At 44.4% G+C, this 60,948-nt stretch overlaps 1 protein-coding gene across 1 annotated transcript; it reads right to left on the bottom strand.

Annotated features, from left to right (window-relative positions):
* Window positions 1-628: 628 nt before the first annotated feature.
* cysltr1 (cysteinyl leukotriene receptor 1) lies at window positions 629-33,492 on the bottom strand. The gene is made up of 2 exons (XM_067996856.1): window positions 33,202-33,492; window positions 629-6,775 (listed from the first exon to the last, which is right to left on the bottom strand). Exon 2 carries the CDS (start codon window positions 6,733-6,735, stop codon window positions 5,644-5,646), a length of 1,092 nt encoding a protein of 363 aa, XP_067852957.1. The 5' UTR covers window positions 6,736-6,775; window positions 33,202-33,492; the 3' UTR covers window positions 629-5,643.
* Between the last annotated feature and the right edge of the window lie 27,456 nt (window positions 33,493-60,948).

The raw sequence follows: 60,948 nt of genomic DNA, 5'->3' as shown, positions 1-60,948 counted from the left end.
GGGACTTGAACCCCGACTCAGAGGCGAAAGTGCTACCACTGAGCCAGTTTCTACCAACGAACTGTACTGGAGAGAAGTGGAATGTGGGTTTGTACGAAAGGTGTCCCACCTGTCACATTTCCAATCTCACTGGCATTGTCAGGGAGAGCCAAGTGGAGGCCAGGTCCTTCCTCAGGGAAACTGGGGGCGGATGGAGAGAGTTGAGTTCCCTTAGCAGAGAGGTCAATAACCAGGGGGCATAGATTTAAAGTGATTGGTAGAAGGACTAGAGGGGAGCTGAGGAAAAGCTTTTTCACCCAGAGGGTGGTGGGGATCTGGAATTCAATGCCTGAAAGTGTGGTAGAGACGGAAACCCTCAACTCATTAAAAAAAATACCTGGATGAGCACCTGAAGTGCCGAGACCTACAAGGCTACGGACCAAGTGTTGGAAAATGGGATTAGGCTGGGTGGCTCATTTTCGGCCAGCGCGGACACGATGGGCTGAATGGCCTCCTTCTGTGCTGTAAATTTTCTATGATTCTATGATTCGAAGAAAAGGCCCGGTCACACAGAGCAGTACAGGCAGGCAGCCAATCACCCAGACAGCTTCTCAGTCAGATGTTGCAGAGTGCAAGAAAGACCCAAACATGGGGAAAAAAACACATTTATTATTTTCTTGCTGAAAAAGCTAAGTATAAAATAAGGATTAATGTCAAAACTTGCTTCCTGTTTCATAACAACAAATTGTGCACATGCAATGACATTTTAAGAAATATAAAAACAGAGTCGTCTAATATCATCAGTCAGCATAACAAAATTATGGTTGGTGTTCCTTTAATACAATTCTGCCAATGAAATAATCTTGATAAAAAATTAGCTAATATTTATAGAAACCCATATTTCACATTCTAATGTGCTGAATTTACAGTAAATACAAAGTCGCATTAGGGAAATAAACCAAGTTATTTGGATGTTTACAAAGGAACCTCATTTCATTTTTCCTTTTAAACCTTCTTTTTCCTAATTATTTCTCCCTTAACTAGTCAACCCGAACTGATGTTTTTCTGCTGTTGATGTGATGGGTAGAACTGAGAACACTAGCAGCCTCATCACTGGCTAACTGTTTTGCCTATAAACGTGTCACGCATTTACTTTTAGTTCAACTTTGGCTGCTACATCATTTTATGTTAGTGCATTTTCATCGTCAACAGTCATTCCTTGAAATCCATTACAACTTCATTGCATATTTATTAAAAAGAGCTTTATATTAAGACAAAAGTGACCAAATGTTTTCTTTTCATGGGCTGCTTAGGTGACTATCATAGATCCTTAGGGGCCTTATATAAATTTGAATCTTATAAATTAATTAATCTTATAAATTAATTGAACAAATATTTTGTATCTGTCTTCACAGTAGAAGACGCATAAAACATATCAGAAATAGTGGGGAACCAAAGGTCTAATAAGAGTGAGGAACTTAAAGTAATTAATATTAGTAGACAAAAAGTACTTGAGAAACTAATGGGACTAAAAGCTGATAAATCCCCTGGACCTGATGGCCTACATCCATGTGCTCTAAAAGAGGTGGCTGCAGAGATAGTGGATGTATTGGTTTTGATCTTCCAAAATTCCCTAGATTCTAGAACGGTCCCAGCAGATTGGAAGGTAGCAAATATGAACCCGCTATTCAAGAAAGGAGGGAGAGAAAACAGGGAACTACAGGCCATTTAGCCTGACATCAGTCATCGGGAAAATGCTTGAATCCATTATTAAGTGGTAACAGGGCACTTAGAAAATCATAATATGATTAGGCAGAGTCAACATGGTTTTATGAAAAGGAAATCATATTTGACAAACCTATTAGAGTTTTTTGAGGATGTAACCATTAGGGTAGATAAAGGGGAACCAGTGGATGTCGTATATTTGGATTTTCAAAAGACATTCAATAAGGTGCCACATAAAAGGTTGTTACACAAGGTAAGGGCTCATGGAGTTGGGGGGTAACATATTTGCATGGATAGAGGATTGGTTAATGGACAGAAAACAGAGAGTAGGGATAAACGGGTCATTTTCAGGCTGGCAGGCTGTAACTAGTGGGGTGCAGCAAGGATTGGTGCTGTGACCTCAGCTATTTACAATTTATATTAATGACTCAGATGAAGGGACTGAGTGTAATGTATCCAAGTTTGCTGACGATACAAAGCTAGGTGGGAAAGTAAGCTGTGAGGAGGACACAAAGAGTCTGCAAAGGGGTATAGAGAGGTTAAGTGAGTGGGCGAGAAGGTGGCAGATGGAGTATAGTGTGGGGAAATGTGAGGTTATTCACTTTGGTAGGAAGAATAGAAAAACAGAATATTTATTAAATGGTGAGAAACTATTAAAAGTTGGTGTTCAGAGAGACTTGGGTGTCCTTGTACAAGAAACACAAGAAGTTAGCATGCAGGTACAGCAGACAATTAGAAAAGCAAATGGAATGTTGGCCTTTATTGCAAGGTGGTTGGAGTACAAGAGTAAGGAAGTCTTACTACAATTGTACAGGGCTTTGGTGAAACCTCACCTGGAGTACTGTGTACAGTTTTGGTCTCCTTATCTAAGGAAGGTTATACTCGCCTTAGAGGCGGTGCAGCAAAGGTTCACTCGATTAATTCCTGGGATGAAAGGGTTGTCCTATGAAGAGAGGTTGAGTAGAATGGGCCTATACTCTCTGGAGTTTAGAAGAATGAGAGATGACTTAATTGAAACATATAAGATTCTGAGGGGGCTTGACAGGATAGATGCTGAGAGGTTGTTCCCATGGCTGGAGAGTCTAGAACTAGGGGGCATAGTTGCAGGATAAAGGGTCGGCCATTTAAGACTGAGGTGAGGAGGAATTTCTTCACGCAGAGGGTTGTGAATCTTTGGAATTCTCTACCCCAGAGGGCTGTGGATGCTGAGTCGTTGAATATATTCAAGACTGAGATCGATAGATTTTTGGACTCTGGTGGAATCAAGGGATATGGGGATTGGGCAGGAAAGTGGAGTTGAGTTCGAAGATCAGCCATGATCTGATTGAATGGTGAAGCAGGTTCGAGGGGCCATGTGGCCTACTCCTGCTCCTATTTCTTATGTTCTCATGGGCAATTCATTTGCATAAATCTCAAGATGTGATCTTTTGGTGTTTCAATTCAGCTTTTATTCACCAATGAGGCAACAGTGCTGGAAATAATTATTTCCAAACATCCAGATCCACATAATTCAAATGGGATAAACCAGCGATGGAGGAAATATAAGTGCATATAGGATTACATTGCCTGGACTGCATGGGCTGGATTTCAAGGGCGTATGGGGCCACAGTTTGGACGCCCTGGCAATTAGGTAAGGCAAGCTTATAAACCAACATGCACTGCCTAAATATCAAATTTCTCTCATTTACAAAGAAAGGGAATGACTTGACTGGCTTTGTGTTTGTAATAACTGTCCATATGAAGTGATAAATATAACCTTGTTGACAGGTAGACAGTGTATGCTATGTTAACATGGAAATTATGTTTGAAGTTACAATGATCATAGGTATAAGTCCTACCAGCACCAACAGAGAGGGGGTAAGCAATAGCAATCACTCGCATTTAGTATAAGTTCCCTATAGAGCTTCAGAAAGAAGCTGGGCATATTCCTGAGAGGGGAGAACAGTTTGAGTAATAGATGGTAGGTTTGAGGGGCAGTCAAGATGAGTTATACTAATAAGCTACCTCGGTCTCCTGGATCTTTGCTTGATTCTCTTCAGGCATTGGAGAGGAAATTCCCAGAGTTTTTGCTATATTGGACACAGGTTGTTTCACCAGGAGACCGGATGATGGAGGGCTGGGTTGATGGTGTATGTGAGCTGCACCATGCTTGGATGTGGCAGGCTTGATGGACCAGGTGATCTTTTCCAGTCCATTCATATTTATATAGCTCCTTCAATTTCAAAAAAATATTCCAAGGCACTTTACAGAGGGGGAAAAAATCAGTACCAGTGAAGGATCAGTAATCTTTAGCCTCACTGCAATACGTCATACAAAGAGTTTTCAAAATATTCTGACTATCCCTGCTCCCCACCCCCACCCCATCCCCATCTTTTCCTTCTCCCAAGAACTTTTTTGTTGGAAAATTTAACTTCACTATGTCCTGAACAGCATAAAATCTCAGCAAAATACAATACATAAAAAGTCACTTGAATACACCCAGTACATTGTTTTCCTGCTTTCTTTTGGCAATGTCTTCATGAGAATGTATTGATAAGCTATTTTTTTTTTTGTTCAGGGATGGAGAAAGGCAGCTTTTGACATATATCATGATGAAATCATATACACGTCACTGAATTTCACATTTCAACAAAATGTAGGCCATTGTTTTTAAATCATAAGAAAGCATTGAAGGAAAAAGGCTTTTTGACAAATCAAACCAACTTCTTCCACAAATAACCTGTGATCCGCCCCCCTTTCTTAATCTCCACTTTTCTTTATCTTGTCACTTTTTTCTCCATGAATGCTTTTCTCCTTCCCTGCTCCCCTGAAGGGTACAGTTCCATGGACGTCAGATGCTCTCCAGCACCTCACCCAGTGATGGGCATTATTTAAGCGCGAGTGTCCACAGACCTTTTGACTCTGAGGGGCCGTCACAGCCGCAACCAAATGCCACACACAAGCACTTCTAGCGGAAGTCGATGGGTAGGCAGCTGAGGTGAATTCTAGCACTCAAGCATCATCTTGGCTGAGATCAGTTAACTCAACACAGAAAAATGCTTCAACTTGGGACCTTCTTGCTCTGTATGGCCCATCTACTTACTGAATAAACTTGCCGATGCCTCAGGGGACCTTAATCTTCACTTTTCAATTTGGCTGGCTGTCCTCCATAGATGGCAAACAATCCTTTATTAGTCCTACAATCCTGAATCTTGCTGCCAACCGGGAGCTCCTCAGCTCTTTTTTGAAGGACTTAATAAATGATTCTGTAGGCTGTTGAGGAGGAAACAATTTCTCTCGTCTTTGTTTGAGGCTTGTTAATCATAAAACCTGTGCCCTCTAGTCCTGGCTCAATACCTTAGTCAAGCATCCCTTTTGAGTCATAGATCTCGCAGGGTTTTGAAGAAATGGATTGCGTCCCCTTTCAAACTTTCTCCAATGAAAAAAAGTTTAAGTGCTGTGAGTCTGTGCTACTAAAGCTAATGTGGATTCCTAAGACCAGGAATCATCACCACCAGTCAGTTTGGAACCATGACCACCGCATCAATGTCTATCGGAAGGTACAGAGCCCAAAACTGAACACAATACACCTGATCAGTAATCTATACAAGAAATACCCACTTCAACTTATAGTCAATGCTTTTCAGATACATTCTACACACACGTGTTTGTAAATGAACAGAAAAGGTTTCTTTCGTGGAGACAGTCCCTCTTTAAAAAATTCTGAATATCCTTCTTTTGAGGACTGTGGTAACAGTTACAACAAAGTAAAAAAAAAGTTACAAAAACACCACAATCAGGAAGTGTCCTTTAAGTTTTGTTTCTTCACATTGAATTTGGGCATTTAGAGAATTTTGGTTCGCATTGGCTTTGTGTGGTGGAAACACTATTGTGGCAAAAGATATTTCACACTTGAAAGGCTCAGTCCTATTGCGTGTACCTTGCATTACAGCACTGGATTTAGATTTCATTGCTGGTGCTTCTGCTTGTCCGAGCAGGACTGAAAGGATCGTCATCAGATTTTTCCGGTTCAACGCGCATTAACGAGCGTTTCTTTTTATTCGACAGCTGATTGCTTGAAAGAGACGTTTTTCTAGTGAAGGAACTTGCGAGTCTTCGTCTAAAGTTCTCCCCAGAGAAGAAGTACAAGAGCGGGTCAAAGCAGGTATTGGCAGCTGCCAGACAGAGTGTGACCACTACTGACTTTTGCATGTAAATAATTTCGTCGCAGCTCTTCCCCTTCTGGTTCAGGGAATTCAGATGTATTGTGCGCTGGATATGATAGGGCATGAAGCTGATCAGGAAGGCGCCCAGCACGATTATGATCAGATGCACTGCTCTTCGACGCGATGCTTTCTTCTTGTGAATGGCTGCTGTGCTTTTCATTAGGGTCCTTACAATAAATGTGTAACAAATAAGAATGATGAGAAATGGCAGAATGAAGCCTAAAACCAGCGAAACATAATTCATTATCAAAAGGCTTTTCAGACCACGTTTACGCCCAATAGATGGAGGTTCAAAGCACTTTGTTTTATTGTCACGGGTGTGAGAGCCCGAAAGCAGAAATGGAGAGCTGGTAACAGTGACAAAAATCCATATCACAACACAGACTATCTTGGCTTTCTTAACGTTCACTATTTTCATGTTCTGAATGGGGAACACAATGGCCAGGAAACGGGTGAAACTCATGGCAGTCATGAAGTAAATGCTGCAGTACAGATTGACATAGAGAGTGTACGAACTGATTCTGCACAAGAAGTCCCCAAAAATCCATCTGCCTTTGTAAGCGTAGTAAACCACTCGCAAAGGCAAGGTGCATACACACAGCATGTCTGACACTGCCAGGTTGAACATGTAGACATTGAAGGCCGTTCTCTGCTTGTAAGTTTTCACAAGTACGAACAGAGCAAAGGCATTTCCCGACAAGCCCACAACAAAGACCAGGGAGTACACTGTAGAATAGACTTGATTTCGGAAATCGTCAATCAGTGGACAGGCAGATGCATTGCTCCTCGAATAGTTTGTTGAGAGCCACATCACTTCTTCAGCCATTTTAGAAAATGCTTTTCTTGAAAGGAAACGTCTTCAGAATCTACATAGGAAAACAAAAGTGCAAAACAATGAATGCTGTGGAACCTGTCTCACCACAACTGCACACCTACCCAGTGTGACATTGAAAACTTTGGACCATCTGTCTGTAAAAGGCAATTTTGAGTTGTCCATCGGATAAATGTTATGGTAAATTTTCTTAAACTGCATTTAAGTAGCTCATTGTATTATGGGAGTGCAAGCATTTTTTTTAACTTAAAGGAATAATAAGATTGCTTGGAATGAGTACATTAATATAACAACTTGCATTTGTACTGCACCTTTAATGTAGGAAAACGTCACAAGGTACTCTACAAAAGAGGGGTGAACTAGAACACTGAGCAGGAATTGGTGAAGAGTTAAAGGAAGTGACTGAAGGTCAGAGAGGTAGGCTTTTAAGAAGGCTTTTGAAAGGTGGGAGAGATGATGCGAAGTGGGTTGGTTTAGGTGGGAATTGAGAGAAGTTGAATTGCTCAATTAGGGGCTTTTGCTTTTAGAGACAGCCTGAGGTTAATTAGAGGCTAATTGCTGCTTGGGACATTCTGAGGTCTGATAGACGCTGAGTGTAAATTTTCAGTTCCTCCCATTGGGGGGAGAGGGCAGATTATCAGGATCATGACTTTTTCATACTTTAAAAAAATTATGGAGTTGTGATTTGTTGCTGATTATGAATATGCTTGAGACAATTAGGCACAGGTGTGACACTTGCAGTGCGATGGATTGGTTAGAGGTAGGACTTGTATACACACAGGTACATAGATACATACACACCATACGTGTGTCAACTTAATCTTGCAGTGAGTCTCATCGTTTGGCACTTTACAATTTTACTAAAACATTAATATGAATTACACTGTGACCTTCATTTATGCCCCATTCAACTATTGACTCAGGACAGAACCTGAGTGAGGGGAGTGCTACAAAGTGTAAAATTACTCTCAAGTCAACCTGCCTTGAGCCAGCCAGCAGGGTATGCACACAGCTTGTAAGGAAACAATTTATAAGAGGACCCCTTGAGTTACTTTGTAAGGGTTGTATGAAACTGAATCTAACATTTTTATCAAGCTATCACCAGTAGTTTCTCAATTTATTTTTACAGTTTCTGCTATTTTAGGTGACTACACGTTGTTGGTTTTATGCATGAATGCGTTTCAGTTCAAACATCTGATAACTATCAGTCACTACACTGTTGGCCACAGTTTTCATGTGACCCTCGTAGTTCACCTCATATGACTAACAGATCCTCTTAACTTTCCAACTTGTGAAATCCTGGATAATGATTTTTGGCAGGCTTTTCAACATTTGGACCTCTCGCCGCCAAGCCTGATCCTATTCGTACACAAGACCTACATACCAACACTCCCAGCTGGGGCCAGTGCATAGTCAGGATGAGGATTAGGAATCCAACCTGACTTGTTTTCTGGCTAGCCAGGGGACACCAAAGCCACTTTGTAGCAGTCCCACCAGCTGAGATCATCTAACTCAGCGCTCAACAGGGATCGGACTTGGTACCTTCCCAGTCCGTATGGCTCAGTTCCACACCATTCATCCAATGAACTACCAAAGCAGGTAATGATCTATATTAAAAAACCCCAAACTCAATGTTACGTGAGTAGAAGGGATCGGTAGCTGTGAGTGCTGTCGCTTGAGAGGAGAGTGAAGGAATTACAAACTTCGACACCAGATATGAAACGCACGATAAATTCAAGATGGGTTGTAATAAATCCCCAAGTGTTATCATCTTTTTTTATTAATATATTCTAAGTGTTTTTAGGGGAAACTGCTCTCCCGGGACTTATCCTGCATTTATATTGCAGTTACCAATCTCAGACCAGTAGCTGCAATGTGGTTTCTAGCCAGGCAGTACCCTTTTTTCTGCACAGAAGAGAGTGCTGTGCTAATGTTACAGTATAAACTCACCCTTAGATCAGTCCTTTCCAATTATGTATGATCAGAATCACTGTTACTGACCAGGCTATCAGTTGTTTTGGATTATACACATAAATCTACTTAGCATAAAATGTAGCTGTCACGTACACCTGGATGCCAATATGCTTTGTCTTGTGGTTAGCTGTAAAATGGTTGGTGGTTCACGGTGTTGAGTAAAATTCATGGGAGCAGCAACTAAGTGGTAAAGTTAATCACTGCAAATTGAGATTTCAAAAAGTCACTGAGCTGGTCCACAAAACCAAATATTTATTTTGAGGGAACGAATTCTCTTGTTGGTGTCAACCTTAGATCAGTGATAACACTCAGAGTCAGAGTCAGAAGGTTGTGGGTTCAATTCCCACTCTAGAGACTTGAGCACATAATCCAGGCTGACACTTCAGTGCAGTACTAAAGGCACGCTGCACTGTCAGAGCTGTTCATGTGACCCAGCTGTGCGCAAATCGGCTGTCATGTTTCCTACATTACAACTGTGACTACACTTCATTGGCTGTAAAGCGCATTGGGATGCCTTGAGGTTGTGAAAGGCTATGCAATTGCAAGTTCTTTCTTTCTCATATATTCGCCCCTGTTTCCCAAACACTGTCTCCTTGATAATGCCCCAGCCATGCATCTGTTGTATCTGAGAGAGTGAGGCAGGCAGCTTACTCAAAGTCTATTGTCAATGCTACTCTTGGTCAGTGACCATGAGGCATGTGAGAGCAATGTGGGGGAGATTCTTTGTCAGTTTACCCACCATCCCTGCAGGAAGGTGGCTGACTTTGGCTCGCTGTCTCCTTGCAGCAATGTATCTGACCATCAGGAACTCAACAAAGTAGGGGACTGAACCTGCATCTCATCACTACCTGGTGCCAAACATTGACGTAGAACAAAACTGTAGGGTTTAATTCAATGGCCTTGTGCTCCTACTGGGAAGCCTTGCTGTAGAGGAATGTGAGTCAGAGAATGGGCGCAACAGTGCTTTAGCCCCATCTCTGACCTGCACTTCCACTGAGCAAGGCTTCCCATAGGAGTACAGGATCCCTGAACCCTTTAAAGGTTAGACAGGAAACATGAGATATGTTAAGAGTTTAAGCTAATATCTCAACTAATGTATAAAGGAACATTGTACCTTAATGTAACATTGTGTGAGCAATCTCTAATATTTGAATTTTCTTGACAATGCAAATCACTAAATTAATTAAAAAAATTAAAACAAAAAATAAAGTTACTGTATCTTTGCCACTTCTGTCATCTCAAAGGAGTCGTAATTAAGCAGACTGTGGCTTCATGTTTCTGTCCATCTATCACCATTTCCTGAGCATCATCTGGACGTGTGATAGACCTTTGATACAGATTTGGGTTAGAGGTTAAAGGTACAAGGGGTGAAATGACTGTGAGCAATAATATTGTTCTAATGTGTTTGTATCAAATTTCTCTCTCTGTTGTTTTAACATTCATATTAAGCAGGTTAACATTTCCATTAAAATAGCGCAAAGAGCAATTTGATACGATTACATTAAGCATTTGTCAAATAACATCACCCACAGTAATTTCTTCCCTTAATTTAAACACGTACTGTGTATAACCTGGAGACACTGGGGATACAGAGAGATCTGGCTGGGTTAGATGTATGCAGATGTAACTGTTTATTGAAAATAATGTTTAACTGCAAAACACAGCTTGAAAAGTATCCTCCAGAAGGCAAGTGAAAGTTTAAAATGATAAAGAAAAGTTACGGTTTGCGGCCTTGCAGTCGTGTTCCTGCATACGATGAAATTGCCATTTGCAGAAGGTTGGAACTGCTCCTCTCAAAGGTTAGGGACAATGGTGTAGATTTTTTAAAAATGCAAGGAAAGAGTCGGGAATGTTGCTAGAAGGTGCAGCTATCCAAACCTGCCTGTGCTCTGAAATGCAAGGATATGGACTCAGAGGCGCATCGAGTAGAGAGGAGGATTCAGAAGTGGAAAATAAAATTGACTGCCTGGCAAATATCAGATGAAGTCCCAGTACCTGCAAACACCAAATCAAATGGATTCCTGCCCTGTCAATTTACCAAATATAAGAAATAATTAGCTGTCAAACAAGTCTGGTTCAAAGTGGTCGAAGGGCTGCAGTTACACTACTATAGTTTCTGCTGTGCACCAACATAAAATTAGCAGCATAACTCAGGAATCAGACTGCTAACCTGACTCACGTTAAAGAGAAACCACCACTAAGTGGGCTCTTGACACAAGTTTCCCAGGTGGCAGTATAACTTAAGTTTATTGCAGTTTGGGTGTAGAGCAAGTTGTCAAATGATGTCAGGAGTAACACTGCAAGTTGGGTAGGGCTGCTTAGAGGTTATGGCAGTGGACTAGCATCCGAGAGGTCTTTTGAGTTCAGATCCCGCCCCTGCCCATGGCAAGTTGTGAAACTGAATTCTGAAAAATCTGATAATTTGTGGGCTGGCACCAGAAAATGGCCAAGGGGGGGGCTGAATTGTTGTAAAAGCCCAACATGGTCCACTAAGGTACTTCAGTAAAAGGGAACCTGACACCCCTACCTGGTCATGTGACTCCAGTTTCACACTATGTTGACGTTTGACGTTTAATGCTCTCAGGACCCCTAGCGATGGGCAATAAACCCTATCTTGTTCCCATGTCCCGAGAACAAAAATTTTTAAAAAAGTATACTTTGTTTTGCTGCATAACAAAATCCAATGTTTTTTCTGCAAATCCAAACAGATTTTCAAATGACTTTGCATTATGTGTGCACAACAATTATGCATGTAAGCGTGTGTCGTCATGCCAATATCTGTGCTTTGTGGGTAACCTGGGGCCCTATTGCTCAAAAAAAAATGCAACAGAGTGGCAGCATAACTCTGGGCAATCTGTCCACTGTGCAGATCAGTACATGCAATGTAATTGATACCTTAGTGTCTAGTGGATAAACATTAATTTATTTGTATAAAGTTGGAGGGGAATTTTACAAACCATTTCTTTTTTCTTATTCGTTCATGGGATGTGGGTGTCGCTGGCAAGGCCAGCATTTATTACCCATCCCTAATTGTCCTTGAGAAAGTAGTGGTGAGCCGCCTTCTTGAGCCGCTGCAGTCCGTGTGGTGAAGGTTCTCCCACAGTGCTGTTAGGTAGGGAGTTCCAGGACTTTGACCCAGCGACGATGAAGGAACGGCGATATATTTCCAAGTCGGGATGGTGTGTGACTTGGAGGGGAACGTGCAGGTGGTGTTGTTCCCATGTGCCTGCTGCTCTTGTCCTTCTAGGTGGTAGAGGTCGCGGGTTTTGGGAGGTGCTGTCGAAGAAGGCTTGGGGAGTTGCAGCAGTGCATCCTGTAGATGGTACACACTGCAGTCACGGTGCGCCGGTGGTGAAGGGAGTGAATGTTTAGGGTGGTGGATGGGGTGCCAATCAAGCGGGCTGCTTTGTCCAGGATGGTGTCGAGCTTCTTGAGTGTTGTTGGAGCTGTACTCATCCAGGCAAGTGGAGAGTATTCCAGCATACTCCTGACTTGTGCCTTGTAGATGGTGGAAAGGTTTTGGGGAGTCAGGAGGTGAGTCGCTCCCTGCAGAATACCCAGCCTCTGACCTGCTCTTGTAGCCACAGTATTTATGTGGCTGGTCCAGTTAAGTTTCTGGTCAATGGTGACCCCCCAGGATGTTGATGGTGGCGGATTCGGCGATGGTAATGCCGTTGAATGGGATGGTGATTAGACTCTCTCTTGTTGGAGATGGTCATTGCCTGGCACTTGTCTGGCGCAAATATTACTTGCCACTTATCAGCCCAAGCCTGGATGTTGTCCAGGGTTTGCTGTATGTGGGCACGGACTACTTCATTATCTGCGGGGTTGCGAATGGAAATGAGCACTGTGCAATCATCAGCGAACATCCCCATTTCTGACCTTATGATGGAGGGAAGGTCATTGATGAAGCAGCTGAAGATGGTTGGGCCTAGGACACTGCCCTGAGGAACTCCTGCAGCAATGTCCTGGGGCTGAGATGATGGTAGTCCAACAACCACTACCATCTTCCTTTGTGCAAGGTATGACTCCAGCCACTGGAGAGTTTTCCCCCTGATTCCCATTGACTTCAATTTTACGAGGGCTCCTTGGTGCCACACTCGGTCAAATGCTGCCTTGATGTCAAGGGCAGTCACTCTCACCTCACCTCTGGAATTCAGCTCTTTTGTCCATGTTTGGACCAAGGCTGTAATGAGGTCTGGAGCCGAGTGGTCCTGGCGGAACCCAAACTGAGCATCGGTGAGCAGGTTACTGGTGAGTAAGTGCTGCTTGATAGCACTGTCGACGACACCTTCCATTACTTTGCTGATGATTGAGAGCAATTGGCTGGATTGGAATTGTCCTGCTTTTTGTGGACAGGACATACCTTGGCAATTTTCCACATTGTCGGGTAGCTGCCAGTGTTGCAGCTGTACAGGAACAGCTTGGCTAGAGGCACGGCTAGTTCTGGAGCACAAGTCTTCAGCATTACAGACGGGATATTGTCAGGGCCCATATCCTTTACTGTATCCAGTGCACTCAGCCATTTCTTGATATCACGTGGAGTGAATTAAATTGGCTAAAGACTGGCTTCTGTGATGGTGGGGATATCGGGAGGAGGCCGAGATGGAGCAACCACTCGGCACTTCTGGCTGAAGATGGTTGCAAACGCTTTAGCCTTGTCTTTTGCACTCACGTGCTGTACTCTTCCATCATTGAGGATGGGGATGTTCACGGAGCCTCCTCCTCCTGTTAGTTGTTTAATTGTCCACCACCATTCACGACTGGATGTGGCAGGACTGCAGAGCTTTGATCTGATCCGTTGGTTGTGCAATTGCTTAGCTCTGTCTATAGCATGTTGCTTCCTCTGTTTAGCATGCATGTAGTCCTGTGTTGTAGCTTCACCAGGATGGCACCTTATTTTTAGGTACACCTGGTGCTGCTCCTGGCATGCTCTTCTGCACTCCTCATTGAACCAGGGTTGATTCCCTGGCTTGTTGGTAATGGTAGAGTGAGGAATATGCCGGGCCATGAGGTTACAGATTGTGCTGGAATACAATTCTGCTGCTGATGATGGCCCACAGCACCTCATGGATGCCCAGTTTTGAGCTGCTAGATCTTTTCTGAATCTATCCCATTTAGCACGGTGGTAGTGCCACACAACACGTTGGATGGTGTCCTCAGTGCGAAGACAGGACTTCATCTCCACAAGGACTGTGTGGTGGTCACTCCTACCAATACTGTCATGGACAGATGCATCTGCGACAGGAAGATTGGTGAGGACGAGGTCAATTTTGTTTCTCCCTCGTGTTGGTCTGCTCACCATCTGCCGCAGGCCCAGTCTGGCAGCTATGTCCTTCAGGACTGGGCCAGCTCGGTCAGTAACGGTGCTACCGAGCCATTCTTGGTGATGGACATTGAAGTCTCCCACCCAGAGTATATTCTGTGCCCTTGCTACCCTCAGTGCTTCCTCCAAGTGGTGCTCAACATGGAGGAGGACTCATTCATCAGCTGACGGAGGGCGGTAAGTGGTAATCAGCAGGAGGTTTCCTTGCCCATGTGTGAACTGATGCCATGAGATTTCATGGGGTCCGGAGTCAATGTTGAGGACTCCCAGGGCTACTCCATCCTGACTATATACCACTGCACCACCAACTCTAGTGGCTCTGTCCTACCGGTGGGACAGGACATACCCAGGGATGGTGATGTAAGATTCTGGGACGTTGGCTGAAAGGTATGATTCTGTGAGTATGGCTATGTCAGGCTATTGCTTGACTAGTCTGTCGTACAGCTCTCCCAATTTTGGCACAAGTCCCCAGATGTTAGTGAGGAGGACTTTGCAGGGTCGACTGGGCTTGGTTTGCCTTTGTCGTGTCCGGTGCCTAGTGGTCCGATGCCGGGTGGTCCGTCTGGTTTTATTCTTATTGTGGCTTTCTGTAGCGAGATTGTATAACTGAGTGGCTTGGTAGGCCATTTCAGAGGGCAATTAAGAATCAACCACATTGCTGTGGGTCTGGAGTCACATATACGCCAGACCGGGTAAGGACGACAGGTTTCCTTCCCTAAAGGACATTAGTGAACCAGATGGGTTTTTACGACAATCCGGTAGTTTCATGGCTACTATTACTGATACTAGTTTTTTAATTCCAGATTTTATTTAATTAATTGAATTTAAATTCCCCAGCTGCCGTGGCAGGATTTGAACTCATGACTCCAGATTATTAGTCCAGGCCATTTGTAACATAGTAAAATGGCATTTACAGGAACTAATGAAAATCAAAATAAGAACAGACAGTTTGAAAATAATTATGAAAAGATAATAGATCAAAAAATAGCAGAAAATCAAGTAGCTTAAAGTAAATTCTAACCAAGGTACTTTTTTCTATGCTATGCTTAATGTAACTGGTAACTCTATAGCTGCGACCCTTGCTCCTCACCATGAACTCAAAATGATTCTGATATGTTGATTCCCTGTGATTTTAATTGGATATATTTATCAATTCCTTCCGTCAGTCAGTGAGTTGGAGTTGGGACCACAGCATACTCACAGAGGTCAAGCGTGTGAGAAGCGGGATTAAAAAAGATATAAAATCCCAAAGCCCACACTAGTTCAAGGAGTGGGAGCCCGAGGTACTTTTATTTTTAGTTGCATTGAATTCCCCCTCCCCCAAGTACAGGTTTGAACCAGTTACATCTCTCTCTGCTGGGTTGACACTTGTTCTTTGTCCTCCCTGAAGTAAAATATTCAAGTTATTTTAACTCATTAATGCCATTTTTAACCTGGAATAAACTACTTCACTGAGCAGCTTTGGAATACTGCAGGAGTTTCCCATTAATAATCTTTTATTAATGCCTTTAATAGCATGGTCAATGTTTCCTGAACTTTTTCCTGTTTATTAATACATTTTTGGAGGGGTAGGACCAAATACACCCGAAAAAAAAATCATCTCCAGCCTTGATTAGAAATCCTTAGGAGTTTGATGGTGGGAATCTTGTCAGTGGAAAGTGACTCTACTTAGGTCATCTATTTCCTTACCTGAAAGCGATAAAATAGATAATTACAAATGAGACATTAAGTCAGGTCCTTCAGCTGGTAAAACAGTAAGCTGAATTTCTTTAACCATATGTTGTGGTTTTACAATAAGTGGCCCTTTAATGAACGAAGCAATGTGCTGAAGTCTATGATATTGCTGGACTGGAGAAGCCTTGACCGGTTCAGCACTACATTTTGCATTATAAATCTGTCATGTCTGTAGTAAGAACCTGACAAGCTGAAATGTTTCTTGGCAGAGGCCGTATGAGCTTAGAAACTGTTGGTAATCTCAGTGCATGAGCAATAAATGCGCTTGTGTGACATCTCTCTGTCCGCTGTCTTAGCGGGGCCCTTCCCCCAGTTAAAATCAGCAAATGACTGCCTTCATTAACATTGCGAACAATGGAATGTCACGTGAACGTGTTCGGTTCTAAGCTAATATCAGCAAAAGTAATTTCTAGCTCTAGTCTTTAAGAACATAAAGCGTTGAACTAGAACAAAGTTGTTTGGTGCATCAAACCTGCTCCTTCCACAGACCATATACAATTGACTCAATTAAGGACTGGGCACCAGTATGTAGTGTCCTCAGCAAAAGTTCTGTGAAAGTACTGGTCCTCTACAGTAATCAAACAGACTCCACGTATATCTCTCCGTCTCCACTATTCTGAGTCAGGCAGCCTGTTTACATCAATATTATCTTTGTCTCTCAGCATTTTAAAGACCATTTTAAAGATCATGTCCCCCCTCAATCCTCTTTTCTCCAAAGCATGTGCACCTGAGGACTGGGGGATAACAAATGTCATCCACATATTCAAATAGGTGTGAGACGTGAACCTGGAAACTACACAGATCAGTGTGCTTAACTGCTGCATTGGGGAAAGTTCTTGGGCTGATCAACTAAAGGACAAGTAGGCCAGAAGCAACATACAACGTGAAGCTTGGAACAACAGGATCTGCCTCAATAAGCAACTGCAATTGTCCAAGGAAGTAGTTAAACTAGTGGATATGAGCTATCCAATGAATAAATGATAGTTTGATTTTCAAAAGGCATAGGAGACTTTTAAAGATGCTTAAGGCTCATTGAAATAATGGCAAATTAGCTCTTACATAGAATTACATAGAAAGCACAGCACAGAAACAGGCCATTCGGCCCAACAGGTGTTTATGCTCCATACAAGCGTCCTCCCACACCTCTTCATCTAACCCTATCAGCGTAATCGTCTATTCCTTTCTCCCTCATGTGTTTATCTAGCTTCCTCTTAAATGCATCTGTGCCAGTCGCCTCAACTACTCCTTGTGGTAGCAAGTTCCACATTCTAACCACTCTCTGGGTAAAGAGGTTTCTCCTGAATTCCCTAATGCATTTATTAGTGTCCAATATCTATGGCCCCTATTTTTTTGGTTTCTCCCTCAAGTGGAAACATCTTCTCTATGTCTACCCTACCAAACCTTTCATAATCTTAAAGACCTCTTATCAAGTCACCCCTCAGTCTTCTCTTTTCTAGATAAAAGACCCCTGGCCTGTTCAGCCTTTCCTGATAGCTATAAACTTTCAGTTCTGGCATCATCCTTGTAAATCTTTTTTGCACCCTCTTCAGTGCCTCTATATCCTTTTTATAATGTTTGCCGTCCGAAAGCTGCGCAGCGGGCGGACTGCGCACCCGTATGACAGGCTGTCAGCTGGAGCGTCTCTATTTAAAGGGCCATTGCTCCAAAGGATTTCGCTGGAGCAATGACCAAAAAGACTCAATGGAGCAGCACAGGGGCAAGGCTGCTCCAAGATTCAGCAATGCCTCACTTCACGTCCTATTGGCCAGGGTGAGGAGGAGGAGGGAACTGTTTTACCCAGTGGATGCGAGGAAGTGCACTACTACTGCCACCAAGAAGGCCTGGCTCGAGGTGGGAGAGGAGGTCACCAGCAGGAGCAACATCTGCCACACCTGGATCCAGTGCAGGAAGCGTTTCAATGACCTAACTAGGTCAGCAAAAGTGAGGACACTTACTGATTCTCCTACATTCCGTGTTGCACATTACCCCCACCCCACCCCTCCCGCCCCTCACATCATTCTGCACTGCCAAGACTACTCCATCACATCACTCCTCACACCCACTTAAGGCTCATCCTCAACTTACCTTCACTTCCTCAGCACTTCCTCACCTCCCCATTAGTCACCCCACCACTACAACTCAACCCAATCCTCATACAATGTCATGTCTCTGTCTGACACTCACTCACTGATGCACCTCTTTCACGGTCAGCCTCACCCAAAGCAATGCATTCATCGGTTGGCCACTTCACCATCACTCAATCACACGTCTGCACTTTATCCCCTTCTAGGAGAAGAGAGCGCAAAATGTACGGGAGAGGGTGAGGACTGGAGGGGGGTCACAACAAATAGTGGTCCTCGCAGAGGCGGAGGAGGAGGCCCTGGAGATCAGCCACACCCTCGAGTGCCTGTCCATCGGGGATGCCAAGACAGGCACGGCACAAATGTCTAGTGACACAACTTTAACATTCATCATAAAAAACATGAATTGATGTTAACAATGATTGGCATGTTGAACACCTCAGTATGCTTATCGCAATATGACACATCTGTGATGATGCTTAATATTGCCTTCTGTTCTCTTACAGGCCATTCAACGACTGCAGTGATGGAGAGGGCGATTCCTCAGACGTGCTCCAGGCCTCTGAGGGAGCACCATCACATCTGAGCGAGCCATCCACCAGCGCAGGTACTCACACCTCGGTGGGTCCTAGTCCTCAGTTAGTTGGGTTGACACCTGGTGAATCACCACACACAAGTGAGCACGAGCAGATACTGGTGGCAGGGGCAGCTGCGGAGAGTCCGTGTCGGTGGGCGCACTCCTCTCCAGGCTCTGCTCAGCTGGACGCAGATGCTGAACTCCGGGGGCTATCCTTTAAAAGGAGAATGACTGAGGGGCAGCAGCACATTTGCGAGCTACTGGAACAGGTCCCACGCACACTCTCCACAATAGCGCATAGGGTGGAGGAGTCCAACTCCTGCATGAGTGGAATGGTGACACAGGTACGTGAGGGGATCTCTGAGATAGTGTCACAGGAATGTGAGGAACTGTCTTGAGATAGTGTCGCAGGTGAGTGCGGGAATCTCTGAGATAGTGTCGCAGGTAATTGCGGGAATGTCTGCGATGGAGAGAAGGCTAGCCTCCGTTGAGCTTCAAGTACGGCTCACAAATGAGTCCATTCAGGCCCTGACGACGGCCATCCGGACTCAGGGTGAATAATATTCTGCCGCCTTAAACAGGCTGACAAATCCTTTAGAAGTGGCCTTCCAAGGTATCACACATGTCCTCCAAACTGTTGTCCAGCAGAGTGGTAGGAGTGATGTGGACCTGGCCCAGAAGAGGGATGATGGTGAAAGGGGTCATGGAAATGGGGACGCCACTCAAGGCGCTCCCATGTCTCACCCATTGCCCCCCTCTCAACCAGTACCTGCAATGCTGTCTCCTCTCCAGGTGGCCAAGTCTGCCCCTGCACAAGTGCAAGTGGAGCAGTCTTTGGAGGGGCCCTCACGAGCACCGAAACCCAGAGGGTGTAGGCCCAAAGCATCTAAGCAGTCCGGCCATGGACATGAGCAACCTGCCACTACCCTCTGCTGCAGCCACAGGGGATGCTCCACGTAGAAGTAGTCGGAAGAGAAAGGCGAAGGATTTGTGATCATGAAGGGAATGCACAAGAGTGTCTGACAGAATGTCATGTTTTTCATTTATATTTGTTTTTTGTTATATTCACATTAAATGTTGTCATTCTCACCATTACTGCCACGTCTTGCCCATTCTTGACTGGCTTTTGTGATAGGGCCCTTTCATGAGCTTCATCATGAACAGTGTCACTTGATGCCACCCAGTGGGTCACTTTACAGTGGATATATGTGTAGTTGCAGGACTGTTTTGTGCAGGGGTGGAGAGGTATGGGGGGGGGCTGGTGTTGGTGCTGGTCTTTCCAGATGGTGTGAGGCCTGGACTCTTCTCACTTTCTGATCTTATGTGAACCGTTCACATATCAGTGACTCCCTGGCCTCAAGAGCAGCCAGGTTAGTCACTGCTCTGCCCATGGGTTCGTCGTCCTCCTCCTCCTCCTCAACGTGGATGTTGGATGAGGGGATGGAGCCTCCTCAACTGGTACCCCTCTCTGTTGTGCCATGTTGTGCAGGACACAACACACTCTTGCTGGTGCGTATTGAAGCGCTCTCCCAGAACGATCGAGGCACCGAAATCGCATCTTTAGCAGCCCTATAGCATGCTCAATTGTAGACCTGGTGGCAATGTGGCTGTCGTATCAACACTGTTGTTTGCTGATGGGGTTCCTCAGAGGTGTCGTGAGCCATGTGTGCAGGGGGTATCTCTCGTCCTCGAGGAACCAGCCCTTAAGGGTGTTCAGTGCATGGAAGAGGGGCGGGATGTTGCATTCCCTTAGAATGAAGGAATCGTGGCAGCTGGCAGGGAATCTGGTGCACATGTGAAGGAATCTTTTGCGGTGGTCACAAATGAGCTCGGATTGCTATATGGGTGCAATTGATTGCACCCTGTACATGTGGGAAGCCAGCCACAGAGTGGAATCCCACTGCCCTCTCCATCAGGCTGAGGTTGTCCATGGGGAAGTTGTCGCATTGCGAAGCCCTGCGAAACAAGCCGTCAGTGACCTGCCTTATGCACTTGTGTGCAGATGATCGAGAGACCCCGGCGATATCACCGGTGGCACCCTGGAATGATCCGGAGGTGAAGAAGTTGAGGGCAGTGGTGACTTTAACAACGACGGGTAATGAGATGCCGCCAGGCCCAGCCGGGAGCAGCTCGGCATGAAGGAGGCTGCAGATGCCTGTGACCACCTGGCGACTGACTCTGAGCCTCGGTATACACTGCTCCTCAGAGAGGTCCAGGAAGCTGAGCCTCGGTCTGAGACCCTCTGACGGGGGTAGTGCCTCCTGCGACGTCGCTCCCTCTGTTGTTTCCCTCTGTGCTCTTGTGCAGGTGCCTGTGGCGCAGCACTGTGTTGTAGAGCTCCAAGTGGTGGAAGTGTGCACCGTGCCTGGCGAGGATGGTGATGTTCCTCGTCCTCGGATGTATTGGTGAATGCGGCCATCGCGCCCCCCATCCTGATGGTGTCAGTTTGTGGGGGTCTGAAATGTTGGTAAAGATGCGCAAACGGAAGAATTCTGAGTGGAAACCAAGAATTTTCAATCTAAAGACAAGGATCTCGCAGCCAAAAGTTTGCCTGAGGGAACTGAGTGCCCTGCTGCAATAACTCACCATTTATCCCCATCTGTCAAACAGGGATTTAAAGGTCCAAATGGCTGCTGGCTGAAACACGACTCCTTCACCGTGGCGTGTTTCAGAGGCCACGGGAAACACGTTGAGGCAGCGCTGAAATCCTTTCCCTGCCTCAATCAACATAAAATTAAGTAGTTTAACAAGTTTAACTCCCTTAATTACTGCTTTAAATACCTTCAATTGCTGGCGGTATTTCCGACTTCCTGAAGCCCCTCCAGATGTGTCTGGGTCCAATGCGGAAGTCGGCAGGTTGGAGCCGGGATTCGTTCCCGCTCCGGATTTCTCCGATTTTCTTGGCCCCCCCGCCCCCGGACTTGGCTTTTAAAATTGAGCCCCAGAACTCTTAAGTGTGGTCTCACCAAGGTTCTGTACAAGTTTAACATTACTTCTTCGCTTTTCAATTCTATCCCTCTAGAAATGAACCCCAGTGCTTGATTTGCCTTTTTTTATGGCCGTATTAACCTGCATCACTACTTTTAGTGATTTGTGTATCTGTACCCCCAGATCCCTCTGCTCCTCTATCCCGTTTAGACTCTTATTATCCAAGCAGTACATGATCTCCTTATTCTTCCTACCAAATTGCACCACTTCACACTTATCTATATTTAGGAACATTATTTCCCACCTTTTACCAGCCTGAGTAGCTACCTTTAACTCCTACTCTCTGTTTTCCGTCGTGTTCTTGTTGTAAACTGATTTGGCAAGGAGGAAGCAGCTAGTGCTGACAACAGAAAGTCAATTCGACCTGGGGGCTTTCACATCTGAGACTAACCTCTGTCCTCATCTGACATCTTGATGGGTAAGGGCCTCCACTGGTGCTTTAGGGTTAGGATTAGGGTTAGGGTGCATTAGGGTTAGGATTAGGGTGCATTAGGGTTAGGATTAGGGTGCATTAGGGTTAGGATTAGGGTTAGGGTGCATTAGGGTTAGGATTAGGGTGCATTAGGGTTAGGATTAGGGTGTTTTAGGGTTAGGATTAGGATTAGGATGCATTCGGGTTAGGGTTAAGGTGCATTAGGTTTGGGGTCAGGTTACATTAGGGTTAGGGTTACGGTTAGGGTTAGGGTTAGGATTAAGGTGCATTAGGTTTGGGGTCAGGTTACATTAGGGTTAGGGTTACGGTTAGGGTTAGGGTTAGGATTAAGGTGCATTAGGTTTGGGGTCAGGTTGCGTTAGGGTTAGGGTGCGTTAAGGTTAGGGTTGTGTGTGGTGGGTGAGGGGGAAGAGGAGGAGGATCTAATGGAGATTGGGAAGAAAATGTTAAAAAAAATTACAATCAAACGAGATCATACTGTTCTACTATTTACTGCTAAATGCTGTTAAATGACATGTTGGGTAACTGCAAGACCCATGGGTAGATCAAAGACAATCCATTATAATACTTTGCCGTGCAGTACTTCTGTAAGGCTACCACATGGGCTGATAATATAATGAGCTAGAATATGAACAACTCTCAGATATGCCAAATGGTAGCTTGGCTCCAGTGGTAACAACCTTGTCTCTAAATCAGAAAGTGGTGTGTTTGAGCAATGCCACGGGAACACTCCAACCTAATGCAGCATCAAAATTCTTCTGTAATAAACCTCATGTGGTTATTATTTCAAAAATGATTTTACCTTAGGACACCTGGCCTCCAAAATTAAAATGGCTATTGATGAAGGCCATTGTCCGCGCATGGATGCTCCAGTGCGATCAACTTATTTTTCTGTGATTTCCCTTGTTTAATCATTAGCAACTAATGTTTAATGACTGCAAGTGACTCATTGCAAAACCAATCCTTCACCCCCAAGGTCAAATTCCGATAGTATTGTGCTAAATTTTCACCAATTTCTACCAAAGTGGTAATTAGTTGGAATTTTACAGTGCTCCGGTTGGGAAATTTATTTTATTCATTAACTCTTTGTGTTCTGTGACTCCCTAGGTGGTTGATGAAAGAAAGACTTGCCTTTCACGACCTCAGGACATTCCAAATTGCTTTACAGCCAGTGAAGTGCTTTTGAAGTGTAATTACTGTTGTAATGTAGGAAGCACGGCAGCCAATTTGTACAAAGCAAGGTCCCACAAACAGCAATGTGATAATGACCAGATAATCTGTTTTTTTAGTAATGTTGATTGAGGGATAAATATTGGCCAGAGCATCCGGGAGAACTTCCCTGTTCTTCTTTGAATAGTGCTGAGGGATCTTTTACATCCACCTGAGGGCAGACGGAGCCTTGGTTTAATGTCTCATCTGAAAGACGGCCCCTCCGACAGTGCAACGCTCCCTCAGTACTGTGCTGAAATATCAGCCTAGTTGTTGTGCTCAAGTCTCTAGAGTGGGTCTATGAACATCACACCTTCTGACCCAGAGGTGAGAGTGCTACCACTGAGCCACGGCTGGTGCAGTCCTGGTGTTACAGCTCGCTGGGTGCAGGCTGTGCCTGTGTCAAAAGGAAGTGACCTCGTGAGATGATGTGGTCAGGTCACGTACATGGCATGCTTGGAGTGCCACGTATGTTGGGGAGCCTGAATGTCAGGTGCCAGTGGTTAAGAAAGGGCTGCTGACTGGCCGCACGGTGCTGCCAATTATTTTTTAAAGGTTTGGGGCACAAAATCCCCTTGGAAGAATCAGTGGTTGCCGACCTTCTGTTCTTATTATAAGGCCATCCTGGTAAAATATGTTAAATTGTTCAGGCACACTTTCCCTAAAGTTGGAAACAGGACTCAGTGAGTGGAACGCTGGTCAGATGCTAAATTTGTTTGGAGCCTTAATAAGCCTTACATACATCTCCAGTGGGCTACATGTTGGCTAGTCACCTTGTCAAGTGCTGGCTACTTAGGTCTCAGGCCTCTGCTTTCGGTAATATGCTGTGGGCCATGTCACTGGCTCTGAGACGTACTGAAAACGTGGGGATGAAGTTTTACTGTGGTTCTCCTGCTCATCCACTGTAATTTTGAAGGAAGAGATGAAGAAACCCTGGAATAGCGGTAGAACCGGCATTTACACCATTTTTCCAGGTTTTCCATGGCTCTTAAACCAAAGTTACAGCAGAGGTTCAGGAGAAACCTTGTGTCAATTCACTGCTGTAATATTTATCAATACATTTGGTCCCCCCCTTCACTAATCTTCTCCCTTCTCTTGACAACACTGACTAATGCTTGGGTTTGGTTCCAAAGGCATAGAATAGCTTCATGACCTCAACCTAAGTGATCATTCTCAATGTGTGAGTCTGAGCGGAGAATGTCAGCAGGTGTTTCGACTATTGGGAGCACAGAGTCTGATCCTGCCCTCATCTTACATCCAAACACGCATACTTTCTAGTAAGGGCCACAGGAACCCAAGCTAATTTCCCCCCCCCCACCCCCCTTCCTTAGGCACAGGCCAATTTTAGCATCCTAACTGTTTCCTTGGCTGAAATCAGCTGAAGCAGCACAGACCTGGGATCTTCCAGTCAGCATGGTTTTCAGTTCCACACTGGACAAAGAATTTTACCACTATCTCATCACTTATTAGAACAAAATGGTACAGTAGGCTTGATGGGATGCTCCTGTAACTAAAGCACAACGTGCAATGATTTATTGAAACGATTCATTATTATATCTGTATAAATGGTTAGTTTGGATTATAAAATCATTATAAAAGATATCAATTGGGGTGTGAGTGCAATGAAGACTTTCATTCCCCATGAAAATCTTTTCAAAATGATCGCTGACCTTCTACAGATCTGCTGATCTTTGCCTCAAGATCTGCATGCAAGTCTGCTAAGTCTGATCAAAAGGTACAAAATGCAAAATACTGCAGACGTTGGAATTCTGAAACAGAAACATGAACAGGCCGGAGACGCTCAGCTGGTCAGGCAGGATCTGCAGGGAGAACAGACAAGTCAATGCTTTGTCCAGCTTTGACGAAGGGTCCAGGGATGCTGCGTGACATGATCAAAGGTGCCACTAGATGGCAGTAACAGACATGCCAAATAATGCAGGATAATCAAATTAATTAATCCACGTCAGATAATTACAGCGGTGTCATCTACACTGAAAAGTGTTTGGGAGACCTCTTTCATTTGTTTATAAGAATATAATGCAATCGAGCAAATTACATCAAAACACACGACCACGTGATGTCACCATCATGGAAGTGACACACAGTTCTCTCTCCACAAGTAATAAAAAGTTTTAAAGTACTTTTTTCATAAGCACCGTGTCGCTTTATTGTGTCATTTTCCTCAGTTCAGGAATGAAGAAGTCAGCTTGCATATAAAGTGGGTTTTCACATCAATTGTTCCAGTGAACTTAGCAAACAGAGGAAAATATATCCCCATGTGACCGAAGAGCCACTAATCAGTAGAAAATTAGAGCCCCAATGTGACATTAGCAGATGAACATTTGATTTGTTCATATGACATCCCTCTGCTTTTACTTAAACACAGGTATTAGTCTGCTTGGTTCACATGGGTTAATGCCTCTACTAAAATGGCAGCGGAAGGAATGTCATACAAACGCGTTAACCATTTGTCCACTAACAGCCCCAGTCGTAATCTCTAGTCTTATGTGATATTGTTGCTCAATTATTATTGACAGCAGACAATAGGATAAAGTATGGTCTGCTTGGGTAAACACATTGGGGATAATTTTAACATTAATTGCCGGGTGAAAAATGGGAGAGATTGAATCTGCCGCATGTTTTCCATTGAGGGAAAAGAAAATCGGTGTAAAACGAGCAGCAGATTCGCTATCAGCCATTTTTGCCTGACGATAAAAATTAATATTACCCCATTTTGTCTGCACTCAAAAGGAACAATACAAACTGCGCTCAACATTAAAGTGTTTGCTGTTTATTCATAAAACTAATCTTGAATGGGCACAAATTACCTTAATCTTCAACTGTGGGCATTCTCTCTGGGTCATTTTCATGACCATGTATGACTACTGTACTGTAATGATTATTCTATCATTAAAACAGTATGCTACTACACCAGGCTAAAAGTACAATAGACACATTTTTACACTGAGTGTTGAAATTTCCATGTTAACACTTCTAATGAGTAAAAATGAGTGTTAACGGTTCTGAAATTTGGTCATGTGCAAATCCAAAACTTGAAAATCTACCCCAGTCTTAAACACTGGGAGCCTTTCTGGGCTGCGGTGAAACAAGCACTGATCACTGCTGAATTGCCAAAAAACACAGGTGTTCCCCATCCCTCTCAACTGCAGATCACTCGTTGCTTTACTTCTCAGAACTTGGATTTAGGCTGCACCTCGACCAAAGACAAAGATACACAGACCTTCACTAGAACAGAAGCCAATCAAATACTCTTCACCAGACGTCCAGGAATAGGACACAAACATACGAACAATGAGGGACAGGAAAAGACCCACCGGTCCATCCAGCCCGTCCCACACAACTGCAATACCTTGTGCATCACTTATAAATACATTCCCCACCCCACCCAAAAGCCATGTAATCTCCTGGGAGAGGCAAGAAACCAGATAAAAACCCGGTAGATATAAAATAACACAAAGTAAAAATTCCACTACTTGCCCGGATGTCAGGATTTGGAATATGGTGTGAATATGAGTTCGGTCACAATTTATTCTCCTGTACCTGTGCACTGCCACATGTTTCCTAAAGGGACAGGCCAATGTGAAATTGTTCCTCGCAGGCAAAAGGAATTAAAATTTGCCCACTTTGGGCACAAACACAATTCAGCTCTTATCCCTACAATTGGTTCAAATAATTGGAATTATACTTCAACCATCCAGTGTTAGAGAATGAAAATGTGTGAACATTCTGGACTGTGCCAGAGAAGGGGAAGTTTCACTCATTTTGTATGTGCTAAAAACACAGCTTTGCTCATTTGACACACTGTTACTTGCTAAAAATAGAACAATTCACCATTTTAAATGATTTCCTTCCAATATTTGCACCGCTGTCTCTTCTCAGAGGGCAGATGACCTACTTTGAGGGCTCTGACTAAGGCAGTTTTGTTAAGTGATGTGATAAAGCAACCAAATCAACTCACCCCCTGATTTTCCAACCTCCTGTAAGAAAACTCCTGTCTCCATTCAGTGTTTCCCTTTCAGAAGAACCAGACAAAATGAGGCCTAAACTTACGTCTTTCAACTCCACGCCACAACAATCTTACTCGATTATCGAGGAATCGCCAAAGGATAGGACACACATTAGTACGTTATGTCACTATTTTACATCTCCCTCCCAATTTCAAATTTGTTTTATCTTCTCCCCTATGTTGAGGTTTCTCTAAGCTTCTCAATCCTACTCGCAGGCCATCGAGCGATATCTGAGGTTGAGTTGCAAGGCTTTTGTGTGTCCAAGTGATAACTGCCCATGCTGTTCCTCACTGCTCTGCAGGGCTGTAGCCAAAGAGGTTTTTAAATGGCCTTGTGGAGTCGTACATAATTGAGTATCATGAGCGACTGAGGTCAGGGGTAGTCCCACCTTCAATGCTAGTGCTGCTCGGAAGTCAAGAAATTGAGAACATAAAAAGACTTAAAATGTAAGATGTTGAAAGACGTAACTTCAGGCAAATATAACAACTGCCAATAATAATGAGGTAGTCCCATATCTACTAATGAGTGAAAGTGAAAATGCTTATTTAGTGATGGTGAGCCAAAGCAAACCCTTCACAAATGGTGAACATCCCCATCTCAGTGAGTTTTAATGTCCTTTCTCAGTAGTAAAGGAACAACTAGTGAAATACTCAGCGTTTTACGAATGGAGATTTCAAATGCTCAGTAGACGATAGCATGCTAATGATAAGTGAGATGTGTTAATTCACGTCGATGCATAACAACGTTTTTATACATATGTGAAATACACATCTGGACAGTTACCAAATCATCCCTCATTGGCCTAGACTTCCGATTGGCATTATTATTTTAACACGGGTGACCAAATTGATTGGAAAACCTGGGTCATTATGTTATTATAGGCAACTGTTAATATTAGTGGATGGATGCTTAATGTCCCCTGCCTGCCACTTTAACAGAAGTATTAAAAATTACACAGAATTACATAGACTGTACAGCATAGAAAAAGGCCATTTGGCCCAACAGGTCCGTACTGGTGTGTTTGTGCCACACGAGCCTCCTCCCTCCCTATTTCATTTAACCCTACCAGCATATCTTTTAATTCCTTTCTCCCTCATGTGTTTATCCAGCTTCCCCTTAAATCCAATAAAATACCTGACAGATTAATGTTGTATAAACAAGTTAAGTTCTCATCCCCTAATACAAATAACAGTCATCCTCAGGCTACTATAACTAGAAAGTAAGAATACTTCTAAATAAAAGATAAATAAAATTCAAGAACAAGAAGCAATGCCTTGGAATTACTAATATTTTCAACTTGACGGGGGTGTTTGAGGGGCGATATCGGATTGGCCGCTCCTTATATCCCTTGCCTGGTTTTCCTTCCCAATGTGGGCAGGGTGTATCATTGGTGGCTGTTCTGATACCGTCTGTCAAGAGACCCCACCCGAGTTTAAAGTTCCGCTCTAAACGCTTATATTTTTTAAGTGCTAGAAAAGCCATAGGAAACACAAAAGGAATTGCTATAAATGTAATCTGTTGTGTTCTTCATTTCCTTTGCTTCTTTCTAAGTCATACACTTTATGAATTTAATAGTCAACATTACACGCCAGAAGAAAAAAGTTTTTAAATTTACAGTATCCTTTAAAAAAGTTAAACTAAACCAGTGTTACAATACAGCATCACCACATGATGATTTCCATAAGATGCATTGGTGAGTGTGTAATATTTTGAAGCAGTCATGCGTAGACATTGCTTTCACTAGGGTTTCTGTGAAATGTAATAGTGGGCGTGAAAATTTTGCACACCAAATAAACTTGAACTGTAGAAAACATCCAACATCATCATTATGGCCTTTGTCATTCCTAACTTGAGACAAGGGCCAGCCTGGCTCAGTTGGTAGCATTCTCTTCTCTGAGTCTAAGGTTGGGGTTCAAGCCTCACTCCAGAACCCAAGCACATAATCTGGGGTGATACATCAGTGTACCACTGAGGGACTGCTGCATTGTCGGAGGTGCAGTCTTTCAGATGAGATATTAAACTTAGGCCACGTCTGCCTCTTTAGGTGGACATAAAAGATCCAATGGCATTATTTGAAGAGCGGTGAGATTTCCAGGCCAACATTGTTCCTCAATCAAAAACAGATTAACTCTTAATTTAGATAATTTGCTGTTTGTGAATCCTTGCTATGTGCAAAATGGCTGCCCTGTTTCCCTCCATAACAGGAAAGTAATTCATTAGCTGAGAAGCGTCTTGGCACATCCCGAGGACGTGATGATGATTACACTATTTCTGCCTAAGTGTATTGATAGCAATAATAATTCTGGTGGCAATACTGAAAATACTTAAAAGATTAGAATAAAGGTAAAAGATGCAAGGCCAAATACACAATCATTCAATTACTCGTATAAATATAAACTAATCAATGAATCAACTGAATGACTGGAATCTTTTTTTATTTACTGCCTGATTATTTTCCTCTTGCTGCACATTCTCCCCTCTGTGGGGTAGCCTTGACTGTCGATTCCTACACAACTCATTAAGAGCAGTTCATGATGAGTCACTCAATTATAGAAATCTAAGCATGTAAGGAGGCTATTTTGACCCAAGGTGCCTGTGCCAATGCCAACTTCACACTGTAGCGATCTAATCAAGTCCCGTTTACCTGCACTTTTCCTCCATGTCCTTTAATATTTGTCCAGTTCAACCAGCAGATTTGCAAAGAACAAGTTATTTTTTTACCTCACCTCTTCAATGTTATACTTCATCCAAAAGCATGGCTAAGATCAGACAAAACTTACTCCACAGAGTTTGAGTGACAGGCAGATCTTATTTTATTGCTCAAAACTTGAATAATGGGTCAAGATGGATGGGCTGAATGGCTCCTTCTTGTTCCGACACCAAGGCCACTAACTATTACTAACGATACAGCTCTTGTCTCCCTCAGAATTCCTCTGTTTGCAGCAGGTTTGGGTTTATTGGTGGAAGCTCTGCATTGGTAGTATTCACAGTTCATGCTTTTGGGTGCAAAGGGTAATTTCTCATGATTTAGGATTGAGTTTACAGGAAATGATATTGCCCAAGGTATGGATGAGGAGACGGCAGCAGAGAAGGCACTGATAACAGGGGAGTGGTTAAGAGAGACAGATCAATGACAGCCATGGATAAGATACCAGAGGGTTGCTGGGAGGGTAGGAATCTATAAAAGCAGCAATTTCTAATTGCTTGTACAATTTTCCAGCATTTGAAGAAATTAATTGTAAATCTGTACAAATATCATGGGAACTTTGTATCACTTGTCTGTATTCCTCTTACACGAGCACACACAGATCTGTAACCTTGCATGAGTCAGAAAACTGGGAGGGGAAAATATTCAAGAAAGGAAACAATGAACAGGAAGTAAAAGTAGACAAAAGGGACAATTATAGAGAAATTAAGACCCAAAACTTTGAAGAGCAACAGAAACTCCAGGAAAGATTCAAAAACATTTTAAAAGCACAAAAAGAGGGAAGCTTAGAGATGGTGTAACAGCTGAGCAGGCAAACACAATCAAATAAAGAAAGAAAAAGCAAACACATATTAAGTGAATGGAATTGAAATTAACTGTGCGGGATGACAATACAGGAGGTAATGTAATAAACCCAAAGTAGAGTGACAGATAAATCTGGAGAATATGTACAGTCTGCACCTAAATTGAACTGCATGAAGAAATGGCCGTAGAGGGAAATTGAAAACAGACTACAACAGCAACAACAACTTGCATTTATATAGCGCATTTAACATAGTAAAACGTCCCAAGGCATTTCACAGGAGCGTTATCAAACAAAATTTGACACCGAGCCACGTAAGGAAATATTAGGACAGGTGACCAAAGGCTTGGTCAAAGAGGTAGGTTTTAAGGGGCGTCTTAAAGGAGGAGAGAGAGGTGGAGAGTTGTAGGGAGGGAATTCCAGAGCTTAGGTCCTAGGCAGCTGAAGACACATCCACTAATGGTGGAGTGATTAACATATTGGGGATACGCAAGAGGCAAGAACTGGAGGAGCGCAGAGATCTCGGAGGGTTGTTGGGCTGGAGGAGGTTACAGAGATGGGAGGGATGAGGCCACAAAGGGATTTGAAAACAAGAATGAGAATTTTAAAATCGAGGCAATGCCAGACCCGCAGCCAATGTAGGTCAGTGAGCACAGATGATGGGTGAATGGGACTAAATTAGTGCAACTCAATTAGTAAACATTAATCTCGTTATGTAGAAATAATACAAAATATGAAGAAAGCTGTGGACAAAGTACTGTTACAAAAGAAGTTGAGGTAACTTACTAACGAGACTGAAACAAGAGGAACTAAAGAAGGTGCAGTTGGAGAGAAGCAAAGCAAAGGACAAAAGGTAGGAATCAAATGAAAAGTCAAAAGTGTAAACCAATAGGGTAATTCTTGGATCCCAGGCTCCTGGCCGTAAGCCTCATGTGCAGGGAATGTGAATCAAAGAATCGCTGTAACATTGTAGCCCCAATTCTCCAATTCCATGACTCCCCGTGAGACTGCAGTTACCCCCAGACTTTCTCTAGTGAAACCAAGTACTGTTCATAATTTTCTGCATTTTAAATAGTTTAATGGCTCTGTTAAGACAACAAACAATGGAACCTTATACGGATGCATTAAGCACTTGCACACTAATACTGTACCATCAACAGTAATTCCTAGGCTGCGGACTTAGGTAATGTGCAAATCAAATAATTTCAATTTTTAACATAGTTCAAAGAGCACTGTAAACATGTGACTGTGGTAAGTCAACTTCTTTAAATCTACTTTATAATCCCGGACTTTAGATATTTCCAAAAACTAATTTCTGTGTAGGTGCTTCATGTGAGAGTACTGTGCCCTAGGTTGGGGGGGGGAGGGGTGCTGGGAACCTGTTTTAAAAGGGGCTAAAAATCTGGATTTAGGATTCATTTTCTTCACACCCTTAAATTCAGATTTTGTGGCATTCTCCATTATTTTATTAGTATATTTTCTTTTAATAGGAAGTATGTGACACCTGAAATCTGAACTGGAGAAATTCAAGTAAAGTTAGCTAGAATCAAGCACCATAGCCACAACCTTCTCAAGTGTCACGGATGTGATCTCTGCTCTTTGCTGGATTCGCTGTGACTGGTATCTCTGGGCTAGGCAGGTGGAAGACCAGGCAACTTTCCTGGTCCTGTTTGCCATCCGGCCATTCTGAGCGGGAAGTGCAAGTATGAATGTTCGGCAAGGACAGGATCAAGTTTGGCTATGACATTTTCCATGATTGATTGGTCCATTGATATCCACTCGTGAAGAATGGCCAATTGGAGAGCTGCTGCAACCATTAGCCAGCAAGGCTCAGCACCTTCAGGAGAGGAGGGGAGCAAACTGGGGGGTAAATGTTAATCCAGTAGGGACCAGGGCTTGTGCCGCGGAATGGTTTGATACAGATTTGAACCGGAATCCTGTATGGAAACATTGCGCAGACTATGAGAACTTCACCTGTTCAATTCTCCAATTCCGCAGTATTTTTCAAAGCTGTTACCCTGTCTTCATATTATCATCCTATCTTATCCCATGTTTTTTTTCCCCTTCCTGGTTACACCTTACAACACCACACATGTCCTGGCTGAGAACTCAGCCGAGCAACCAGCGTCTTGTATCTTTCAGTATTTTGCTCCTCAACCGGTCACTAAGTGGTGTGCCTGGATGGGGCACGTTTGATCCACACACTTTATTTTCAAACCCTCCCTTGAAAGGAGATTTCCCACTTTCTTTAGTGCTCAAAGAGTTGCAGGGACAACATTTCATTTAATTTTATCGTTACTGGTCTGGATCAAATTTCCACTTATTAAAACTCAGTAACGCACATTGGTAAGAAAGAAGAGTTTTATGAAATAATCTAATGATCATAAACTCTGAATACAGAGAAATAATCGATTTAATACTGAACACTGAAAAATATTCGACTGAAAATTCATGCTCGATTTCTGTGACAACTTTACCAATTCTGAAGTTAGTAAATGGGGACGTTTTGCTCAGTTTGCTGATTAAATGTTCATTAAACGTGCATCGAAAACCCAGTCCTAACTTTAAGAGCATGAATGCCTTTTTTCCGTAACTTCTTACCTTGTAAGCTACTTGTCAATTGACTTCCTTCTCACCATTTTCACTTGAAATTCCGGTCAAGACGCTGCCGAGACAGCTCGTCCCTTTCTCCTTCTCCCCTTTCTGCTGTGCAATGGAAAGAAAAAGTTCTTGGGTAACGAGCAGAGAATCCCTCCAGTCTGTCTTCTTTAAGCAAACTGCAGTGTGTCAGATACTATTCCGAGCAGGGAGCCGCCCCCTTTTGTGTAATAATGGACACGATTGACGAAGTATCAGTGGCTTTAGATCGTGGGCATGATTACAAAAGTAGTTCTGAGACAGCCTTCTGAACGCACAGGCACAAAAGTGGCCACACCAGCTAGTAAAACATTCACTCCAGGTATGAAACGAACTGCCAAGCCTCTTCAATCACATTAACCTGTAGACAGGGCACACATTTGCAAACCGTGACTCAGAGGTGTGGTAGAGGTTTCTCGAAGTTATTAGATTTCTGTCTGACATCAAATTTCTGTATTACTTCTGTTGCTGTGTGTACTAATAAAACGCATTTCTGCAATGATAGCACCGTTCTCCCTTGGTTAGCAGACACTATCCGAAGTTAGAATATAGGGTTCTCAGCTGTGTGCCAATTTTAGCACAGGGTCCCCAGGAATGGGTCAGAATTTTCAAGAGGGTCCCTGCAGCAGTGTAGTCAAGTGTATACAGCAGAAAATCCTCTAGACAAGGGTATGCTCACTTTTTCACTGTTGTAAGTGCCCCAATACTCTTGCCCCAGCCAACTACCCAATAGAATTCTTTCTGTGCTGCAGAAGAGAGCAGAATGACAGCAGCTAGAAAGGAGGGAGCTACGGAATTGACACAAGTTCGTAGAGAGAGAGGGGTGTGAGGTCTTTACTGTAAAATTCATAAATAATGCAGAAGTCTTTCTTCCTTCTGGTACCTCTCCACTTTCAACACCTCTCCTGCCAGCTCTCCCACTGTCGATCTCTCTCCTGCTCCTTCCGCCTCTCCTGCCAGCTCTCCCACTGTCGATCTCTCTCCTGCTCCTTCCGCCTCTCCTGCCAGCTCTCCCACTGACGATCTCTCTCCTGCTCCTTCTGCCTCTCCTGCCAGCTCTCCCACTGATGATCTCTCTCCTGCTCCTTCTGCCTCTCCTGCCAACTCTCCCACTGTTGATCTCTCTCCTGCTCCTTCCACCTCTCGTGCCAGCTCTCCCACTGTCGATCCCTCTTCTGCTCCTTCTGCCTCTCCTGCCAGCTCTCTCACTGTCGATCCCTCTCCACTTTCAACACCTCTCCTGCCAGCTCTCCCACTGTCGATCCCTCTTCTGCTCCTTCCGCCTCTCCTGCCAGCTCTCCCACTGACGATCTCTCTCCTGCTCCTTCTGCCTCTCCTGCCAGCTCTCCCACTGACGATCTCTCTCCTGTTCCTTCTGCCTCTCCTGCCAACTCTCCCACTGTCGATCTCTCTCCTGCTCCTTCCACCTCTCCTGCCAACTCTCCCACTGTCGATCTCTCTCCTGCTCCTTCCACCTCTCGTGCCAGCTCTCCCACTGTCGATCCCTCTTCTGCTCCTTCTGCCTCTCCTGCCAGCTCTCTCACTGTCGATCCCTCTCCACTTTCAACACCTCTCCTGCCAGCTCTCCCACTGTCGATCCCTCTCCTGCTCCTTCCACCTCTCGTGCCAGCTCTCCCACTGTCGATCCCTCTTCTGCTCCTTCTGCCTCTCCTGCCAGCTCTCTCACTGTCGATCCCTCTCCACTTTCAACACCTCTCCTGCCAGCTCTCCCACTGTCGATCCCTCTTCTGCTCCTTCCACCTCTCCGGCCAGATCTCCCACTGTCGATCCCTCTTCTGCTCCTTCCACCTCTCCGGCCAGATCTCCCACTGTCGATCCCTCTTCTGCTCCTTCCACCTCTCCTGCCAGCTCTCCCACTGTTGATCCCTCTTCTGCTCCTTCTGCCTCTCCTGCCAGCTCTCTCACTGTCGATCCCTCTCCACTTTCAACACCTCTCCTGCCAGCTCTCCCACTGTCGATCCCTCTTCTGCTCCTTCCACCTCTCCTGCCAGATCTCTCACTGTCGATCCCTCTCCTGATCTTTCCACCTCTCCTGCCAGATCTCCTACACTTTATCCCTTTCCTGCTCCTACTAGCTGTCCTGATGATTCCACTGATCCGGCTTTAATATCTGATTAAGCCAGAGTTTCACCACCTCCCCCCACTTCCCCCCTCACTTATATTGGTGGTGATTGACAGCTGGTTATAAATGGGTCCCTCATAATAGCTGGCTGGCAACTGATGACTGGTGGTAACTGTTTTCTGGTACCTGAGGGTTGCCTGGCAGCAGGCAGTGGATGAATAGCTTCTATAGGTTGGCTGTGGATGGGTGGGTGACTGAATGGCTGGCTTCAGGCAATGGCTGGCTGGCTACAACTGTGGGCTGGTGGATTGTCTTACTGGTCTGTATGCCCCAGGTTACTCATTGGACACACTGAACCTTCAGGGGAACCTGTCTTATTTGCATGGGGCGATGGTGCACATCAGGAGTAAACAGCGTATGTGTATACACAGTCTACTTCAAAATGCACAAAATATAGTGTCAAGAAGCAAAATATTATGGGAGGGTGGGCCATCATGCTCCAGACTTGCATAGAAAACAGGCCCTGAAAAATCAGCTGGATGCTGTTAGACTGAGATCACTTTCCCACCTGTGCCCTCCAGTGCTGACCCACCCGGGTTTGGGGGTGAGAAGGAAGGTACCTAATCTGCATAGGACAGATAAGCACAAGAGTCACTATGGGCCTGTCTCATATAACTGTAAAATCTGGTATTTGCCTGTCATGGTGGGGGGGGAGGGTAAGATTTCCCAGGCTCCCTCCCAGACCCCAGCCATGTCCCCCTCTGTCTCCTATGCATTTAGGCCACTTTCCACCCACCCGGTAGGGCCCACCCACCCATCTGGAGGGGCTAAGCTTCATCTCACTGGGGGTACCAGCCTCCAGTGCTACGCTGTGACCACCACCCCCCCCCCTCCCACCCCCGATGACATTTGCCTTGTGAGAGGTGGGCGGAGGTTCTGCCCCTTACATTAGCAAAGCTCTTTTCAGCTCTTTTAGAGATGTTCAGTTATACCCATTTTTTTCGTCATCTGTCTCGGTTCAGAGCATTGCGCAAGAAGTTGTCCATTTGATCTCTTTCTTAGAAAAGTTTCTTTTCCGTGCAAATTGGCTGTTGCGCTTCCTACATTACAACAGTGGCTACACTTCAAAAAGTACTTAATTGGCTGTAAAGCGTTTTGAGACGCTCTGAAATCATGGAAGGTGCTATATAAATGCAAGTTTTTGTTCATCAAAGTGAGGGACTCTACTGCTAGGGAACTGAATATTTTCCATTTCAGATGCCCGGTGTCAAGGTCAGTGTCAGGTATTCTCAGGTCAGTTAGAGGCAGAGTAAAGCTTCATCAACTCTGTTACATACTCATAAACACACACTTCACTGCACCACTGTGACATTGTTTCTCGTTTCACATCCTGTGGCCTCTCCCAGTGATAGTTAGTGCCAAATTAGAGGACGCTTTTTGCTGTGGAACTGAATTGAGTTTACTCAACCCAATTTACATAGCTCTCTTTTTATCTTTAAGATATGAATGTTTGATTTCCCTACAAATTCCTGCTGTAAATGACCCTTTTAGCTATGACAGGCACCTGAAGTACTGTGGAACTCATAACACTCTGAATGTAGAAAAGAATAACTTATCCTAGCCAGACCCAATCACTGCATTTCTTCATACTTCAGTCACAGCTGGGTTGTGCTCACTTGACAGTTTGCATTGAATGCCCTTGCTGACAACCTCCATTCTCTTCCACTGCCTGATTGTGCTGTCTTCACCTAAAACCAGGCATTGACATATAAGAAAAAATCCACTGCCCGTAACACTTAAACAAGGCCAATGGCACCTCTCGGTATCCATTCCACGCAAGTCATTTTGTGATTAACTTGACCTGCTGTATCTCTCTTCAAGTTCCCATCATCTGGTCACAGCTGTGGACACATAATTTTCCCACAAAATCTCACAGCACAAAAGGAGGCCTTTGTAATCCTTTTTAATTCTTGTTTTCAAATGTTTATCCAATTCCCTTTTAAAAGCTTTAATCATGGATTCTGCTCCCACCACTGTCCATGGTCGGACATTCCATGTCGTAACAACTGTCTGCATAATAACTGTTCTCCTAACTGCTCCCTTTGTTATTTTGGCGATGATTTTATGCCCTCTCATTACTGACACAAACCAATGGCAATAGTTGTCTCCAAGGAATGCTAAAAAAAAAGCATGTTTTGCTTTTATAATTTATCACTCAGAACAATGGGAGCTAAAATCCAATAATGTGTTTTTATTTAACATGTAAATTCTGATGATAATTCACCCCTATTTGTGTAACCTGTGAGTTTAGAACAATTGGGAGCAGAGGATGATGGGAAGAAAAGACAACAGGAAATCACAGAATTATTTCTGTCCACATTCAAACGGCTCTGGGGACAGTCTGATAAATATTAACCTGTGTTTGTGTGAGTCAGGATTGCGATTTTACACAACATTCAGCAACACGTTTACCACAGAGCGCTTTCACATATACGGTTTCACGAAGCCACAAACCTTTTTTTTTCTCACGATGGTCTCTCCTCAGCCTATAGATGGATCAAAAAATACTCAATCCACGACACTTCCTACTTCAGAATGCCAGATTATTACATGGAACTGTACTTAGATCAGCAGTGTGAACACCAGCAGTGGATCCCACAATTTCCATTAATTTAATGCTTTTGGTTCAGATGAGAAATATAAACATATAGGAAGTCAGATGTTTGTATTTCTCATGCGAATTGTGAGTGTTTGTTTTCTCTTTCTCCTATTTTCCTGCCTCTCTTTTCACCTTCTTAGTTATTTCCACATTATTTTGTTCTTTTAATGTCTTTCCACTGCCTCACTGATGATCTTCCATATCATCAGTTTGCAGGTCATTCAATTCATTAACATCCTCTGTGAGTTTGGAGCATCTGTTGTTTCTCTTCCTTTTTTCCCTTTGAAGTCAATGGAAATGAAAATCAGGAGAGATGTAAAACTGGCTGCCGACTCGCCATCACACTATCACACAAAGTCAGGATCCACCCCAAAGAGGGAGAGGGTAGAGAACAGATAACATCTGGTTAATTCATAACAGACTCTAATACTAGTGCGTTTTGATTTGCACGCAGGTCATATGAAGAAGTGGTGTTTTTGTAACATGTTTCTTTATCGCTATTTGTGTTTTAAATTCAAATATTTATTTGGGGAAACCTATCTGGTTTGTTATTAGTTTTCATGTGTTACAACATTTTGTTTATAGATGACGGCTGGAATGGATGACATGGAATGGAGATTTACGATCTTCAGTCTCATTCACACCAAATCATTTCTTACATGTTGAGTATACGCTCCTAGACCTAGCCATTAGCAAACACTGGACATTGGCTATGCTGCTTCTGATTCACCGCCACACTCGTTGCCGCATATTCTAATTAGAAATCCAGCAAACTTTGGAGTAAGTTCACAATGGTGAGATCGGCGGCTAGATGGTGAAAAATTACGTCGTAGGCCGCCCATATTGCTATTGCAGGAAATTCTGGGCCATTTGATTCAAATGGTTTACCATAGGCATCACAATGGGTTACCATAGCTGACATTGCCTTTTTCGAAGTTAGGACGTGTGGGTCCCCAGGGCAATATTTGCAGTGGGTCCCCAGGAGTGTGTCATTATTTGTAGAGGATCAAGGGGACGGTGTCGCTATCTGCAGGAGGTCTCCATGAATGTCAATATTTGCACTGTGTCCCTGGGATTGTGTTAATATTTGCAGAGCTTCTCTGGGAATGTGTTCCTATTTGTAGAAGGCTTCCAGGAATGTAAATACCTCCAGGATGTCCTTGGGAGAGTGCCAAAATTTGATGGAGGCCTGCAGGACTGTGTCAATATTTGCAAGAGGGGCTGGGATTATGTCAACATTTGCAGGAGCACCTTATATAGAAAAACTTGAAAAAACTCTTTTATAAACTCCTGATCGTTCGCAAAACAGGTTCTTGGTCTCAAAAATGGTGCTGTTTGGAGCATTGAGATATATTCCGAGGGGGAAATTTGGAGCAAATGAATCTCTTTTTACACATCCAACAATCCATGCAGGTCCCCAAATATGGGATCACAGAGACGGTTGCTGGCTTGCCCCTCCAAAGAAGGAACAATGTACCATGCAAGGAAATTTTATGTCACTTTTACACAGCAGGAGCACATCCGATTGCAGATGTGTGATTCTCCCTCCATCAGCTACAATCCACAGTACAAATAACTCTTGGTTCTAGGAAACAACTCCATTGTAAAACCATGAAAATGTGTGTCTACAACTCTGCAGTCGGATCTCTTGAGTAATGGAAGCACGGGAAGTTTCTCATATGCGCTTGCCCTCTGGGTTTCTATATTAACAGCGGAACCCAATGCACACATTGGGGGTCATTTTGACTTTGGGAAAAAGAGTAAAATGGACGATATCGCAGCAAGTGCCCGTTTTGCACCACTCCCGATTTTCATTCCCATTGAAGACAATAGAAATGAAAATGAAAAGATGTATAACGGGCGGCTAATCCGATCTCGCCCGTTTTACACTATTGCTCAAAGTCAAGATTACCCCTATGCAGATCAGCCCACCACTCAAAGCACAAAAGTGGGTGAGTGGCAAACAGAGGTTGCTGTCCCAAAACAGGGTCCTTGAACTCACTGTGTAAATAAAGTGCCTTACATTAAGAAAAACATCCAGAAAAGAGTGTGCGTCTGAGGGAGTAAATGGCATTGTCTTATTACCTTTCTTATACCATAATAACGCACAAATAATCTCCTATTTGTTTGCCTCTTCCAGGAGATTGTGTGGTTGGTTGGAAAGGAGGGGCGCATGGTAGTGGGGGGGGGGGTGGTTTATGTGTGCAGTAGTTATGCTATGACAGTTTAGGACAGGCTCGTTGGACCGGCTAGCCTTTTCATGTCCTCCATTTTAGTATGTTCTCAATCATAATCTAATGGTGATGGAACATAATCATCCAAATAATGTACTCATGTATTTTACTTCAGACAATGGCAACTCTAAAAATGTTCCTATCGCAGAGTCTCATTCAACAGCAGCGCAGTTAGAAGGATCAAGTGTGGAAGGCCCCTCAATAGCTGTAAATATCTGGACCATCAGGGACATAGGCCTCCATGCCCAGTTGTCCAATCTACACTCCCTTTGAGTGAAGCTTTGTGCCATTCACAATCGCGAGATCTACCTTGAGCTGGTGGGAGGGATGTATGTAAAGATTACACTTGGATAAATCTGGTAGTGTCATTCGTTACCTCAGAAACACAAAGCTGAAATAAAGACGGAAAATTTCAGAAAGACACAGCGGGTCCATCAGCATTTGAACGAAGAAAAGACAGGATAATGTTTTGGTCACCCTTATTTGGCATCAACTTAAGTAAGTCAACTTCAGAACGGGGAACAATCTAGGCATATATCATAAACGGGTGAGTTTAATGGATAATTCAAATTATTTAGGCAATCTGCCTCCATTAATTTTTGCTTATCTTCTCTCCCTCCCCCACCAGATTTATGATGTTTAAGAAATGCAACTGATCAATCAATTAAAATGAGTCAACATCAACCGTAATATCCTTTTCATTATTTCTGCATTTTTATTGATTGTTTTTGTTTAAATATGAATGGGTACATTAGCAATGGGGGAAGTGGCTTGGGGAGAGCGTTCTAAACAATCAGCAGGAAGAGAGACATTGCAATGCTGAAGCTGGAGTGCTGCTGTGTTGGTAACAGTATTCGAAAAGTGGTCTTCTTTTAGTGAAAGGAGCTCCTTAAATATTGAATTTCCTTCCCAAGTTTCAATCATACTATAATATGGAACAGTCAGTCCATTTACTTTAGCGCTAGTTAACTAAATAGACAACTTTAGTTGTCATTTATGCCAGAAGTCCGGCAAATATTGACAGACTCCCAGAATCATAGAATAATACAGCACTGAAGGAGGTCATTCGGCCCATCATGCCTGTGCCAGCTCTTTGAAAGAGCTACCAATTAGTCCCACTCCCCTGCTCTTTCCCCATTTCCTGCAAATTTTTCCTTTTCAAGTATCCAAGGGATCCAATTCCCTTTTGAAAGTTACTATTGAATCCGCTTCCACCACCCATTCAGGTAGTGTATTCCAGATCATAACAACTCTGAGTAAAAACATTTCTCCTCATCAACCCCCTGGCTTTTTTTTCAATTATCTTAAATCTGTGCCCTCTGTATCTTAAATCTGTGCCATCTGTATCTTAAATCTGTGTCCACTGTATCTTTAAATCTGTGCCCTCTGTATCTTTAAATCTGTGCCCTCTGTATCTTTAAATCTGTGCCCTCTGTATCTTTAAATCTGTGCCCTCTGTATCTTTAAATCTGTGTCCTCTGGTTACCGACCCTCCTGTCAGTGGAAACAGTTTCTCCTTATCTACTCAATCAAAACTTCTCATATTTTTGAACACCTCTCCACTTCACCTTCTTTGCTCTAACTTGTCCTAACTTCCAAAAAACAGTGCCAGCTACCCAAAGGAAATTTACTATCATTGCAGAAAATGCCACACCGCAACATGAATAACATGCTTGCCAATCGAAAAATACAGAAATCTGATGGCAGATGGACTGAAGTCTGATTAGCTTATGGGATCCCCCGGTGATCTTCTCACTTCCTCAGGATCCAATGACCCCCATTTTGACAACCAATGGTTTAATCCCATAGTTAGCCAGTTAAAAAAAGCAGAATGAATCACATTGACGTCCAGGATAAATAAACAGCATTTACTGTAGTGGATAAATGTTTGCTAGACCCCAAAGAGTAACCCTGCCAAATTGTAACAATGTAAGGAATAGTAAATGTAGATTGCAAAGTCTTCATAAGTTTTGAAATATTTACTTCAAATCCTTGGGTTTTCAAAACAATGCAGGCATCAAATGGAGAAATCACTATGTAGCACCTTGTATAGATGTTGTGTTAGTGTGTTATTGTATGTTTTAAATGTTATTTACTGCAAAGTAAACTCATTAAGTTACTGAAGTTGTATTGCAAGCTTAGTGGGTACTTTAAAGAAGTAATCGATGATTTCAGGGATAGAAAATAAGAAGCTTGACAATTCCCACATATTGATGCTCTAACTCTTGGCTGCTCACACATTACCATGGCCTCTGCTGATCGGCGAGAGGTTACAACTTTATAGTAGCTCGTACTTGTGGTTCATCCATTGATTCCGATCGTTCTACTGATGTTTCTGAGCTTATGCTGATTTATGTGAACAATGTTGTCACAGCAGGCACTTTCAGCAAACATGCTGTGCAGCACACAGTGCACACCTAACATCATAGACTTCATAGCCTTTGACGTGTATATTAACTCTAAATAGATTTAAAGAGGCTACATCTGGTTTGTACCCAGTAGTGTCTCTGTTAATTTCTTTCCACTGAACTCTGACTACCTGATTCTGTGCTGCACGCTGACTGTCCTTTGATCTGACTGTATGCTGCACGCTGACTGTCCTTTGATCTGACTGGATGCCGCACACTGACTGTCCTTTGATCTGACTGTATGCTGCACGCTGACTGTCCTTTGATCTGACTGTATGCTGCACGCTGACTGTCCTTTGATCTGACTGTATGCTGCACGCTGACTGTCCTTTGATCTGACTGTATGCTGCACGCTGACTGTCCTTTGATCTGACTGGATGCCGCACACTGACTGTCCTTTGATCTGACTGTATGCTGCACGCTGACTGTCCTTTGATCTGACTGTATGCCGCACGCTGACTGTCCTTTAATCTGACTGTATGCCGCACGCTGACTGTCCTTTGATCTGACTGTATGCCGCACACTGACTGTCCTTTGATCTGACTGTATGCTGCACACTGACTGACCTTTAATCTGACTGTATGCTGCACGCTGACTGTCCTTTGATCTGACTGTATGCCGCACGCTGACTGTCCTTTGATCTGACTGTATGCTGCACGCTGACTGTCCTTTGATCTGACTGTATGCCGCACGCTGACTGTCCTTTGATCTGACTGTATGCTGCACGTTGACTGTCCTTTGATCTGACTGTATGCTGCACGCTGACTGTCCTTTAATCTGACTGTATGCTGCACACTGACTGTCCTTTGATCTGACTGTATGCCGCACACTGACTGTCCTTTAATCTGACTGTATGCCGCACGCTGACTGTCCTTTGATCTGACTGTATGCTGCATGCTGACTGTCCTTTGATCTGACTGTATGCTGCACGCTGACTGTCCTTTAATCTGACTGTATGCCGCACGCTGACTGTCCTTTAATTTGACTGTATGCTACACACTGACTGTCCTTTAATCTGACTGTATGCCGCACGCTGACTGTCCTTTGATCTGACTGTATGCCGCACACTGACTGTCCTTTGATCTGACTGTATGCTGCACGCTGACTGACCTTTAATCTGACTGTATGCTGCACGCTGACTGTCCTTTGATCTGACTGTATGCCGCACGCTGACTGTCCTTTGATCTGACTGTATGCTGCACGTTGACTGTCCTTTGATCTGACTGTATGCTGCACGCTGACTGTCCTTTAATCTGACTGTATGCTGCACACTGACTGTCCTTTGATCTGACTGTATGCCGCACACTGACTGTCCTTTAATCTGACTGTATGCCGCACGCTGACTGTCCTTTGATCTGACTGTATGCTGCATGCTGACTGTCCTTTGATCTGACTGTATGCTGCACGCTGACTGACCTTTAATCTGACTGTATGCTGCACGCTGACTGTCCTTTAATCTGACTCTATGCTGCACTCTGACAGTTACCCTGACTCCTGAGTGACAATAATACATTTATAAAGCTGCTTTGATATTGGTTTAGTGCCTTGCTCGTGCTACTGGCTCCCAATTCACGGGTCTTGCACATCAGGTGCCACCGAAGTGAATTTTCTGGATTCACTAAAGCTGGTGAAGTATGTTTTTACTCCGAGTGTAGAATTATTCCATTTATCTCGTGAACAGAACCCTTTTACATGGAAACAAGAAAATTCATTTTGTAACGTTGGCTCTACTTCCTTTGTTTCTTAAAACACATCCCTGCCCCACAATTAGGACATCACCAAGGGAAATTGCAAGAGAAAGATGATGATGATGTTGCTACAATACAGCATAATGAGGAATAAGAAAACTCAATAACGCTGGCAGGGTTGAACATTTCCACAGGGACAGAAGCTGAGAGACACAGTAACTGGCCAGCATGCAATCTGCAATCACATATCCCTCCAGCTCCAATCCTTCTTTGTTTCTCCCTGCATTCAGTTAGAGACCAGTTGCAAGTTTCCCCTTCTGGGGGTATATTTTAATCCATTCTTAGGATTCGCTTCTGATGGTTGGGAAGTGAAATGTTCACTTAGGGGTGAGAAACTATAGTTATGGCTTGGAACACTGGCACTGTTTCGACTGCGAAAGAGAAAGCCCGGTGGAGATTTAGTAGAGGTTTTTAAACTACAAAGAGCTTTGATAAGGTGAATAAGGCGAGACTATCTCCTCTGGTTGGGGAGTCAGTGATGAGCAGTCATCAATTTAAAATTGTCACAATGAGAATGAGAAGAGGGTTTAAGAGAAATACTCTTTACAAAGAGCGTTCTTAGAACATTGGTGCCAACCTGGTGAAGCTACAACACAGGATTACATGCATGCTAAACCGAGGAAGCAACATGCTATAGACAGAGCTAAGCGATTCTACTACCAACGGATCAGATCAAAGCTCTGCAGTCCTGCCACATCCAGTTGTGAATGGTGGTGGACAATTAAACAACTAACGGGAGGAGGAGGCTCTGTAAACATCCCTATCCTCAGTGATGACAGAGTCCAGCACGTGAGTGCAAAAGACAAGGCTGAAGCGTTTGCAGCCATCTTCAGCCAGGCGTGTTGAGTGGATGATCCATCTCGGCCTCCTCACAATATCCCCACCATCACAGAAGCCAGACTTCAGTCAATTCGATTCACTCTACTTGATACCAAGAAAAGGCTAAGTGCACTGGATACAACAAAGGCTATGGGCCCTGACAACATCCCGGCTGTAGTGCTGAAGACTTGTGCTCCAGAACTAGCCGTGCCTCCAGCCAAACTGTTCCAGTACAGCTACAACACTGGCATCTACCCGACAATGTGGAAAATTGCCCAGGTATGTCCTGTCCAGAAAAAGTAGGACAAATCCAATCCGGCCAATTACCATCAGTCTACTCTCAATCATCAGCAAAATGATGGAAAGTGTCGTCAACAGTGCTATCAAGCGGCACTTACTCACCAATAACCTGCTCACCGATGCTCAGTTTGGATTCCGCCAGGATCACTCGGCTCCAGACCTCATTACAGCCTTAGTCCAAACATGGACAAAAGAGCTGAATTCCAGAGGATAAGGTGAGAGTGATTGCCCTTGACATCAAGGCAGCATTTGACCGAGTGTGGCACCAAGGAGCCCTAGTAAAATTGAAGTCAATGGGAATCAGGGGGAAAACTCTCCAGTGGCTGGAGTCATACCTAGCACAAAGGACGATGGTAGTTGTTTGTTGGAGGCCAATCATCTCATGCCCCAGGACATTGCTGCAGGAGTTCCTCAGGGCAGTGTCCTAGGCCCAACCATCTTCGGCTGCTTCATCATAAGCTCAGAAATGGGGATGTTTGCTGACGATTGCACAGTGTTCAGTTCCATTCGCAACCCCTCAGATAATTAAGCAGTCTGTGCCCGCTTGCAGCAAGACATGGACAACATCCAGGCTTGGGCTGGTAAGTGGCAAGTAACATTCGCGCCAGACAAGTGTCAGGCAATGACCATCTCCAACAAGAGAGAGTCTGACCACCTCCCCATGTCATTCAACAGCATTACCATCACCGAATCCCCCACCATCAACATCCTGGGGGTCACCACTGACCAGAAACATAACTGAACCAGCCACATAAATACTGTGGCTACAAGAGCAGGTCAGAGGTTGGGTATTCTGCGGTGAGTGACTCACCTCCTGACTCCCCAAAGCTTTTCCACCATCTACAAGGCACAAGTCAGGAGTGTGATGGAATATTCTCCACTTACCTGGATGAGTGCAGCTCCAACAATACTCAAGAAGTTCGACACCATCCAGGACAAAGCAGCCCGCTTGATTGGCACCCCATCCACCACCCTAAACATTCACTCCCTTCACCACCGGCGCACTGTGGCTGCAGTGTGTACCATCCACAGGATGCACTGCAGCAACTCGCCAAGGCTTCTTCGACAGCACCTCCCAAACCCGTGAGCTCTACCACCTACAAGTTTAAGGGCAGCAGGCACATGGGAACAACACCACCTGCACGTTCCCCTCCAAGTCACACACCATCCCGACTTGGAAATATATCGCCGTTCCTTCGTCGTCTCTGGGTCAAAATCCTGGAACTCACGTCCAAACAGCACTGTGGGAGAACCTTCACCACACGGACTGCAGCGGTTCAAGAAGGCAGCTCACCACCACCTTCTCAAGGGCAATTAGGGATGGGCAATAAATGCTGGCCTTGCCAGCGACGCCCACATCCCATGAACGAATAAAAAAAAGCATGGAATGCTCTGCCACAGCAATTAGTTGAGGCATAGGCCATTGCATATTTTAAGGGAAGGTTAGATAAACCTTTGATGTAGAGGAAAATACAAGACTATGAGGAGGGGGGGGTGAGGGATTTGTGGGATTTGTTTTGGGTTGTTCTAGCAAAGAGCCCACAGAGAGACGATGGGCCGAATAGCCTCCTTCTATTGTGTAAGCTCTCTGTGATTCTGTGTGTTAAAAGATGTCTTATTCCTGAAGTCATGAGTAATAATTTAAACATCTTTCTGGCACTGAAACACAATGCACACAGTGATAAAAGCACACAGCATTACAGTGATAAAACGTTTATTGTGTTTGAACACTGCTGGAGGCTGTAAACAGTTTTTACATGTTCTAATATTCCATTCAATATTTCAAATGAACAATCATGAGAAAGCACTTAAATAAATGCAGGCAAATTCTTCCCTGACTATTTTTGTTTGAGACACAATGGATGCACCAGTCATTGTGCCAGTTCAGAATCATAACGATAAAACATCCAACTCTTCGTGTTAAACCAGCAGGCTTGTCTTTTTCATTAGAGAGGGTTAATTTCACTTGGTTTGTGGTGCAGTTATAACCACACAGAGCACAAGGAAATCCTGTTCCTGAGCTTCAAGACATTTACGCAGTATGACCCACTGATAAGTTGGGATGTTCACGATGAGCCTGAATTAAAAATCCAATTGTGAATAACATGCTGTGTCCAGTTGCTGTCTTCCTGTAGCAGACTGCAGCTTTAAAATAATTAGTGATGCTGGATTACAGTGTTCAACTTCACAGCACAATAGCAACCCAACATTTTATGTGCACTGCCACACAATAAAACAATATAAGTTTAATATAGAAGAAGGACATTCTTGTCTGTGCCCTCTCTTTGCTAGAACAATCCAAAGTTGCTCTTGCAAAGAATGGACACAGATAAAATTTTCACTGTTTCCACTGGGGGGAGGGTCAGTAATCAGAAGACACAGATTTAAGATAATTGGCAAAAGAACAAGGGAGCAGCTGAGGAGAATTTTGTTTATGCAGCGAGTTGTTATGATCTAGAAAGCACTGCTCGAAAGGGTGATGGAAGAAGATTCAGTAGTAACTTTCAAAAGGGAATTGGATATATACTTGAAAAGGAAATATTTGTAGGGCTATGGGGAGAGAACAGGGGAGTGGGACTAATCAGATAGCTCTTTCAAGGAGCTGGCACAGGCACGATGGGTCGAATGATCTCTGCTCTCTCCCCTTAGTCCGATATTTCTCCAGCCCTCACCGGTGGGCTCTTGTGCCATGCTGGTTCTATTACACTGAGGACAGAGGCCCAATATCAGGGGCGTCTCCGTCCTACAGTTCTGGCCCATTTTATCTACCTCTCGCCCCACTCCCCGCGTGCCCATTCCTGAGTTTCCGGGACATGGTGATTGATTTGCCCTTCCAAGAAACCCATCCATTTGGCAAGAATCATCTCTCATCAGACTCCATTTCCCAGAGAGGATGATTAGACCCTTGTTGTTGCTAATCACAACCCGAATGATTCTTGGCCTGGCTGCTCTTTCTATTCTGATCTCCTTATCCATGATCACAGGAGCCTAGAAACAGCAAAGTTACGGCAGCAGAGCAGGAGCAGCTCCGAGGTAATCCTGGGCCTACGCTCAGTTTTTTATTGGTCCACAAGTCTGCCACCAGGATAAAAGTTAGGCACTAGACCTGTAACACAACCACTACGCTGCCATACCCCTTGATACAACAATAATGGAGTTGTTGATTAATCATACAATCAATCTCTGTCAGTTAGTCTACTACAGACATAAGGGGAAGAAAAGCCTCAGAGGTGGAGAGGTTTGGGAACCACAGGCCCAAAGTCACCTGTTTCTCCCAAGCATGCTACACTTACCACATATCATGTCTCCAATTAGATTTAAATAACATCTTTCACATCATCGGGACGTCCCAAAGCACTTTATTGTCAATTAAGTACTTTTGAAGTGTAGTCACTGCTGTAAAGTAGGAAACGCGGCTACTAATTTGCACACAGCAAGGTCCCACAAACATGTGAGAATGACCAGATAATCTGTTTTATCAGTGATATCGGTTGAGGGATAAATATTGGCCAGGACACCAGGGAAAACTCCTCTGCTCTTTTTTGAATAGTGCCATGGGATCTTTTACATCCACCTAAGAGGGCAAATGAGGCCCTGGTTTAACATCTCATCTGCAAGACGGCAGTGTAGTGCTCCCCCAGTACTGCACTGGAGTGTCAGTCTAGATTTTGCGCTCAAGTCTCTGAAGTAGGACTAGAACCCACAACCTTCTGACTCAGAGGCGTAAATGCTACCACTGAGCTAAAGCTGACACCTTGACACCAGTATATGAGTATTATGAGATTACTCTTATACTGTATTCCAAAATATTATTTTCTGAAAGGGGGAAGATCATTATTCCCATTTCCCTTGGAGTGTTCACACTTGTAGATATACAACAAAACAACTTGCATTTATATAGCATCTTTAACATAGTAAAATGTCCAAGGAGCTTCTTAGAAACGTCATTAAACAAAATTTGACACTGAGCCACATAAGGAGATATTAGGACAGGTGACCAAAAGCTTGGTAAAAGAGATAGGTTTTAAGGAGTGTCTTAAAGGAGGAGAGAGGGTTAGAGAGCTGCAGAGGTGTAGGGAAGGAATTCTAGAGCTTAGGGCCTAGGCAGCTGAAGGCTGTCAATGGTGGACCGATTAAAATTGGGAATATGCAAGAGACCAGAATTGGAGGAGTGCAAAGATCTCAGAGGGTTGTAGGGCTGGAGGAGGTTACAGAGAGAGGGAGGGGCGAGACCATGGAGGGATTAGAAAACAAGGATGAGAAGTTTAAAATCGAGATGTTGCTGGACTGGGAGCCAATGTAGGTCGGCAAGCACAGGGGTGATGATTGAGTGGGACTTGGTGCGAGTTAGGATATGGGCAGCAGAATTTTGGATGAGCTCAAGTTTATGTAGGGTGCAAGGTGGGAGGCTGGCCAAGAGAGCATTGGAACAGTTGAGTCTAGAGGTAACAAAAGCATGGATGAGGATTTCAGCAGCGGATGAGCAGAGACAGGAGAAAGTGTATGAAAATATAGGAAAGAAACTATTGACTTGGATATGGAAGTGACACACCTGATGCACTGTAACTCTCAGCAGTACAGTATGCAGCTCAGAACCTATGCCAATTTTTCCCCAAATCATTTCACTGATCTCAGGCAAAGTAATTAATTTTACAGGCAGCTTGCATGTGCGCAAACACTGGCATTATAATCTGTGAAGCTTGCTGGAGGAATTACTTTTTTATTCCTATCGTGTATTGGCTCCATAATCACTTTAATCTCGAGTGAAACGGGACGGTCGCAATTCGGCCTGGTCTCCAGCCAACACCGAGCAAAGCACTAGTTCTTGCCCCTCATTATCGATGTAACAGCCTGCTTGTTTTCAACACTTCCGACTTAGTGATGACAGGTTGGACATATTGGTGGAAGAGCACAGCTCCTGGCAGGCTGGTCAAATCCTTTTTATACATTCTCAATGATGTAGGAGACATTACTTCAAATTTTTTTTAGTAAAATTTTTAGTAGAAATCTGAAGCACTCTCCACCCAAAAGGCTGTGGCTGCTCGGGGCAATTGAAGCTTTCAAGACTGAGATTGATAGATTTTTGTTGGGTAAGAGTATCAAGGGATATGGAGCTAAGGCGGGTGAATAGAGTTTAGGTACAGATCAGCCATGATCTAATTGAGTGGCAGAGCAGGCTTGAGGGGCTGAATGGCCTTCTCCTGTTCCTATGTAACATTCAGGGAATTTTTAATCAGCAATTATTGGCAAACAAAAATGAAATAAACAGGATGTTAAATTAGTCCGAGGTTTACTTCTTTATGCTTTGCTGCTCTGATTGTGGTTCAAAAATAGAAAATGCTGAAAATGTACAGCAGGTCTGATAGCATCAGTAAGGAGAAAAGACAGTAAATGTTCGGGCATCGACACTGCATCAGTCTGACAAAGGATCTCCACCCGAAATATTTATCTAGCTTTTTTTCTTTACAGATGCTGAAGGATCTGCCATGTATTTCCAGCATTTTCTGTTTCAGATCTCCGAAATTTTCCATTAATTTTTGTTTGTACTGTACGAGCTCAGTTCTCTTTTGCTTATCTGTGCAAACGTAAGTCAGATGTTGGCTGGAGACCAGGCTGAATTGCGACCGACCCGTTTCACTCGAGATTAAAGTGATTATGGAGCCAATACATGATAGGAATAAAAAAGTAATTCCTCCAGCAAGCTTCACAGATTATAATGCCAGTGTTTGCGCACATGCAAGCTGCCCGTAAAATTAATTACTTTGCCTGAGATCAGTGAAATGATTTGGGGAAAAATTGGCATAGGTGGGGGGTGGTGGTGGGGGGAAGGTTGCAGACATTGAACTTACCTTTGACGGTTTCTCAGGGGTAAAATAGTTGGGCCTGCAAATTTCAGGTCATGATCTGCCCTGCAAGTGAGCAGGGTGCCATGTTGGAAGTGGGTGCCTTTCAGGTGTGCAGAACCTGAATCTGAATTCGGCCTTGAGCGGACCAACCAGCGATGCTTAAAGGGACCGCTGGAGACTGCACAGGAAATGGCCATAAAACCTTTTAAAAGTTACATTTCCTTGGAGCCAGAAGAAATGGGAGTGCTGCTCCTAACTCCTTAAAACTACGGCAGCCTCTGGTAGCCAGTGCTCGCCCTCCTCCACTTCACCCCAGGACCTACCTGTGGGTCGGCATGACGTTAGAGCCGGCCAGAATTCATCAAACCGTGACCAGCGAGCTACATCGGGACGCCAGATTGGGGCCTGCAACTCCTCACTGTCATTCAAATAAGGCCCGATGCCGAATTTGCATCGGGCCTCAGGCCGGTGTCTACCTGGAGTAATCGCTCCACCGTCTTGCCACCCATTTTGGGCACAAGTCCTATTTCTCCCTCTTGAAGTTTGAATAGTCACTTAGCCCCTGGAGTAACACTTTCCTTTAAGCATCTCCAACAACACTCAAGAAGCTCAACACCATCCAGGACAAAGCAGCGTGCTTGATTGGCACCCCATCTACCACCCTAAACATTCAATCCCTTCACCGCCAGCGCACAGTGGCTGCAGTGTGTACCATCCACAGGATGCACTGCAACAACTCGCCAAGGCTTCTTCAACAGCACCTCCCAAACCCGCGACCTCCACCACCTAGAAGGACAAAAGAAGCAGGTACATGGGAACAACACCACCTGCACGTTCCCCTCCAAGTCACATACCATCCCGACTTGAAAATATATCACCGTTCCTTCATCGTCGCTGGGTCAAAATCCTGGAACTCACGTCCAAACAGCACTGTGGGAGAACCTTCACCACACGGACTGCAGCGGTTCAAGAAGGCGGCTCACCACCACCGTCTCAAGGGCAATTAGGGATGGGCATTAAATGCTGGCCTTGCCAGCGACGCCCACATCCCATGAACAAATAAAAAAATTGATACTAGCTGATCCTCTATCTCAATACCATATTCCCGGCCTCTCCCCATACCCCTTGATGCCTTTTGTGTCTGGAAATCTATCGAGCTCCTTCTTAAATGTGTTCAGTGACTTGGCCTCCACAGCCTTCTGTGGTAGAGAATTCCACAGGTTCGCCACCCTCTGAGTGAAGAAATTTCTCCTCATCTCAGTCCTAAATGTTCTACCCCGTTTCCTGAGACTGTGACCTCTCGTTCTGGACCCTCCAGCCAGGGGAAACATCCTCCCTGTGTCCAGTCTGTCTAGCCCTGTCAGAATTTTATATTTTTCAATGAGGGGTTGTATTCTCTGGAGTTTCGAAGGTTAAGGGGTGATCTGATTGATGTTTATAAGATATTAAGGGGAATGGATAGGGTGGATAGAGAGAAACTATTTCCGCTGGTTGGGGATTCTAGGAGTAGGGGGCACAGTCTAAAAATTAGAGCCAGACCTTTCAGGAGTGAGATTAGAAAACATTTCTACACACAAGGGGTGGTAGAAGTTTGGAACTATCTTCTGCAAACGGCAATTGATACCAGCTCAATTGCTAAATTTAAATCTGAGATAGATAGCTTGTTGGCAACCAAAGGTATTAAGGGATATGGGCCAAAGGCAGGTATATGGAGCTAGATCACATATCAGCCATGATCTTATCAAATGGCGGAGCAGGCACGAGGGGCTGAATGGCCCACTCCTGTTCCTATGTTCCTATGTCCTAGATCCCCTCTCATTCTTCCAAACTCGAGTGAATACAGGCCAAGTCGACCCAATCTCTCCTCATACGACAGTCCTGCCTTCCCAGGAATCAGTCTGGTGAACCTTCGGTGCATTCCCTCTATGGCAAGTATATCCTTTCTTAGGTAAGGAGACCAAAGCTGCGCACAATACTCCAGGTGTGGTCTCACCAAGGCCCTGAATAACTGCATTAAGACATCCTTGCTCCTGTACTCAAATCCTCTTGCAATGAAGGCCAACATACCATTTGCCTCCCTAACTGCTTGCTGCACCTGCATGTTTGCTTTCAGTGACTGGTATACAAGGACATTCAGGTTCCTTTGTACATCAACATCTCCCAATCTATCACCATTTAAATAGTAGGAGTGACCACAGCACAGTCCTCGTGGAGATGAAGTCCCGTTTTGGCACTGAGGACACCATCCAATGTGTTTTGTGGCACTACCACCGTGCTAAATGGGATAGATTCAGAACAGATCTAGCAGCTCAAAACTGGGCATCCAGGAGGTGCTGTGGGCCATCAGCAGCAGCAGGATTGTATTCCAGCACAATCTGTAACCTCATGGCCCGGCATATTCCTCACTCTACCATTACCAACAAGCCAGGAGATCAACCCTGGTTCAATGAGGAGTACAGAAGAGCATGCCAGGAGCAGCACCAGGTGTACCTAAAAATGAGGTGCCAACCTGGTGAAGCTACAACTCAGGACTACATGCATGCTAAACAGCGGAAGCAACATGCTGTAGACAGAGCTAAGCGATTCCACAACCAACGGATCAGATCAAAGCTCTGCAGTCCTGCCACATCCAGTCGTGAATGGTGGTGAACAATTAAACAACCAACAGGAGGAGGAGGCTCTGTAAACATCCCCATCCTCAACAATGGTGGAGTCCAGTTCGTGAGTGCAAAAGACAAGGCTGAAGTGTTTGTGACCATCTTCAGCCAGAAGTGCCGAGTGGTTGATCCATCTCGGCCTCCTCCCAATATCCCCACCATCACAGAAGCCAGTCTTCAGCCAATTCGATTCAATCCACGTGATATCAAGAAATGGCTGAGTGCACTGGATACAGCAAAGGCTATGGGCCTCGACAACATCCCGGCTGTAGTGCTGAAGACTTGTGCTCCAGAACTAGCTGCGCCTCCAGCCAAACTGTTCCAGCTACAATACTGGCATCCACCCGACAATATGGAAAATTGCCCAGGTATGTCCTGTCCACAAAAAGTAGGACAAATCCAATCCAGCCAATTACCGCCCCATCAGTCCACTCTCAATCATCAGCAAAGTGATGGAAGGTGTCGTCGACAGTACTATCAAGCGGCACTTACTCACCAATAACCTGCTCACCGATGCTCAGTTTGGGTTCCGCCAGGACCACTCGGCTCCAGACCTCATTACAGCCTTGGTCCAAACATGGACAACAGAGCTGAATTCCAGAGGTGAGGTGAGAGTGACTGCCCTTGACATCAAGGCAGCATTTGACCGAGTGTGGCACCAAGGAGCCCTAGTAAAATTGAAGTCAATGGGAATCAGGGGGAAAACTCTCCAGTGGCTGGAGTCATACCGAGCACAAAGGAAGATGGTAGTGGTTGTTGGACGACAATCATCTCAGCCCCAGGACATTGCTGCAGGAGTTCCTGAAGGCAGTGTCCTAGGCCCAACCATCTTCAGCTGCTTCACCAATGACCTTCCCTCCATCATAAGGTCAGAAATGGGGATGTTCGCTGATGATTGCACAGTGTTCAGTTCCATTCACAACCCCTCAGATAATGAAGCAGTCCGAGCCCACATGCAGCAAGACCTGGACAACATCCAGGCTTGGGCTGATAAGTGCCAAGTAACATTCATGCCAGACAAGTGCCAGGCAATGACCATCTCCAACAAGAGAGAATCTAACCACCTCCCCTTGACATTCAACGGCATTACCATCGCCGAATCCCCCACCATCAACATCCTGGCGGTCACCAATGACCAGAAACTTAACTGGACCAGCCATATAAATACTGTGGCTACAAGATCAGGTCAGAGGCTGGGTATTCTGCGGCGAGTGACTCACCTCCTGACTCCCCAAAGCCTTTCCACCATCTACAAGGCACAAGTCAGGAGTGTGATGGAATACTCTCCACTTGCCTGGATGAGTGCAGCTCCAACAATACTCAAGAAGCTCGACGCCTTCCAGGACAAAGCAGCCCGCTTGATTGGCACCCCATCCACCACCCTAAACATTCACTCCCTTTACCACCGGCGCACAGTGGCTGCAGTGTGTACCATCCACAGGATGCACTGCAGCAACTCGCCAAGGATTCTTTGACAGCAACTCCCAAACCCGCGACCTCTACCACCTAGAAGGACAAGGGTAGCAGGTACATGGGAACAACACCACCTGCGCGTTCCCCTCCAAGTCACACACCATCCTGACTTGGAAATATATCGCCGTTCCTTCTTCGTCGCTGGGTCAAAATCCTGGAACTCCCTTCCTAACAGCACTGTGGGAGAACCTTCACCACACGGACTGCAGCGGATCAAGAAGGCGGCTCACCACCACCTTCTCAATGGCAATTAGGGATGGGCAATAAATGCCGGCCTCGCCAGCGACGCCCACATCCCATGAACGAAAAAAAAAACTCTGCCTTTCTGTTTTTCCTTCCGAAGTGGATAACTTCACATTTATTCACATTATACTGCATCTGCCATATATTTGACCACTCACTCAACTTGTCTAAATCGCCCTGAAGCCTCCTTGCATCCTCCTCACAACTCACGATCCCACCTAGTTTTGTGTCATCAGCAAACTTGGAAATATTACATTTGGTTCCCTCATCCAAATCATTGATATATATTGTGAATTGCTGGGGCCCAAGCACTGATCCCTGCGGTACCCCACTGGTCACTGCCTGCCACCCCGAAAAAGAGTGGTGGATGGGGTGCCAATCAAGCGGGCTGCTTTATCTTGGATGGTGTTGAGCTTCTTGAGTGTTGTTGGAGCTGCACTCATCCAGGCAAGTGGAGAGTATTTCATCACACTCCTGACTTGTGCCTTGTTGATGGTGGACAGGCTTTGGGGAGTCAGGAGGTGAGTCACTCGCCACAGAATACCCAGCCTCTGACCTGCTCTTGTAGCCACAGTATTTATGTGGCTGGTCCAGTTAAGTTTCTGGTCATTGGTGACCGCCAGGACGTTGATGGTGGGGGATTCGGCGATGGTAATGCCGTTGAATGTCAAGGGGAGTTAGTTAGACTCTCTCTTGTTGGAGATGGTCATTGCCTAACACTTGTCTGGCGTGAATGTTACTTGCTAGTTATCAGTTTTCCCCCTGATTCCCATTGACTTCAATTTTACTAGGGCTCCTTGGTGCCACACTCGGTCAAATGCTGCCTTGATGTCAAGGGCAGTTACTCTCACCTCACCTCTGGAATTCAGCTCTTTTGTCCTTGTTTGGACCAAGGCTGTAATGAGGTCTGGAGCCGAGTGGTCCTGGCAGAACCCAAACTTAGCATCAGTGAGCAGGTTATTGGTGAGTAAATGCCGCTTGATAGCACTGTCGACGACACCTTCCATCACTTTGCTGATGATTGAGAGTAGGCTGATGGGGCGGTAATTGGCTGGATTGGATTTGTCCTGCTTTTCTGTGGACAGGACACACCTGGGCAATTTTCCACATTGTCGGGTAAATGCCAGTGTTGTAGCTGTACTGTTTGGCTCGAGGTGTGGCTAGTTCTGGAGCACAAGTCTTCAGCACTACAGCCGGGATGTTGTCGGGGCCCGTAGCCTTTGCTGTATCCAGTGCACTCAGCTGTTTCTTGATATCACGTGGAGTGAATCGAATTGGCTGAAGACTGGCTTCAGTGATGGTGGGATATCGGGAGAAGGCTGAGATGGATCATCCACTTGGCACATCTAGCTGAAGATGGTTGCAAACACTTCAGCTTTGTCTTTTGAACTCATGCGCTGGACTCTGCCATCATTGAGGATGGGGTGTTTTCAGAGCTTCCTCCTCCCATTATTTGTTTAATTGTCCACCACCATTCACGACTCGATGTGGCAGGACTGCAGAGCTTTGATCTGATCCGTTGGTTGTGCAATCGCTTAGCTCTGTCTATAGATGTTGCTTAGGATGCATGATAGTCCTGAGTTGTAGCTTCACCAGGTTGGCACCTCATTTTTAGGTACGCCTGGTGCTGCTCCTGGCATGCTCTTCTGCACTCCTCATTGAACCAGGGTTGATCCCCTGGCTTGTTGGTAATGGTAGAGTGAGGAATATGCCGGGCCATGAGGATACAGATTGTGCTGGAATACAATTCTGCTGCTGCTGATAGCCCACAACACCTCATGGATGCCTAGTTTTGAGCTGCTAGATCTGTTCTCAATCTATCCCATTTAGCACGGTGACAGTGCCACTCAACACATTGGATGGTGACCTCAGTGCGAAGACGGGACTTCATCTCCACGAGGACTGTGCGGTGGTCATTCCTACCAATACTGTCATGGACAGATGCATCTGCGACAGGTAGATTGGTGAGGACGTGGTCAAGTAGGTTTTTCTCTTGTGTTCGTTCGCTCATCACCTGCCGCAGGCCCAGTCTGGTTGCTGTGTCCTTCAGGACTCGGCCAGTAGTGGTGCTACCGAGCCACCCTTGGTGATGGACATTGAAGTCCCCTACCCAGGGTACATTCTGTGCCTGTGCTACCCTCAGTGCTCAACATGGAGGAGGACAGTATTCATCAGCTGAGGGAGGACAGTCGGTGGTAATCAGCAGGAGGTTTTCTTTCTCATGTTTGACCTGATGTTCAGAGTCAATGTTGAGGACTCCCAGGGCCACTCCCTCCTGACTGTATATCACTGTACCCCCACCTCTGGTGGGTCTGTCCTGCCGGTGGGACAGGACATACCCAGGGATGGTGATGGAAGAGTCTGGGACTTTGGCTGAAAGGTATGATTCTGTGAGTATGGCTATGTCAGGCTGTTGCTTGACTGGCCTTTGGGACAGCTCTCTCCAATTTTGGCACAAGTCCCCAGATGTTCGTGAGGAGGACTTTGCAGGGTCGACTCGGCTTGGTTTACCTTTGTCGTGTCCGGTGCCTAGTGGCCCGTCTGGTTTTATTCTTATTATGACTTTTTTTAAAGTGAGATTTTACAACTGAGTGGCTTGCTCGGCCATTTCAGAGGGCAATTAAGAATCAACCACATTGCTGTGGGTCTGGAGTCACATATCGGCCAGACCGGGTAAGGACGGCAGGTTTCCTTCCACTAAAGGACATTAGTGAACCAGATGGTTTTTTACAACAATCCGGTAGTTTCATGGCCACCATTACTGATACTAGTTTTTTTAATTCCAGATTTTTATTTTAATTAATTGAATTTAAATTTCCAGCTGCCATTGCAGGGATTTGAACTCATGACTCCAGATTATTAGTCCAGGTCTCTGGATTACTAGTCCAGTAACATAACCACTATGCTACCGTACCCTTATTAATATCGTATTGAATGGCGGAGCAGGCTCGAAGGGCCAAATGGCCTACTTCTGCTCCTATTTTCTATTTTTCTATGTACTTTATTTCTTTCTTACGATTCATTTCTGGTTGTTGGAAAGTGAAAGGTTTGCATTGAAATGTGTTCAAAGGACTCCTATTCCTGAAGTGGGGAGTGATATGTTTAACATCTTTCCGGTGCCGAAATATAATAAACACAGCAGTAAAAACTCAGCGTTACACTGGTAAAAGGTACATGGTATCGGAACACTGCTGGGGGCTGCAAGCTGTGATTACCATGATGTGTCAGGATCCTACAGTAAATATGTTAAGATTAACTCTCATGACAAAGTATACTTTACTGCACACAAATTCTACTCTGCTGTTTTTGTTTGCACACCTCTAGTGAACAGATCCATTACTTGTGCTGGCTCAGAATTGCGCCAATGAAACATATATCCTCAATCAATTCATTGCAAACCAACAGATATGTTTCATTGGAAAAAGTTCATTTTGTTTGGTTTGTAGTGCAGTTCATTATACAGAGAGAGAGAGTCATTATAATTGCCACTCCTGATAAACCCAGTGTGACTTCACCTATGTTGACTCCACTCATCCATTTCAGGAACCAAATGGCTTAATTTCCTGGAAAGGTATGGTGTCTCTTGCAGGAAGCAGACCAAGTATCCTGCATCAGAGTAGTTTAGTCAGGAACTTGATGTTCTATTATAACTAATTGATCTCACGATTTTTCAGTCCCATAAGATTTACAGAAGGCCTCTGATGATCTAGCTAACAGGAATAGATCAAAAGAAAGAATTGCGTATACATAGCGCCTTTCACAACCTCAGGACATCCTAAAGCGCATTACAGCCAATAAAGTAGTTCTGAAGTGTAGTCACTGTTGTAATATCGGAAAAGCGACTGCCAATTTGTGCACAGCAAGGTCCCACAAACAGCAATGTGATAATCATCAGAACACAGACCACCTCTGTGCAGCCAGCTTCAATTTGCCCTGCAGTGGAGCATGCTTTCAAGGAAATCTCTTAAACTCATCTACAGAGAAAGTTCTGAGATTGATGATAGACCTTCACTGGATTGGAGACGTGACAAGGGATAACTCAGTAATTTAGTGCTCTAATTTATGAGGACAGGCGTGCCCAGGTCAATTTGTTTTCATTGGAGAAAAGATGATTTGGGAAGGAGGAGAGCCTTGATCCTGATCCTTAGACTGTTGAGACTCAACATGGATACAGTGAATGCAAAACTAGAGGACAAACAACATTAAAAGCCTCAAGTACTGTCTGTGGAGAGCAACAGATCAGGGTTGGATGATGGAGATGTGGGGTTGGATAAGGACTTGTTGGGGATCAGGGAATATTTATAAAGAACATTAAATAGATGGGGAACTGTTCTATAAAGGGTAAATAAGTGTCACCTCCACCATTTTAATTTATAGGACTCCCTTTTTTTTCCATTCTGACTTTCAGCCACGCCTCTTTTTATGGAGTTTTGTATTTTTCTAAGCTTTTTTCTTGCATACTTTGGTTTGCATTGCCCTTTGAATTATTCGCTTATTCAGTAATTATTTAATGATTCACTAGTTATGTCTCCACAGATAAGTTGGACCGTTTTTCTTTTCTGTTATCGTGTAAAAACTTCTTTGGCCCTTTGTGCTTACTTTCTCTTTTTGCTTAGACTCAGGACTCTGATTCTACTTTATTCCTTCCAATATTATTCCTTTTAAGCACGTTGCTTTTTGAAGTCGTTGTTGTATTTTTTCAGACTGCTTTACAGTCACACTTCATTCACCTTCTCCCTGCTCACTGTTGGCTAAGTGCATCCATGACACAGAAAGATTTCTAGTCTGACTCAAGCGCCCCAATTTTAACCCCAGGTGGGTGGGTAGTGAGGTCAGTTGGAAAATCATCTGCACATGTAAGGAAGGACCCTACCAGCTTTGGGCAGTTGTCCTTGCCACCTGCTCAGCAAAGCAGGTTAAAATCAGGAATCAGCTACTGGTGGTTCCAAGGCGGGAAAGTAACCTGGCGATTTTAACTGCCCACCTGCCTCGTTTCTTGTGGGTGGGTAGGCTTAAAATTACCCCCAAAGAGTACAAGATATATTTGTGGTACCTCCAAACAGACGTCTGGGCACATAATATATTATCTTCCTACTTTCTGTGGTAGGAAAGACCTATACAATATGAGGAAAGTAGTTGTTAGCTAATTACAAAGTTTATGTATAGATGATGATAAACATCTCTTTCAGAAGACATATGATTCCATGATCCCATGCTCTCAGCTGAGGAGTAGCATTCATG

This window comes from Heptranchias perlo, chromosome 15, assembly GCF_035084215.1.
Source record: "Heptranchias perlo isolate sHepPer1 chromosome 15, sHepPer1.hap1, whole genome shotgun sequence".
Lineage (NCBI taxonomy): Eukaryota > Metazoa > Chordata > Chondrichthyes > Hexanchiformes > Hexanchidae > Heptranchias > Heptranchias perlo.
Note: the sequence above shows the minus strand (reverse complement) of the source record. Positions and strands in the feature narration are given on the sequence as shown.

Coding starts and splice junctions, on each gene's coding strand:
- cysltr1 (XM_067996856.1), bottom strand. CDS start 6,735: ATGGCTGAAGAAGTGATGTGGCTCTCAACAAACTATTCGAGGAGCAAT.